We start from the raw sequence: 72,089 nt of genomic DNA, 5'->3' as shown, positions 1-72,089 counted from the left end.
CTACAGAGCGCCTTTAACTTCCAGGGCTGCCGCCTACCTGGGAACTGCTGTGGTTCTCCAGGAGCGAAGGCCATGGGTCTTTGTGGTCCTTGCAGCCAGTTCAGGTCTCAGTGTGAGGAGTTCTGCTTTGTCCTATGAAGACATGAAAGTTCGGTCATAGACTTTTCTGCACTCAAAAATATCAAGACAAGAGAAACTCTGAATTTGTCCTTTTGCTGGAACTTTGGGATCGCCTCACTTCCCAGCCTGGGAGAGTTCTTGCAGGCATCATAGAGATTATCAGTAGTAGTTACAACAGTATTTATGCATTGTATTTTAAAACATCTTGCTTGAAGCGTTCTGCAAAGAGCCGATATTACAATAATAAGCAACAATTTAGAAATGATCGTCAAAGTGGAAAACCAACATAGATAAAAACTAAAGAGCCAAAGGGCATCATTAGATGGAGGGTGAGGCTTCCCTTTGGAATGCAGCCATGATGCAGAAAATGCCTATTCATAGCTAACTCTAACCTGATCCCTCTTCCCCTCAAGGAAAATGTGCATCAGAATTTAACATTGCAATTTCTCTGTTAGAATTCAAAAAGCAAACACAGCCATGAGCTTCTGGTTGTTTTGAGATCTCATTTGCCCTAGTTCTTTCCTCTTAGATCTTATACATGTTTAACAGGTTGTAAAGAAAAACACAACTATCTTGACTGCACCAGGGGCCAAAAATGGTTTCTGCTCTCGCTTAAGTGAAAGATCAGGATTTTCATGCACTTGGGGTAATAGTTGGGTAATTATTACCAGCCACAGTTTTACTGGGTATGACCACATAGCCCAATAGCAGTGACACAAGGAGAGAAGCAGTATAGCTTTAAAGTATTATACACACAATTTACCATGCTTCTTATGTTACCGTGACTGTACAGATTCTTACAGCAATCAAGGTTTTTCATTAAAACCTACTTTTAAGAGAACATTCATTTTCACTGGAGAGAAAAATGTTAAAGACATATCTATGTTTTCCTTCAAAGTCTGGGCATGTTCCTAAAAAAATAATTGGAGTCCTAAAAAGAGAGTATTTTAATTTTCTGCTGGAAAATACTGGCCATTGACTGCCAAAATTTCAGCTTAATACAGAATAGGAAAAAGCAATTAAAATGTCTTTGCAAGAAAATCAGCATCTCGCTATTAAAAAATCTTTCTGACAAAAAAGACAAAAATTTTTTTTTTTCCTCTTTGGTGAAGTCTTTTCTGCTGGGTTATCTTTACCAGGTCACTGGTACAAGATATGTTGCTTTTCTCCTCTTCCTTGACTGCTCCAGAGCATCCCTTTCCTGTGCTGCTGTTTCCCTAGAAATGCTCACCCCTGCAAGTTTAACTCCCGCACACAGGAGCTGCAGCCCCTCGATGCAGCACAAGCCTGGCAAAGCCCCAGATGCTGCTGATCTGGAGCGGTGCTCTGTCATGCTGTCAGCTGAGCAATCCTCCCACCAGCGCTGAACTCTTTCTAAGGCAGCTTTTACATCAGTTTCTATGTGAAAGGTGTCCTACGCTATGCTATTCGTAGAGTTCAAGGACAAAAGATTAGATAGCCTCATCAAAATTCTCGTGTCAGATATCTCTAAACTTCATCCAGTTAGGCTGAACTGAGCATACAAACTGCTGTTCAGCTAATGCAAACCTTCCGATAGAGCATCCAGTCTTGTCTTAAAGGACATGGAAGATGGGACATCTGTGACACTAAATTTCTGCTGCTTAATTACTCTTCCTATTTAAGTGTTTGCATATTATGTTCAGATTGAATTTTTTTTGGCATTTTGACATTTGTTCTTTTTAGTGTTTTCTCCAGAACCACACACAAATCTAGTGGTCATCATTATTGTTAAACTTTCTTTTGGTCCTAATATATTTTAAAATTCCTGAGTTCTGCCGGCTGTGGATTTTTTTCCTGCTGTCTTTTCATTCTCACATCAATTCTCCACAATTCTTGATGTGATGGTTGTCCAGACCTCTTATTTTCCACGTGTAACACATTATGTGTATGTATAATACACATATATGTATTATATATGTTTAGTTTCTAGCTGCTGGTGCTGCAGCAGGATGCCATTTAAACCAAGATGTCCTTAGCCTCAGCAGTTGAGTGGTGGCTCTAGCCCCATCTATTTGAGACAGCAGGAGCTCCTCCATTTTAGGACCCTCTTTGCATCTACTGAATTGTATCTGGTACTTCTGGGGATTATGCAGGTTGTTTAGTAAATGTTGTAGAGAATTTCAAAGTCATTGGCAAAGCCTCTTCTGGAGGTAACCCGGACTGATCCTTTGTGAGCCAGCAAAGGCATTTCTGAGTGCAGCGAGGACTGTCTTTCCTCCCCTCATCCAAATGGCCGAGCGCATTTCTGCCTTTAACGGCTTGGTGTGGGAGACAGGCAGACTGGCAGGCAGAGCCGGACCTGCCACGCGGCACTGGAGAAGGCTGACCAACAAGCCACAGGTTCCCCAATGCCACATTGTCAAAAGCAATGTTCCCATTTAGTCACTCGCACTCAGCGTCTTTCAAGCCTCATTGAACTCCAACAGGGGTAAAAAAGTCTTTGCGATGAATGTTATCTTCATCTCCAGGACGTAGACGTTTAGAGGATGTCATTGCCATCACTCTGACTGGGGCTAAGGCTGAAATAACTGCTGTCAATCCCATGATGAAAAGAGAACGGAGGAATGCTGTTAACAACAGGCGGCCGTCAACACTTCCAAAACTCTCCTCTGAAATAAGGCCACTGGGTTGTCTCCAAATCTTGCGCTGGGTGTGCATCTCGCTGTGAGCTGCGGGTCCCTCGGTGTTAGGGGCTGTCCAGAGCTGCGAGCGGTACCGCAGCAGCCAGGACCCCAGCCGAGGGTGACAGCTGTAGAGGCATCATTACTTCTTACCTCCCACTGCTCCATGCAAGCTATTGCTCCTAGCTACAACCAGCTTTTTATTTTAGTTTATATGTGACATAATTTCCCCATAAAGGAGGGCTGATTGTAAATCCAGATGGAAATGGAACAGTTTGCATGAAATGCACTTTAATTAATTAGCTAAATGTTTGCAAAGTACTTTGAAGATGTAAAACGCCATACAAGTGTTAAACAGTAATAATAATAAAATAACAATAATTAATTTCCCCAGGAAGCGTGTGTATAGCACGTGCCCAGAATATTCCTATCTGAGAGCATTAAAAAAAAAATAAAATCCCACTTTACCTCTGACATTTTATTGAGGACTGAGTACTGCAATAAAATAAATTAATTCATTTATTCATCCATGGAGACTTGAGTTTGGATCTAGTTTAAAATGAAAATAATGGCCACAGTGCCCATTAGTCAGTGTGACAGAACAGAAATATAATTTAGAGCAGTTAAGCGAGACAGGGCTGTTTAATGATGAGGCATCTGATAAGGGGACCAAGTATCACTGCCTTTCAGTTTTCTTTTCCCAGAAAACCAGTATAGCCCAGCAATAGGGTGGCCTGCAGTCGCTCAAGTTCTGGGTGTTGTTCTGAGTATTAACTACGGAGGAGGCAGGTAAAAACCTGGACTGTTATGTATGCTTTTACATATTGCTCCCGGCTGGAGTCTGGGAAACGCTGCTCCCTTCCCTTGGAAGAAGTGGTGTTTGTTTTGGTGCTTGCATTCACTTAGATTTGCTTTCTGCAAACATTTAGACAGATTTCTGCGTGCAGGAAGTTGGTGAGAAGAGAAAGCAATTGCAAAAGCTAATGCAAATATGCAGTTGCCAGAGGATTTTCTCTGGAATTATTTCAAAGTTGCCCTGAAGGCTCTGTGGGTCTTCAGAGCAAATCTTCAGCTGAAGAGGTAACCTTCCTTGTGCAGTATCACCAGGATAGCATTTGGTAAAGGAAATTGGGCTAGATCGTCCTCACTTTGAAAGGAGGAGTTGACAGTACAGTGTTCTTACCTCAGCTTTGTGACAAACTTTCACTTAAAATCTCTCAGACTTGTTAACTTACCCATGACATCCCACAAAGTACTTCTGCTTGTGCAAGTCACTGCAGAGACTCAAGGGTAGAGTAGAGAAGCTCTGTAGATGGTCTGAGTTTGCCTTCCATTTTTCATGCTTTATACGAGTGCATAGATGGATGGTGAAAGTTTATGTCATTAATCAGTAGCTTATACCCAGAGCATTAGCAATTTTAAAGCTGAGGAGATAATGTGACAAATGAAAAAAAATTACGTGAATTAGTGGAAAACCGACTTTTCCCCTTGGTGTTAATTCACTCCTATGGCAAGGGTGCACTTTCAGAGTGCAATCAAATTCATTAAGAGGTTTTGATGGATATGGAGAGACAGGAAAGCACCATTTATGACTTGGGAAAGCTTCACAAGGCACAAGGAGGGCCCCTTTATGGTGGCATAACTGCAGGAGGTGTCATCTGCCACAGAGCCTGCGTGATGACTCTCCCTCCCCAAACTGGGGACATACAGATTGCAAGTGAGGCATTAAACTTCTCTCCAGAGCCTGGGTTCAGGAGTTTACTTTTAATCTATTTTACAAATACAGATTGGAGAAGGAAAGTAGGAGGGCTGGGCTGCTTTCTGCCTGAATGACTCTGCCACCCAATTCAACAATGAAGAGCATAGGTGAGATTCACCTGTCTCAGATTCACCTATCTCAGAGCAGAATTTTGTGATAAAAAACATCTGTTTTGTTCAAAGTACAGTTCTGTATAGTATAGTAGCATATAAGAAGAGGCACTAAAAGGAGACACTTTAACAAAGCCAAACCTGAACTTTATCTCCATGTTTATCAGCAAATGGAATCTCAGCAAATGGCTCTAGATGTATCTTTAACTTTGTCACCAAAGCAGAGGAGATATTCATTCTCCACCAGAAGTAACAAGAAGCCTTCTTGGAAGGATTCCTGAGGCTAGCCACTTTCCCTAAAGCAAATCCTAAGCTCTTTGCCAAAAACTGGAAGAATATCCAACAGTCATCAGTGTGCATTTTCTTGAAGAGGAAGCCTAGAGTAAGAAGAAAGAGCTGAAGGTTTTAAGCATGCAAAAATAAGATAACTTTACCTTGATTCTGAATTCATCCTGCTTTTGGAGAAAAGCAATGGGGAATTTGAAGTCTCCACACAACCCCAACAGCACTGACTGAATAAAAAGAACAGGATTGGCCTGCTAAATTTGGCCATTATTTTACTGAAAAATTCCTACCTAAGAACGAAAGGAACTGGCCCTTGGAAATCCAACTTGTATTTACGGAGCTGTTTTCTGACCTTTTCTGTAAGCCAATGTAGTCACGAGCAGTAAGATCAAGGGCCTGATGAATGTCTGATGTGAAGAGAAAAGAAAAGCCTTCAGGCTCTTTCCCTTAGAGACTGATGAACACTCATTTCCAGTTAATTTAATAGGGTATATGCTGAAAAAGGGACTCCTGTATACAGTACATTGAGCACAATCTCTTGTATTTTCTCTGCCTAAGTGGCCAGTCTGCTCTAGTGACTCTCTGTCTTAGCAGATACCAAATATTATGTTTGTCAGATGAACGTACCTCTTCAGGGGCTCAGTTTGCAGGGCACTGGATGCACTACACTTCAGACATCAGACATCCACAACATGCTGCCGATTCTGGATGGATATAGAAATCCAGAGACTTGCCTGGTTTGGGACAAACAGAAAAGATGACCCAAGCCTCTAGTGGGGTAAACCGGCAAAGTTTCATTGATTTCAGTGGAGCTGCAGTGCTTATGGTCCCTGATGGTCTGAGTGCTGTTTCAGATCCGTTGACTGTAGAACAATTTAAGCAATGGCACGAGGAAGGAGCATGTTTTAAGGCAGTAACACCAGCACCAGACTTAAAGCTGACTGGTGAAATTTAATGATGCATTTCCTGACATGTGAGCATTTTGCTTCCGAGCCATCGCTGAGGACTGGTTTTTGACAGAGGAATGGAGCCACACACCTCGAAGGAGCAGCAGCCAGCCCAGAGGGAAGCAGCCCCCCTGCCTGCAGCTCAGCTCCATGGGACCAGCTCCCCGCGTGTGCCTCTCAGCAATGACTCCTGCACATTTCATAGCAGAGAGGGACACACAGAACTGTTCCTGTGTGTGTGCTCACTGAGAGTTCCCAGCCCAAAGCCTTCTATACAAAAACAAAACTCAGTTAAATAAATTTGAAAGAGACAACATCTTCAAAAAGTTTTTTCTCTGGTTCCTACTTGCAATATAATAATCCATCCATATATGTGATGACTTTGGGAGGGACATAATGAAAGGAAAGCGGGAGGAGAAAGTGTATGTTATTCAACAAAATCCATTTAGAGAAGCTAAGCATGTCATCTGACACTTCATTTTGCATATGTCAAATAAGTATAAGAAAATTGTATTTGCAGCAGGCAACAGTCCATGCTTGATCCCAGGTAGCTACATTAATGTGACTGACTACTTTAGGATTTTCTCCACTGGGACATTATTATGATCTAACCCCTTCCGCTGTTAATTTGCTGTGCTTTGCAGGATAGTGAGGAAGGCATGATAGGAGGAGTTTTTTATAGAGGAATTGGGCACTTAACTGCATTTTACTGCAGTAAGTAATTACAAAGTTAAGTATTTAATATACTCTCTGCTTTTGGTGGTTACCATCAACATACATATACTTTATAACTGCTTCATTTCTTAGGCAGCAGGTAAAGAGTCAGAGAGCAATGGGAGTCTTAAGCTTTCAGGCATCTGTGTCCCTGCTGCTTTTCCCAAATACCTGTGTGGATCTCAAGTTTGGGTGGCCGTCTCCCCTAGATCCACTGAAGAGTATCAGGGCTGCAAAGGAGACTGCGTTCTGTTCATTTAGGAGCTATATGAAGGCCAGAAAAGTATTGCTAATCATTGTCAATGTAGCTGGGATGGCCAGGGTTATAAAACAGTTCAGTGCTTAATTGCACATTTAAAACTTTCTACAAGAGACAGAGTAATGCCAGAAAGCCTCTGTATTTACCTCTGTAGAGGATGTGAAAGGAGACGTGCTCCTAAAAGTGCAGTTTACCAGAGGAAACTACAGCAGTTATATCTGTGCTAGCAAAGAAATCTTTCCAATTCAGCCTCAGATTTGCGCTCTGTTTTCCCTGAGACCCAGACATTCTCATGCTGTATCAAATGCATGTGAGATGCTACCAGGCTGGTCTCTGAAGGCTGAAACAGCTCCAAGGAAACCATAGACTACATCTGTTGTAGCAGATCTTAATTGCACGAGGATGAACTAAAATTTTGCCATGATTACCCTCTGCAAATCAAGACCGCAGAGGCTATTCTGCAGTTGTCCCTGCCTGTCATGTTCACTGCTATCACTTCATTGTTTTCTCATCTGCCATTCTGTTTTCTCTTGATTTAGTCTTCCATCCTAAGCCCTTTCATGCCATCTTTATTCTGTCTTTGGACATTGGCAGAATGTGGGTCTTTACAGGCTGCTGTTTTTAAGTAGCCATTTACAGGCTATCTGCTGTGCCTTACAGATGCTGTCCACTTTAACTAACCAATACAAACTTTGGGCCTTCAACTGGAAAAATGGAGGTGTTGGCAAGAAAATGAACTAACTCAGGAGCTTCAGTCCTTCCTGCCATTAAATCCTGTTGCTAGTCTCAGTGGTAATAAATTACTGTTTAAAAGACTTCAGTTTTTCATTGTCCGTTAGACTAAACATCTGCTACTCATTTATTTTCCTTCTGCAGTATCAATGTCTTCACAAGTCTGAATGAATTGACTTCTTTGAATTGGGTTGGGTATCATGAGAGGGTTAAATATTCCCAACAGATGAGAGCATGAACTCAGAGGGGGGGGTGTGTGTGTGTGTGTGAAATAAATTCCCATCCAGAGAAGGGGGAAGTGACAGTTCAATGAAGAGCTACCATTACAGTCCTGGAGTAACAGGAAAACCACAAAATCGCACATATGTGCAACATGGGAATAGGCTGCTCAGAGAAGTTGTGGGTGCCCCATCATTGAAAGTGTTCAAAGCCAGGTTGGATGGAACTTTAAGCAACCTGATCTAGTGGAAAGTGTCCCTGCCCATACCAGAGGGGCTTGGACTAGATGATCTTTGAAGGGCCCTTCCAACCCAAACCATTCTATGATTCTATGGGGCCTCTTAGGTAGGTAGAGAAGTATCACTATTCCTATTTTATAGGTAAAATGGAAATCCAGGATGGAAGTGAAATTATTTGAGAGAGTTCAAACAACAGATGAACTACATAATCCTTAAGAAAACCCAGCAATTCTGGATGTCACTCTTGTGCTCTCCCTTCTCAACCATGTTATCATCTGAATGCGTAAGAAAACAAAATCTACAATAAAATAAGCTTCAATCACAAGTCAGTGAAGCTGAGGTGGCAGAAGGTCCCTCAGTTTTGCCTCTCCAATATGAATCATAGACCAAAAAAGACAAGGGAAGTTTAATTTCTTTCCAATAAAATGCCATTATTGTGTCTGACAATGACAGGTTTTGCATACGCAGACACATACGTGCGTGCACATGCATACAAAGTTGCTCTATAATAACAGGTTTTCAGGCTTGGTCTCAAAGCTGACATAAATCAGAAGACCAGGAGCTTCTCCTCTGCTGGTTTATGGACTATGAATAAGATTGCACTTATCCTGATGATCCTTCTACTAGGCCATCATTCATAACCATAAGATGGACTGCCCCTCACAAAGAAAGGACAGGTTCATACAAGGGGATTCGTCAGACAGAGTCAATGTGTCACTCTGAACATGCCCATGACCCAACCAACACCTATTTGTCTCCCTTCCTTCTTTAATTTAATCTAGTTTTTCTTTTTTCTGATTCCTTTCCCTTTTCACCTGCTCAATGAATGGAAATTGCACTGATAGGAAGGCAGAGATACCAGCTGCTCTGTAACTCTCTTCATTTATCTCTCTTAGGTCCTGAATCAGTCAGGTGCTTATGTGCATGCTTAACAATAAGCACCAGCTTGAATCCATCCTTATTCAGTGAAACATTTAAAACTCATCATAAGCCTCATGGATATCAAGCGGAGTTAAACACAGTTAATGTCACACTTAAAATTCAGCCCAGATGAGTAGTACTTTGTCAATTCTTTATATGGCACTGGATAGCAAAGCAGACCTAAATGACCTCCAAAAAGCTGCTTATTACAGTTGTTCATAGCAGTTAGGGGCAAATACCTTAAGATGCAGTTAAGGTAATATACCCGACTTCAGATCTTTGCCACTCACAAGCAGAAGTTCAAGGAAGCTGAGAGAAGAAGGTTCAATTGGCTCTCAAAAAGTCACAAAAACTAAGGAATAAATGCACAAAAATGCTGCTCTCAAAGTTTTCAGGATAGCAGCTGCTCACAGCTGACATAAAACCCAGACAACTTCCATATATTTCATTTTATCTGCCTAAAAGCTAAATTTACATGTCACAAATTTACATGTCACAGAAACTGAAGGTAACCTAGGGATGCTGTTTTGTAGCTGCTTGCCTACAATTTCCAGCACTTGAAAACCATCGCCTAATGAGACAATTTGAATGGAAACCATTCCGTATCTCAGTTACTCTCCTGACTCATCATGACCAACTGAGGTAACTCACCACTAACGCAAACAGTTCATTTGTCCATCAGCAATGGCAGAAATAACCTCCTGGAGGATGTATAGTGGGCTGGCTATGAAAGGCCCTATGCCAGAATAAAGGGAGTGAGGACTCCAAAACTGTACCTGCACTCTACGTATCCTCAAGAACATAAAATAACTAAAACTGCCTGTTTCTGCTCCAAAGAAAATTTGTCTGTGGTATTTGTAAGAGCCATCTGTTCTCCAAAAGTTCATTGACCATTGCACAAATGGAGTGGCAATGCCTAATAGGAGGTCTCTAATGGGCACATGAAGAGAGCAAGCTGAGCAGCTCAGTCTTTAACTATTAAAAACTGGCTTTGGTTGGGCTCCCTGGCTGAACTGCCAATGGCTTGGCCATTAGAGGGCTTGAGATGTTTATCTGCAGATAGGTTTAGGGCTCTTCATCAATTTTCAACACTCTGTGGCTCTTCCTAACCCGCTATAAACTCTGCCTGATCTCTGGATCTGCCTGGAGCCTTGTGCAAGATCAAGTTCATGCACCCGGAATGGAAGGTGTGTGAGAGCTGTAGAAAAACGATAGATTTGGTGATGGAAAACACTGAAGCCTATATTTTCATTTCTGTTAGATGCAGCCACTAGTACTCATATCACTGAAAACACCAGAAAGTCCTTTCAAAGGAGAAGGAGTCTCTCAGGTCAGGTATTATATGGAGGCAACAAGACCCCAGCACTCACCATGCCTTCTGCAGGCAGCATCCTTCAGTGCCCCTCTTCTTTCTGCTCTTCAGGAAGACTTATGCCTTGAAAGAGTTCCCATGGAGCACAATTCATCCGCCTAGCAATACACTCGCCATGGGCTTGTGAGAGACGACTCTACTTCGCACTGTTTCTCCTGTTCAAAATATCTGCCAAGATATTTATATTTGGCTCTTCCTACGTGTGAAATCTCTCCTCAGCCAGGGCCCTGTAAAACAGCTTTGCTATGAGGTACTGGTGAAGCTCCAAACTGGTAAAACAAGCGGTGAGGTAGGAGGCATAACCTCCACAGGAGGTAAATCGTGACAACACAGCTTGCAAAGAATAGCAGACGTCACCACGCTCACCCAAAGCTTGCCAAAGAGCTTGTTTGTTTGAGTTCCCTCCATCGCCTCTTTACACGTACACAATTGCTCACGCACACAAAGCTAATGAACAGCTACCTACAAATAAACACACACATGCTAAACCCCAATCAAACTATGCTCCTTCTGCCAGCTGGAAAAGGAGGGTTGGAGTGTTTCTTGTTATCCCTTTTTTTTACCCGCACAGGAAACACTGAGACACCAATTAAGAACCTGTATAGAAAAGGTAGAGCAGTATAATAGGGACATAAATACCTGAAACAAACTCAGCTGCCTAGCCTAGGAGGAGCTGCTATTTCACTTCAGTGCCTGCTGAAGTTGTGGATTCCTCCCTTGGTCTCAGCAGTGATTTTCTTTCCTTAATTAATCAATTACACATGTAACTGTGGTCCATTAGCAAGGCAGATGACTGTCTTCAGACTCTGATTACTGGTTTTGGAAGAGCCCAAAAATGTTTCAGTAGGATGAATAAATTTCCTCTATGAGGTTTTAATGAGGCCATTTAGCATTTAAAAAAAAAAAAACAACAACAAAAACTGAAATGGGCATAATAAGCCAACTCCACCTACATCATGCACTTGGGAAAAACAGCAGGCTTCAGTTTTAGACCCTGTCTACACTTAATTGTACTTGGAAGAGTACATAATGGAGGACTAATGATACCTATGTGTTTAGTCACTTAGCAGTGCAGAGAGGATGATTTCCTACACACAGTATAGCACTTTGGTTGGCTGTTTTATAAGATAATGATCAGGACATATACATTAGTAACAGACTGTCGGGGCTAGCATATCCTGGGTTATAAACCCCAGCTGGTCATGATCATAGTTATTAATAATAGCAGTAATCTGCATTTCTAAATCACATCTGACTGCAAGAGCTACCAGAGTCTGCTTGTATAATATACATATAGCAGTAAGTCTAATTTCATCTGTGTATAAATATAGGGGGGCACGTTTTCAAAGAAACAAAAGCTCAGTTCTTAGAGCAACTCAGTGTACAGTGCTGCACACAAAAATACAGCCAGGATTTCAGTACTTATTTTCTGACATCTTCCCATAATATACACAGTGTGTCTATTCATTTCATTAATCCGTTATTGACAAGAAGAGCTCAGGGCTTTGATTTTAAATCTCATCTGAGAGCTGAAAGCCTTTACTCTCCAGTAAGTGCTTGCCCCTGGGTCACTGCTACTATTATATGCTGATTTGCATTTACATATTTTGTTTGGAGGCTGCATTGTATTTGTTTTCTCCTATCTGGTTTTTTTTTTTCCTGACACTGAGGATGAAATCAGCAATCAATGCGGGACGTCAGCAAGAGCTCACAGCTGTCCCCATCCCCGTTACCTTCCTTCAGCCTTTCTTAACGTTTTACTGATTATTTTTCAAACTCAGAGGCTTAAAGCCAGGAAATTCCTGAAAAATTGATTCTGAACTCAAGTGCTAAAAATATACATTTCATATAATGCTGAAAAGAATCAAGGTGATCCCCACTCTACATTTGCCAAAGCGTCTCTGAAATCCAAATAAATTAAACTTCTTATTCAATCAGTGTTACCAAGTGGATGGGTACAAGCATCTTGTTCTCCTCCAGTAGTGAGCATTGGATGACAAGTATATTGGCCATATTCTGAGACTTATTCTGATAATTGTTTTACTGATAAGGGGCGCACCAGGGCCTTTGAACCCTTGCTGGAGCAGTGTCCTACATCCCTGCTGGAACATCTCCAGAGCTCCTGGTGCTGCCTCAAGCTATGGAGTCAACTAGGCTTTCACTCCTCTTTCCTCTAAGGATATTCAGATACCACTGAGATGTCAGGAATATATGGATAAAATGGCGAAAAGCTGGGATAAAGGCGGCTCAGTAAGAAGCAACTTGCATTGTAAAGAAGTCTTACAAGTATGCAGATTGTTAATAACTGCCTCCATTTGTGACAAATGTCATCAGGCTGATTTTAGCTGCTTTGGAGGCAGAATGGTTAGCAATTATCTATCACCCTGGAAGATGCTCTCAACAAATGATTCACGCTTGAAGGGGCATGGGGTGGTGTTCTCTTTTGTTTTGATTTCTTTTCCTGATGAGTAATTTCAGCACGGAAATCCTGGTTTTCAAAAGCTTCAGAGTTAGGGTCAACTCTGCAGGCCATTTGCATCTCCCCAACCCATCGGCCCTATTGCACTTTGTGTTGCACAAACTTGAAAGCAAAACTTGAAAAGGATCAGAAAGCAATGGAGAAGATTAAGTCTTTGGGCACTTACACAGCTTCAGAGCTATGATGGCCAAGAAAAAACTTGCTGCAGCACCTGGAAAGGCAAGCAGTCTATGGATAGGTACTGGCTTTTGGGTTGACATTACCTCTGGAGTGGGAGAATGGCCCATGTTACAGCTGACTCCTCAGAAAAGACCTGCTTAGGCATCCGTTCAACTCTCTCAGGCATGGGCATACATAGAACCAGGGTGGTAAAAGACGAATACCAGTATCAATATAGTCAACACAGATCTTGCAATGTGCTCCACTGAATCGACTCAAGTGTTCTGGAGTTGTGTCAATGTGGTGTCTTAAAGACCTGACCCCTGAAGGTTTCTGCTGCAAACTGAAGAAACACAGATGAGCTCAAGAATATTAGATTCAGTCCGTCATATCAAAATTTCAGGAATTTGAACTCTGTGGTGCCAGAATGTCACTTTTTTAATCCTGACACCTGTCATCTACATTTTACAGCCACTGTCTTGTCCTTTTGCCTCCAGCTCACTGCAGCCGGGTCTTCAATGAACCAAATACCTCTTGCGCATCTGTTGGGACCACTTCTAAACCCGTGTCTTTCCTCTCCTGCATTTCTGACAGCTTTCTGTGTTCCTCAGGATGCACAAACTCTAGACAGGAAATTCCTGGGGTCTGACTAGTCACAGAGTGCTGACTTTAGGACACATTTTTTCTCTTCCAATGGCACACATACCATTAATAGCCAATAAACTTTGGATCTTGAGGTAGGGCACTTGTAGTGATGAGCGAGGATTCAGGAACCATTTGAACGTGGTCATCTAGCTTATTTATATTTGTGCTTAGTTTTGGGAATAAGATGTGAGTGTAATTGAGCATCTTGAGTGCAGTGTGTAGCTTGTGTAATTTCAGATGTACTTTCGTGAAAATCTTCCAGAGCTGCCTCTGGGAGTCTTCTTCAGAGAAGTTTTGCAGTTACCTGACCCTCACTGTAGTCTGACACTTTTAAGCAATTTTCTGTAGAAGAAGTGCTCTTACTGAACCCAAGGCATTCGGTGGAGGAAACAAACTCCCACAGAGGCAGAAAAATCACTCTAATTCACCTGATGGATTCACTCTCAGCAAAAAGCCCATGAAACAGATCTCATTACCCTGTCCTTGAGTTGAGGACAAGGGGAACAGAATCAGTCACTTCCCAAGATATAACTGTAGATGGAAGCTGTCAGTCCTCGAGACACCATGAATCATGGAAGATAGACAACAAAATCAACTGCAAACATTTCAGCTTCCTCCATCTGTCCCTGCAGATAGATCTTAAACTGGGATCTTTGCAAGGAGAGCCCAATTTCATGTCACCTGCCAGTGGCTGAATCTCCAAATCCCCAGTCATATTCTGCAGCAAGCTGATATCTTGCTGAAGTCAATGGACTCGGCTCTTTGCAGGACTGGGCTCTCTGCTAGCACAAGTGGTCACACGAGATGTTGTGACAAACCCATATCAGATCACATACCTATCCCAATCCAAGCAGGCACTGGCTACAGGCTTAGGCCATGTGAATAGTTTTATATCCTATTATAAAGGTACCAGTTCCTCACTGTCATCCAGTCCTCACCATCTCTCAGGCAGTTTAAGAGACAGTAATGGCACAGTTATCAACACCTTCACATTTTCTGTTTTGTTACCTCCAGTACAAATATCAATTACACAGTCTGACAAGGAGAAAATGAAATTGCAGAGTGTTAGGCTGCAGGTATTTAGTTCAATGATTGGGGCTGTCTTTAAAACACTATAATGACACCATCCCAGCCAGATAACAGAGAGATGGGGGTATTATGTGCATTCCTACACTCTGAATTTAAATTAAAATTTGCTGTGATTTAAGATGTTATCTCCTTTGAAGGTCTATACTTTTCTTGGAGAAAATAATTATTCTCAGCTAATAATGTGAGTCGCTAGGCTAGTGATTAGTACATTTGCAACAGGGTAAATTTGCTTCCTATTGTCAAAGACTCAGGTGCATTATTTACTGCATAGTAATCTCAATCTGGAATGAATCTTTGACTTGAAAGGACACCTATTCTTTAAAGCTCATCATCACCTTGCCCTGCTTTTGCTTATGCCTCAATTTGGAAGGTACACTTTTCTTTGTGATTTGCAGAAGTCATTACCAAACGCTTGAAAGTCCATCAGCCAGGTTACCTTGACATTTTCTTTTATGAATAGTAATAACAACAATGACAATAAAGAAAGCTAAATTAAAAGCAGTTATACAAGAATGCTGGGTGTGCCCTTTGAAAAGTAGGGCCATTGCAGTGGAAATCTCTGTTGTACAAACATTTCAACTTGTGCTGATTCCTTGTCATGCATGAGGAAATCATGGCTGAGATATGCTTGGTGATTACCTCAGCCCTTATTCCTTCCCTGCCACTATCTCACACAATGGAGGAATTCATTCTCAATGATTATGTTGCTGATAAGGGAATTCCCAAGACTACAGTGACTGAACATATTGGATTTACATAATCCTGCTTAAAAATCAGCATTGCATTTGCATCATATCACCAGATTCCAAATGCATCAAACAAGGGTGGATACGTGGGGAAGTCATACCTGAAGATGAAGAGAGAAAACAGAGAGAAAGAAAAGGAGACAGAAAGCGATTTTCCTAGATTTTACTGTGCCATGAATCACCTCAGAGATCTAGTTCAGAAAGTCTTTCTTCTGAAGTGAGAAAGAACTGTCAGCTTTTCAGCAAGCCACACCACCACTCTAATTTTCATTCAGAGAACCTGCCACCCACACCTCTGCTAGTTTGGGAATTGCAAGCACAACAGAGATTTGGGCTGAAGCCTTTGCCTTTGCTTTGCACCTTCACCAGCGCTGTACTGGGAAAAGCCAGAAGCCATTGGAAAGGCCCATTGCAATGCCTCACACAGAATGGATACCAGCAGTCAGAAGAGGATTATTGTCTTCTGATTAGCTTGGTAACTGCTCATATTTTAGTGCATCCTTCAGCATAAGACCATTGGGGCAAAGACTTTTCAAGAATAGCTACCCTGTTTAAGATCACGTGCTCATTTCATTGGAAGTAGCTACTTCATGCTACAAGCTTTTTCTCTATGTTGCTTGTGGTTCTTGGAAATGATCTGAGATTGTTCTGTTTCTTTGCAAGGGCTCAGCATTCTACGTTGGCAAATGCTACCAGAAAGACAACCCTGGAGAATAAAATGTTCTATTCGTCTGATAAAGCCCAGACACTATCACATCAAAATTCCTGTGTAAGCCTGCCTCCAAGTGTTAAGCCAGCCCTAAGAAAGGGAAGGTAGTAGACTGAAGGTTGTTGACACATCCCAAGTAGCTCACTCTCTGAGTTTCCCCTCAGCTTGGGCTTGAGTGGAGCCAATCTCAAAGCTACTCCTCTTGTCAATGAATTTCTTCAAAACACCATCCTCACGTGAACAAGGTTTCCAGCAAAGGGCCACGAATTCTCCCCTACAAGCACAGGATGTGAGCTGGGAAAGTCTTTCAACTTGTCTGTGATACCATTTACTCCTGCAACAGTGGATATAACCTTTGGTCTCTTGTCTCTCTTGGAGGGTACAAGAGGTTTATATTGTCACTACTGTTGAATGAGCAGTCTGAGACAAGTATCACTAGGCTATTTACGCTATCTGTGCATTGCCAAGGAGCAGACTGGGATGTCAAAATTTCCAGACAAGATTTTCTCACAGAGCTAGAAGTGGGGTGACCATGAAAAGCTGCAATTGCTAAAACTCCGTTTTTAAGACCAGACAATGGTCAAAAAACGGTTTGGGTTTGAATTTGGGGGTTTTGTTTTCTAACATTTCCCTGCATCATTTTCCCATTTGGATTTCCTCTTCTTTGTGAAATCCTATCTGTAAAGCCTATCTAAGGCAGTATTTCATCCCCAGTGGACATCAGAAGGTTGCAATAACCATGGTCATGATTTAGGGATACACTTAACTTCAGCCTCGAACTCCTCTGTGGTGGGTGTGGCATTCACCCAGAGTTACTTCTTTTTTTCTCCTTAACCAGCATTTCTCCCATGCAAGTTTTATACTGAACCTTGACCGAAGGAGGTATAGAAACTGGTTACTTGGAATTAAATTTGCACCACTTAAAAGAAAAAGCTGTTTTAACTGACCTGAAAGAGGGACATGCTGCAATACCGGAGACAAATGCCAGCAAAGTAACAGAGCTTCAGGACATTGAATAGTAACTGGCAGCCCAAAACCAAAACCTCTGAAAATCTGCCAAAGAAGGTCTCTTGGGCCCCTAATGCAGGGGTGACCACACACAGAGCAAAAGGTGTGCCCCAGAGACCAACACAAAGGTGACACTATTCCTGTCCTCTTCCAGGTGAGATGTGAAAGAGGACAGAGTGACTTAGCAGGGTCCTACAGCTGGGCTAAGCCAGGGCTGTGAACTCTTTTTGGTCTCTTTGGATAGGGTCAAATGAGGGCTGTAAAAAAGTTGTTCTGAAATATTTATAGGCCTAAGGGCTCAATACATGGCTGGTTTCTGTGCAGCAGTTTGTTGTTCAGGGGTCTAAGGGAAGGAACAGGTCTGCGGGGAAGTTTTCAAAGCTCTTGTCCTTATCCTGAATAAGAAAGGATAAAAGCACTGAATTTATCATTCAAAGATGTGTTTTGAGAGGCTAAGTACAATATTCTCTTCCCAGTCTGAAGCAGAAGATTTCAAGGCTAAGAAAGGGTTCCTCTGGAGAAATATTACCAACTTCTTCTGAAACCCCACAGCCAACTCAGAGCCTGCTCCAGCTGCTCTCCTGCCCATGGGACTCCACCATAGAGACAGGCTGCAACCCTGGGAAGGTAAGTCATCCCTGGAGTAAGTCTCTTTACTTTGCCAGCGTTACAAAAGAGAGGAATGAAGCCACTTGAGATCTGGCTTCAGTCTCCTTGCAGTTAGGTGTGGTTTTATTTACTGGATAGCTCTTTGGTTTATTTTCTATGGTGAAGCAAAAGCTTTCCAGAGAAAACTAAACTCTTGGTTTTCAGAGAGAAACCGTCAATGTAAAATCCATGGTAGACAGCAGCTGCATCCAGCTGTGGTGGGAGCAAGCTCATAAGGCTGGGGTAAAGCCCCACTTAACTAGATCACAGATCTCAGGTTGAGCTCCATGGTTTCTACAAGCTGTAAGAAGGACAACTGCAGTGTTTGCTGGTGTTATTTGGTTAATTTTTGGCAGGCTCAGTCCTCTGATCTGAATCACCTATCACCCACGCAGGGAAGGCATTGAGGATTTGTGGCTGCAGGTTGTTTTGAGGTGATAAGCAAAGCACTTAGAAATAAATGTGTTGTCCCTTGTCTTACATTCATGATAAAGGGATGTGGGATGGTTCACAAAACCACTCTGGGGAGACACTTCTCGTTTTAAGACCTCAGATTTTAACTGTAGGAGGTTCTGCCCGTGCTTGAGGCCGGAGAAAGAGGAACCGGTGAGGCAATGCTGGTGACATCTTGCCATGACTAGCTGGGCTGGAGACCTTGTCTACAAAACCCACTCACTGCAGCATCTCAGCAGGCTGCCCCAGGAGTCACTGCTTGCGCTGACCTGTTCCCAGGTCTGTGGGTAATGCACTGGCCAGCCCAGAGCTTTTCTCCTCTAACTGGAATCTCACCACAGTTATACAAGGAATTTACATCTCCCCTGGAAAACACTCAGGAGCTGCAAGCTAAGAAAGCTTGAAAACCATTGCGTTAGTCTACTGAAGCAGAAACTCTTGTATTTTCTCCCCCATAATTACATTTGCTTTGCTTCAGGTTTGCACAACTCCCATTTCAAAAGCTTTGGCACTACACGGGGCTCGCTCTTCTCTAAACTTTCTAATCACTGCTCTTTCACCCCCTTTTCCCTGACTTTCCTGGGGGTCAGACCCCTGTGACCTATACCTGATGGCACTGCTGCAGCACCCTGTCTGTGCATGGCGTGGGTCCTGCCCAGGACTCCTGGTGCTGGGTGCAGCCTCCTGCAGCAAGAGCTGCAGTTGCTGGTGAGCAGGGACCAGCAGTCTATGGTGTGTGCAGCTGCTGCCATCTTCTGGTCTTACTGAGACTAATTTCGGGCCCGAAAAAGCTGAGGCAGAATGAGTAAGGCCAGGTGTAATAATTTAGTTTTACATATAAATGCATATGCATGCATGTTTATATCTGTAGGTATAGATACACAAATATTTTTATAGGTGAAACAAGTGCTGAACATTTATATCTCACTTATAATTTTTTCAACTAGTACTTTATGGGCTAGTGCAGTAACAACTGTATACACTTAAAATGTTAAAAATTATATATAAGCCCTAACTGTTTACATTATCATGGACCAAGACGGCTGCAAGTTCTTCAGTTAATTCTCCTTGCCCACCGGGAACAGTAAAAAAAAAAATCTGAGGGAACTTCTTTGGCTAGTTCTTTCTGTTTTCTACATATCTGTTTACAAGAAACTGGTCTGAGAACAACAGACTCACTTACTATCAGCCACAAAGTCATATCAGTGTTTGTGCATTGGCAGGGTGCTCAGTCTCCAGCAATTTCTGCCACAAGCTGGAAAAACAGGGCTCCATTTCCCAGTACCAAGTGCCTGGCCAAGTTGTTGTTCTTCCCTTGATTTTGCGATGAATATGAACTCAAATTGCCACATTTGATCTCTACTTTAAGAGTCCCCAAACCAGGGTCTGAGATATAGGAGCACTGATAAAATAATGGGCCAGATTCCCATAATCTAACTCAAATCATATTCCCAATATCAAGTCACTTCACAATTCACAAGCATCACTCAGACCTATTGCTGGATTTAGTGGCTGCTGGGAATGCCATCATTCCAGCCTTCTTTATCCACCAGGTAACCCTCTGTGACAGCTTGGGTGAATCTGCACATCCAGGGAATCTGGGTCATTTATTGGTAGCTACGAGAATCTGTGCCAGAAACTCCACACAGTGAGAAACATGAGATGGTCGAGGTAGAATCATCAATATGGAAAAATAGGAACACAGATTTGCAAAGCTTTTCTTATCATCCAGACCATCCTATGCTATCTCAGGCAGCCGTGTCACATAATCCTGCTCTTACATTCCCTGTACGCTGCTTTAAAATTCGTCAGAGTTTTTTTATGCAGTTTTTATCAGCATCCTTGTCTGAACATTCAAATATGGGATTTTCCTGCTTACTGAGATTTCAGCCTTACACAGAATGTCAACTAGCCTGGAGTAAGGACCACTTGAAAGAACCTCCAAGGCTTTCAGTGCAAATCTCTGACCTTTATTTAAAAGCCCGCTTCTGAGAAAATGCTTTTTGACTGTGTTTGCTAATACATGGTTTCCTACATAAAGGCGGAACACACAGAAGGGGCTTACAGACTGTTGACTACCATAGCTCTGTACTCCACAGTCCGACATGAGCATTGCAAAATCCACAGCTGGCAGCTCCCACTTGAGACCAGTCCCTACCAGTGCCCCCAGACTGCTGCTGGCTTTGGGCGACCAAGTGGGACCCCAGCTCAGATGGGTCTATGGGACCCAGCTGAACCTGAGCTGAGGAATAATGCCTGATTTAGTCTCCTGATGACAGAGCTATCTTCATGGTTCCTTTATTACATTTCCAGTATCTTCTAGCTCTTTATCTCTCACTTGAATATTAGCTTTAGCATGTTGCATATGCAGTGTATGTGAAGAGAGGACTAAACACTGATTGACCTGACAACCTTTCAGCACCTGAATGTCTTATCAGCAAGCCAGAGTTGACTCAGAATCAAAACCCTGCTGCCCTTCAGTGGGTCTGGGGGAAGAGACATCACTGCATTTTATGGAATACATAAAGTTGAAATTCATGCATAAACCCCATAAGCCTCCACTGCTTACACCATGAGCTCTTTTCCCATGCAGTTGATATTGTGCAGGTCTCTGTCATCCTGCTCTGAAAGCATGGGGTGGATAGTTAGATTTATACAAAGAGCTGCAAATAAAAAAAAAAGAGCACACATCCTTAGAAATACATCCATAAGAGTGTATGCTATGGTCAAATGGTGTGCCAAGCTACAAGAAGCAGTGCTTTTTTGTTTTGGACATATTCTTGTTACAAAGCAGAGTTTAGCTTTCTGGTTTTGCATGGCACTTAAAAATATTTCACCCTTCCTCCACCAGAAAACTTTTCAGGATAAAGATTTTCTCATGTAGTGTGTTAGGAAGTACACAGTGTGAAAAAACTGGCGATAGAAGGGAGACTTAATTGAGGTTGGCTTGTTTGAGAGAGCAAGGACGTACAAGTAGCAAACATCAGAGGAAGTCCCCACACTGTCAGGGTACAAAGCCACCCACAGCAGCCCTTATAAAAGGACTCAAAGTACACATTAAACACAAACACTACCAGAGTCATTCTTTTTCTTCCAGCTTTTTAATGTGACGGAGAGAACAAAAACAAAGTCCATTGGAATAGCTGCAATTTCCAGTGACAACCAGACACAGATGAAATAAAAAAAAAATAAAAGAAGAAAGGTTTCAAAGGAAGAAGAGGAACCAAGGGTCTGGAATTGGCTATTTCACACACTGAGTCGACAGAACATCTAAACGAAATGTTTCATTAAATGCACAACACTGGGTGTTATTTACAGTGGAACTTGCAGTGTGTGTCCATTTATACAGCACTAGCATCACATACAGCAAAGAAATTTCTTTCATTTTGTTTCCTTTGCAGTTCCCAGGCTTGATTCTTCCTAAAAGCAGCATTTGCTAATACAAGGGTAAGAAACTGAGGGAGAAACCTGATGAAAATATAATGTATGGGGCTCAAATCTACTTAAACCTAAAAATATACTCTCCAGTTTTGTGTGTCATTTGGGAAGTCAAAGGACGTAAGCAGGGAACATAAATGGACCTAGGGCCTCCTTAACAGTATCAGAGCATACTCGTTGTTGGAGGTCTCAAAGCAGGACCTGGAAGAGATCTGCACGTCTGCAGAAAGCTCAGCTCCATGCAGCTGTCCTCTCCCCAGTGTGCAGAACATCTGGCTCTGGATATGGGTTTTCCAAGAGTGACCCTTTTCTTAGTCCAAAAGATCCATGCACCGCTGTTTGTAAGTCACATAGCATTTCAAGGGGATGAGGACTGTATGAGCGAGGAAGGGATCACTCCATCCAGCCCCAAGCTGCAGCCACCACCAGTAGGATGTAGCAGAGCCAAAGGCAGTGGCAGGAGCTGTCCTGCACAACTGAAGTACAGGAATAGTCATACGACAACTAGTTAAATCAACAGGGAATACAAGGAGGCAGAACTCTTACCATAATACCACTGGTCTTTTGTAATAGTATCAACAGTGCTCTAAATGCCTGTTTCTGCATGCTCAGAAGCTCAGTGGTGAACTCCTCCTGTGACCCACGTTACACTGCTGGACAGATAAAGACACTAAGTCACAGCAGGCCAGTTCAAGTTCCCTAGAACCACTTTTCCCATGCCACAAAGTCCCTGGCTAAGTGGCTGGATTGGTGTGCCACGCATGCATGAAGAGGTCCAGCTGTCCTCTAGAAGAGGTCTTTGGGATTTAAGGCAAGTCCCCTGTCTTGGTTGTCTGTGCTCCTGTTGCTGTAAAGTTCATGAATCCAAGGAAATAGTGCTCTGCAGAGATCGTCAGTGGACCTGTGGTCAGGAGTTTTTTCCTCTTCTCTGTGGATGGTCCAGTGTATCAAAGACAAGAAGACTGTTCACTGTGGCAAACGTAGGCAGGGGGAACCATTGGAGGAGGCATGCTGGCCCTTGCACTGCAAGTATAACGCTGATTTTACAGTAGAAATAGAGCTGAGCCATCAGAGGAGGTGCCTGATGAGAAATCTCCCCCTGCTCGGTGCTCCAGGGTCTGTAGCTTGGGCTGAAACTAGCAGGTAGCCCACGGCTTGAAACTGAGACCCAAATCAAAACACAGCCAGTGCTGAGGGGACTGCACCCATCAACCGTTTTGCTCTGGAGAGCAGTATGTGAGGCCCACACTGATTTACACCATGACAAGGACTATAAACAAACACATCAGGAGTATTGATGAAGCCTTGTTCACACTGAAGCTGGATGGGAGACATCAGCCGAGGTGTCACAAAGGCAGATGCTTGAGCTGGAGCCATTGCCCTGGGTTTCTCCGTTACGGAAGGAGAGGAGCAGGGCTATCCAGGGCAAGCCGTCTTCTTCTCGGCACGGTGCCTGAACGTGGTCACATATATTGCCTATGCCTTTCAACCGAGAATAATGGGAACCCAGGGCGATGAGTTCAGATCCAGACATCTAACTCATAGGTGTCTAAGGCTAGGCGACATGACTTCCCCTTAGCTTTTCCTTTCTTCCTTCTCTGTTCGTTGTTGTCCTTTCCCGGGCCCTTGTGTACCAGCTGCAGTGCGTGTTTGCCCTTTCCTATTAGGTCATGACCTTCCTGGTCAAGTCAGGGACAGGAGCCTTGTCATGACACACATGCATCATCCCCTAGCCCTCAGGTGACTGACCCATGCATTTTAGGGGTGCAAAGAGTTTCTACAGTCATGTGGGTAGCCCGGGTAACATTGAGAAGAAGACCCTATTGCTCTTTACCTTGTCCCAGCTAATCTCTCAAAGGTGAGGTTTAGCAGCCTGTGGAAGAGCCATTCTGTAAAGTAGAAAGGTTTCTAAGATTGAATAATATTTCCTAATATTACCTTGCCATTTCTATCTCCTCAAGACCTCAATTTCTTCCTTCTCTGAAAGTTAACAGAAAAGTTTTGCAAAATAAATGATGTCATTAGTGTCAGTGTGCAATGTCAATGGAGAACACAAATAGTCAGGTTTGCTGTCAGAGCATTGGATGATATGTAAATAAGAGTGCCTCATAAAATAAATAGAGGTAAGTTCTGGCTCCACAAAGCAGCACAACAGAATAGCCCAGAAAATGAAACAATTTTTTTCCCTCCCAATTGCAATGTGGTAATTGGCACGCACGGCTCAACAAAATGGATGAAACATAAAGACCATGGCGATCTTTTGTGTTGAAATACATATTTAGCTGCTTCTCACCATGCAAAAGGACCAGACATTCTTAGAGAAAAAAAACCCCCACATTCTGGGCTGTGATTCTCAACAGAAGCTGTGAACCGCTGCCAAAGGACATAATTACATTCACTCCTACCTTAGAGAAGGAACCTTGCTGTTTTGAAGACAAATCAAAAAAAGGCCCTAAGCTACCCATAAAATGAAGAAATGAGGCATAATAAGCTCAGTTATTACAGCAGCTTGTGATTTTATCAATTTCATAAACCTCAGAATAAATCTCAAAAATCCCAAAGAGCCCATTGCAGCCTAGCTGCTCCGTAAGTGTTTATCCCTGATTGACACAATGATAAAGATGATGCTTATTAAAGGGTTTTGCCTCATTGGCAAGGATTTGTTTCTTGTCATCTAACCATGCTCTGTGTCCTTCATCTGTCCTCTGCAGCAACACTGACTCCCACAGTTGCATGGGGCTGGCCCTGGTGTCAGCTCTTAGTGTATTTGACTGTCTCTGTGCAGCTGAAGTCCTGCTGGATTTCAGCCTAGCCCTGTGTGTTTTTCTTAGGGGAAAAAAAAAAAAAAAAGGAAGGAAAGGAAAGGAAAGGAAAGGAAAGGAAAGGAAAGGAAAGGAAAGAAAAGAAAAGAAAAGAAAAGAAAAGAAAAGAAAAGAAAAGAAAGAAGGAAACGAGGGATCCAAAGAAAGGTAAATCAGAAGATCATTAGCACAAGTACAAAAGAATTTTTTATGTCACAAAATATCCTGGTGAGACAAATTTTCTGCATTATGTGACAGTTTCTGATCAATTCTGGTCTGTTGCTGAGCTTGTTGAAAGGGTCTAATTAGTGCTATCTAGTCAATTGTGAGCATTGGTGGTGTTATTTAATAGTATGCAATTCATTCTTGTTTCCCAAGAAAATATATCCCAAAATACACAACTCACTTTGCTTCTAGGTGCAACAGGACCTAAGTCATATGATAAAGAGGGCATAGGAATTTCAAAAATGGTCTTTACAGGATATCAAACTTAACTGTGCCACTTAATGGAGAATTTAATGTTCTGTACAGAAAAAGCTTTCTGCGTGCATTCCCTGTGTAACAAGTTAAATGGCTTTAAGTAACTGTGCTTACAGTGTTTCAATGAGACCCAAGTATATAAGAAAATCAAGCATCATATTCTTTAAATAATATGGCTAAAATGCTGGTAAATTCACAGTTACCATACTCTAGGTATTACACAAAAAGTCCCCTATTTACACTGGATAATATGTACACATTTGGTTTGTGGAATGCTCCAACATCATATCAATTTCTCCTCTGTGAACATTGTAGGAAAAAAATTCTTAATCATCATAGAAATATATATTCCCAGCCATCAAAACATTTAAATATTCCGTGTCTGGATGTAAAGAATGAAGTGTCACTAGGTTGATCATGACTCCAGATAATCTTGAATTAGTGGGATTAGTTTTTAGTGTCTCTCTTAAGATCTTCTTAAGGGTGCAGAAATTAAAAATTATAACTTTCAATAGCTGATCACTTCAATGTGTGTGTGTATGTTTGCAAGTATGTGTAAATACATATATATATGTATATAAAATTATGTATATATTTCTCTCCCAGACCAAGAAGGTGCCTAGTGATTCTCTATGCCCAAGTGAAGACAGTACAGGGCTTTGAGACCCTGATTCTTCTGAGACAGCCAAGCGCCCACCCCATATCCTCCAGAAATCAGGACTGACTCACTCTTTCAGGTGGTAACCCCAAAATCAAGACCGATAGGGTCACTAGTCACATTTGTAGCTCTTGTCCCTATTGCTGGAGCTCACCTACAGCAGGTTTGTTACCTGCCACCCCTTCGGATGCCTCTTTTGTCTGAGCACAGCTAATATGAATTGCCAAGGAGTGCTGGGCAAGGCAGGCAGGATCTCACAGCTCGGCAAAGGCATAAGGGGGTCAGGATCTGTTCTCCCGTTGGACACGCTCACACCCACGCAGGCGCACACATGCACGAAGCCGCTGTTGGCATCCTGTGTCATTACACTGGGATGGAGAGGGAAAGGGTAGACTCCCAGTGTAGGCAAGGTTAAACCCAAGCTCTGCAAGGGGTGTGTAGTAGCTGCATGCACTGGTCGTGGCTGTAAAAGGGTCAGAAACTAGGGGTTTCATTTTTATCCCTTTGGGCTTTTCTTTCCCTCTGCCCTCTCTCTTTGAGGTATCGACAGAACAGTATAGAAATGGACATATTGTTTTTTCCAAACACGGCTCTCTCTTGTTCTTCTTCTACGTCTGCCCCCCCGACCCCCCTGGCCTCAGTTGCTCACATCAGGACCTGTTCTCGAGTCTCTGGCAGGCGCAAAGCGAGCAGGCCACCTCCAACCAGAGCAGAGGAAGCCAGAAGGATGGGAACCACCTTGGTTATCCCTACGAAGGAGGCAAAGATTGAGTTCCCCAGGATGGCACCAAACTTGCAAAGCCCATTGAGGATGCCAAAGGCCGTTGCCCTGCGGGGAAGAAAAGCAGAAAGCAACAGTTAGGAGGGAGGTTCTTGGCACAACTACAGAAGGTCTGGATGGGTAATTTTGTGAATGCTTTTATGTTGCCCAGGCTACGCTTCTAGCAAGTAAAGTCAGGCAGAAAAAATAAATAGATAAATAGATGTCGGTGTTTTGCATGTCTGTGTGAATGAGGAGAATGTCTGTGTGTATTCATTTCTCCTTTTCATCTCAGCTTCTCCCTAGCCCTAGAGTGGCCCACTATGACAGCCTTTTCCCTCCCCAAAGACAGCAGGATACAACCTGCTCTAGAACTTGTCAAAGCCCTTCCAAGCGCTGGCTGGAGTGAGCTGTCACCAGACAAACAACCTGGGCTCTCCTCCAAATTCTGCTTCACCCAGCATCTAAAAGCATGCTGCCTTCAAAGCACAGTCCTTCTCCCTCCCTTCTGTCTTCCCCCAACAGCCTGAAAAAGGAAAAAAAGGCTTATAATGATGTTGCAAGGAAAGATTTCATCTGCAGCACATCCTCCCAAAGTTTCCTGTACTTCCTCATCTTCCAAACCATTCTCTGCACATGGTTGTCTCCAGGTTGTGAAGGGGAAGGCTGTCACGGTGATGAGCTATGACAAGAGGCTGGGGGATACAGTCTGAAAGGCCAGACCTCCATGCACTTCCATGGAAATGACAGACTCCATATTTTATCTGCCTGTAATTTCCATACTCCCATGCAACTTCCTGTGTACAAGCCACCGTGAATGCAGAATTATGCTTGCAAATGTCTGTGCTGATCCAAAATAGCTGCAGAACTACTGAACCCTTAAGGACTGGTGAAAATAAAAAAAAAAATACACCTCCTCCACCTACATGTATGTAGCGTGAGCATTGACTTCTTCCCTCAGGAACTGAGAGGCCAAAGTCAGAGGGTGGAGACTAAAAGGAGAAATTCTCTGTGCACCTTTTGTCAGTGGGGTAGAGCTCCACAGTGATCACGTCCAGGGCGTTCCAGGCAGCAATGCTGGCCCCGCAGAAGAGGCACTGCCAGCCGATCATTGCTGACTCGCTGTTGCCGAAAAAGAGAAAGAAGCAGCAGACTGCCGAGATCAACATTGAGCCGCCTACAGGGGGAAACCAAGAGAAAAATGTTGGCACCAGTTTCCCCTGTCCACAGTTGAGCAAACACATTTGTTGGTAAAGATGGCTTTCAAGTGACGGAATTTCACCCCAGAACACATTAAATCTGCAAGAACCCAAAAATACCTTGATGCTATGCTGCCTATCCGTCATTCTCTGATGCTGGAAACCAGCCTGAAAATGTTCTCAATGACCATCTGATCTTGCTGATAGTCCTGCTCTACAGAGACTCTGAAGACAGGCTTTTCCAGGCAGGTTTCCAGCATCTCAGACTTCCAGATGGACCCAGGAAGAGCAGAGGCAAGTAAACATGAAAGTCAATGAGGAGGAAGAATCACTATGAAGGTTTTCCAGCTTGAGTTTTGAGTGAAGAGCTGGTGCGTTTCACATCATATTGAAAACACTTGATGCATTTACAATCTCAATTAGGATAATTTACAGTCAATTGTATGAAGCACTTGAGGTCTCTTTTAATTATAAGAACATCATTAGATTTCATGGCACATTTGCATAGGAGCCATAATTTTATGAACACCACCGAGGGAGAAAGTGAGAGCATTCATGCTCAGTTAGGCACAGTTCAGATTCAGAAATATTAATGGCTACCTCACTGCCTTCTACCCCATTGGGAATTTTCACCTGAAAGACGCAATTTTTGCAAAATCAAAGTATCTTTCACTGGAAACTTCTGTTGTTGCTGAAATATGTCCATTTACTGCCAGGAAACCAAACAATTTTTTTTATTTATTTGGGTTTTTTTGAATCAACTTGACACCATCTGAAATAATTTGGATGCTGAACTGGAACTAAAATGCTTCATTTTGGACATTATGTTGCATTTTGCCATTGCAGTGCCCTGCCTATGAAAAGCTGCTGTGCAGGACTCCATATCCACTTCTATTTCATGGTACCTGGCCAAACTACATCCTGGTGTGGATATTCCCTCTGCTGAAGAGGTACAGTGCAGCATTAGGGTCACCATGCGCACACCAAGAGATCTGACATTGGCACAGGAGAGGGTTTAGCAGAAAATGACAAAACTGAACTGAAGTCCCAGTGAGGCACATAACACAAAAGCGAAATTCAGTTTTCATGTTAAGCTGACCAGAAATAATATGTTCAACAGAGTGATTCGGGTGGGATGCCAGAAGGCTGTTTCAATTGAAAATTCCATAGTGAAACGTTTCAGTGTGTCGTTACTAATTTTTGTCCTGTACTTTTCATTCTGCAGAAGAAATAAGCATTTAGGATTCCAGCTGTCATCTCAATTCCAGATGAAAATGCTGAAATGCTGACATGTTTGCAGGGTGGACAATCTGATTCTCATTCAGCTTTAACTTGTTTCCCGCAGACCCTCCGGTTTGTTTGAGTCTTTTCCAAATTCAGTACATGAATGCTTATTTTCCCCCCCAGCATACATTCCTGACACACCGGTGGGTTCATCTTGCTTATCTTAACCTGTCTGACGGTAAGGTTAGCTAACTAAACTTCCTTCTGTTCTCAGAAGAGAGAGATAGGTGAGCTCAAGAGGGCGAGTCATCCGTTACCCCTGAGCCACATCCCTGATTTTACTAAACTCACTTGGCTGTACCTCCAGGCGTGATTCCCACAGTACCTGGAAAGCAAGGTCTGAACCCTGGAGGGAACAACAGCAGAAATTCCCAAAGTAATCATAAAGCTGATAAGGTGGTAACTTATTCCCATAACACTAAAGGGTGGCATCTTGCTTGGCTGTGACATGGTCAGTTATTCTACCATATGCTCTCTGAAGCTGTCTGTAAAATCATTTAAAAATCAGAAAACCAGAAGAGAGAACTCCTGGGCTGTCAAGCAGCTGCATCAAATAATCTTTGTGAACATTCATTGCTACAAGCTAAGTGTTTATTTATTTATACTGACAGCTATGGACATCAGCACCAATTCAACAGCACCAAGAGGTCCTGCTTCAGCTCTGACCCTGTTGTGCTAAGCACTGAATAAACATACAGGCTGTCCTGGTTTCGGCTGGGATAGAGTTAATTTTCTTTCTAGTAGCTGGTATAGTGTCATGTTTTGGATTTAGGATGAGAAGAATGTTGATAACACAGTGACGTTTTCAGTTGTTGCTAAGTAGTGTTTGTATTAAGTCAGGCATTTTTTCAGCTTCTCATGCCCAGCCAGCAAGAAGGCTGGAGGGGCACAAGACGTCAGGAGGGGACACAGCCAGGGCAGATGACCCAAACTGGCCAAAGGGATATTCCATACCATGGGACGTCATGCTCAGTATATAAACTGTGGGGAGTTGGCCCAGGGCAGGGGCGGATCACTCCTTGGGAACTAACTGGGCATCAGTCAGCGAGTGGTGAGCAATTACAGTGTACATCACTTGTTTTGTATATTCAAATTCTTTTTTTATTATTATTGTTATTTTATTATTGTTATTATTATTATTAATCATAATCATTATTTTTATTTTCTTCCTTTCTGTTCTATTAAACTGCCTTTATCTCAATCCACAAGTTTTACTTGTTTTCGATTCTTCTCCCCAACCCACCGAGCGGGGGGGGGAGGGGTAAGCAAGCGGCCGCATGGTGCTTAGATGCCACCTGGGCTTAAACCACAACATAGGCTTTGACATAAAAGTCAAAACAAAAAAGGAGGATGTCACAGATACACAGAAAAGCAGAGTGGGGAGGCGGGGAGCAGGTAACTTGCCCACTGGATTGGAGCAGATCCCTTGCCTCACCCTCAAGTTTTTTTACCCTTCTGCTCCATTTGATATGGGAATGGCTCATCCCCACCTGAGCCAGCTTGCCTTGTGTTGGTGTGCGTGGATGCAGTGAGACCTTCACGCTGACCTTGGCTCTTTGCAGAGTTGTGCTCCCACCCACAACCTGTGCCAGGCACCCATCATCCCCACTCACCGATCATCTTAATCCTCCCTATTTTGTCCATGAGTAACGCAGAGATGATGTTGCCCGGCAGCACAGACAAGCTGCCCAGGAAGCTGACCAGGTAGATCAGGAAATCATTGTCCTCCTCGAAGTCCAGCTGGCAGCCTTCCTTCTGGTTCATAAACGTGTTGTTTATGAGCCTACAGTTGATGAATTTGTGTTCATAGAGATCTGCAAGGGAAAAAGGCAAAGTCTTGATCCTGTTTGGCTGATCTCCCTTGATACAGCAGCAATGGGATCAAAACCAAATCAAAGATCTGAGAGGAGCTCCTCATCAAATGGGAATGGCCAGGGAGTTTTTATTTTAGTGGCAAACTCTAGCTTCTTGCTTGGCAGCTGGTGGGTGTAAGCTCATACACTCCTTTTATTTGTGGAGTCACCTGGACCAGTATCCCCATGCTGCAAGGACAGGGTAATGCAGGCTCTTGCTTTCGTGGCATTACGGTTTGTTCTCTATTAGAGTAGAAATGAAAAGCTTTTTCAGGATAAATTAATGAATATTTTACTGCTTACAGTCATCAACCACAGGCTGGTTAAAATCATAGTTTAAGCTGGATTCATTGAATTGAGCTGTTAAAGTGCTGAACATTTTGCCATTACTTTAACCTGCCAAGGTCCGAGCGCAGACTTTTGCATCTCCCACGCAGCAGCCAATGACACCAGAAGCCGTGTAGTTAAAAACACTGATGGAGCAACCTGAAAACTCCTTCCAAATGCATCACCCTCTTTTTTCCATCATCACTTTCATTGCCCAGCACACACACAAACACACAGAACCCTATCATCCTTTCTCCCAGAATTTGACAAAATAGTTCCTAACTACAGAGATGAGACCATAGCAGGAATTCCATTACCAGTATTATGAAAGACAGTAGAGATGATGGTGCAGTTTTCAAAGAAGGTCTCACTTGATGTCACATCTTCAAAGTAGCATTCCTCAAATAATGAATCCTCAAATCTCACTTCCTTGAATTTCATGCCAATAAATCTGTGGGGCAGGAAACAGAAATTCACTCTTTGCTATAAGGTATTTTCTACACTATATAGCATGTAATGGCGGTTACAGGAGACAGAGCACTAAGGGCAATTTCTAGGGTCATTTACGGAAAAGGTATTGCTTGAATTCATAACTGTCCTTCCAACTCCATTCTTACATATTTTGTATTTTAGTAGGAAAGAAGAGTTTGAAGAGGGTTTCTTTTAATGAGAGATGGACCTTTTAGGATTTCCGGCAGTTTTTCTGTTCCTCAAAATAGTCATATCTAAGAAAATGTGCTTCTAAGGCTGAGTGGACACAAATCCTCTCATGTTCAGTACTAACCGTCAGAAGAGGACATAATTTCACTCAGTGCATGGCATTTCCTTTGTGAGCTGACCTTGCTGCCTTCCTTATTCTGCCCCTTCCTTCAGCATAAATAAAAAAAAGACATTATCAGGAGCCCATTGAGCTATTTGGTGAAAGGCTTCTGACAAGTGTTTAAACTCAAAGTGATTTTTTTTAAGCAAAAATGCAGTAGAGTTTATAGAGAGAGTGGGGAGATTATCTGAGTTCTGCTTGTAACCATCTCTGTTCGAGGACTATTGCTTATCATGTAATGAAAACAGATTACACTAAAAATAATCAACTGTGTCAGGTGATTGATTTCTCCTCTGATGGGAAGCATGACATGTCTGACCTGCCTGCCTGAAGGATGACACAATGTCGATTTACCTGTGAAATTTTGCAGGGACACAGAGAAGATGTATTAGTTAATGCACAGGCATGTTTGGAAGATGTAAGGAGCTATTAAGAGCAAACATTATTGTTCTAGTTAAGAAGGCCATGACTGTCACCAAATAAAAAGCCTTCTAACATACACCCAGAAACTTAATTGACCTGAGCACTTACAACACAGTGTAGCATGATGGCTGTTTACACCATTAAATGAGAACTGCGGGGCTTCTTAACTGAAGCTACTAACAGATATTAATGTGCAAAATACCACAAGAAGACTATTCAAGTCTTTTGCTTCATGTAAAAGGTCTCATAGGTTACAGCAAAACGTAAGCTGTTCTGCATTTGCTCAGTAATAGTCTGTGATGTATCTACTCCCAAAGGCTGTTAGAAGCCCTTTTCCTGCAGTTTGCTTTCTTAACATCCATCTTTAAAAGAGTCATATAGCAATGGCCTGGTGTTCAATTGAGTTTTAAGTCACAGCCAAGGGCTGGAGGGAAAACACAGCTGTAAATCATATTGAGATATGCTCTGGGCATTATTGAAATGTAGCTTGATCAGGTTTTGAGGTTTTGAATTGGAGAGGACCAAGGCAGGAGAAAAGTGATGTACATCACCGGTTTATGTCTTCATCCTGCAGGGTGCTGAGCATCCTCAGTTCTCAATGAAGTTAGTGAAAACTGAGCATCTCCTCTGGGCATAAGATAAGGGTCCCCAATTCCTAAATTTGACCACCATCTACTTCTCGCCAGACTTTTTTTGGCTGCTCAGTAGGCAGGGGAATAGGAATTACGAGGCTAGGTTTGCACCATCAAGCATAGCTCCTTGCTGCAGGGAAGGTCTCCTGAAGGACCTGCGGACACATGCTGGGGTCCCCCACCAACGTCAATCAGATATATGCCAAGGAAATGGATACAAATAGTTTCTGAGGGGAGAGGAACAACCTGGTCGGGTAATGAGGTATGGTTTCACCTGTGAAGATTAAAACAATGAGTGTTCTGTGTAACATTGAACATCCAGTGGGACCTCCCCACATCGTGCAGCTGGAGCAACACTCTGCCTAGTCTATCCGGGGCAATGGGATCTCCGCAGAATTTACATAGGGGTATTTTCCCACCCATTTATGGGGATTTAGAAAAGTAATAATGGCCTGCTACAAATCACTAGGATTTATATTGCTGTGGAACACAGAGTGATTGGGGTCCAGGCTGGATGCAGAAAAAAAAACCCCACCAGGCCCAGCCCAAATAGGAGAAGAAAGGGAGGAAAGCAGTGATGTTCTGCTAGAGTAACTTCACTGATCAAAGCACTAAAAGAGAAGGTGACACACTCATTCTGTGCAGAGGCGCTGGCCGGTGTGAGAGAAGCACACGAGTACAACTGGCCATCGCACAGATCACACTAGTGGGCTGCAGGATGGAGCCCGGGCTAAGTCATATCGAGGACTTCAAGGCAAAATAGCTTTTCATTCTGGAAATGCAGCAGCAGCAGTGCTGGTCTCTGCTGCCCAAGACCAGTAGATGTCAGTGTGTGTTAAGGAAAGAGAAGTCACCTCTGCATCCAGAGCTGCCCAGCACAGCCAGGTGGGCTCCCACTGCCCTGCTCCCAGCAAGGGGCTGCTGGAAGCAGGACTCCTCACTGGCATCCCCTTGGGTCTGGAGATGTGAGTGGCTGAAGCAGAGTGTGTGAAAAACAGGATAAAAAGGATATTTGGTCTGTGGAAAACTGCCTTTGGGATTTGAGAGGTGTAGACTGTGTGTCCAAAAGAACAACAGAGATTTTCAAGTTGGAGGAAAATGAAAAAAAAAAAAGAAAAACAAAAAGAGCTTTGTAGAAATGTATTTCAGTTTGCATGCATCGAACCAAGTTCTGTTCACTTACTTATCATTTCTGTATTCCCCATTTCTATGGATCTGGTTTTCCAGCGTGAAATTAAAGGTGAAGTGTAACACTTCTTCCTCATCAAAGATCTTCACTCGGGATTCATATGCCTCTTCTTGGAGATACCGGATCATATCAGGGAACCAGACAATAAGGCCATAGTAACTATAGCAGGATGGGAGACATACATTAGGGATAGAAGACACTGGCACTGCAAATACTGCAGCGTTTGCCAATGATCTACTTCATAACTTGTACACTTGTTAAATTCCCCATGCATATGCATTTCAGATACAAACTCTTGCTCACCTCTGACACAGGACCAAGAAAAGTGTCTCTCCCTACTCTAAACATTTAGCTGATCTCAGAAGCATGTTGATCCATTTTTGTTCACTTAAAGCAGGACAATTCATTTAAGTTTGATTCCTTGGCTGGGAAATACAGCAATGTGCTATCCTTGCTGCCCAAGAGACTAGCAGAGCAATAAGAAATTTGGAAACTCCCCCAGAAGGCAGATTTCTGCAAGTGTGAGTTAAACAAAATTTACCTGTAGTTAGATTTAGACTCACCTGAATAGTTTTGATCTAGATGTAGGAACAGCTGAGAATCAGGTACAGTTGTGCCTTTTTTTGTGTGGACAAGATCAAATGGAAGATCTAGAGGTGAAAGTCAATATACTACTGCCCTACTAACCACTGCTCAAGTCCTGATTTGGTCAAAGAACCTTGTACTCTCGTATAAGCAGTCAGACTGATGAATAGTTTGTAGGAGAGCAAGGCTGAGTACACAAAGACTCTTTAAAATAAGACCAGGATTGATTTGGTAATAGTTTATTTAAATGTGTAAATAATTATTCAAACTCTGAGGCCCCTCTCATTTCCTGAAAATGTTAAAGAAGTACCTTACCTTAAGGCCATTGTAAACCAAACCACAGCCAGCATCAGTGTGTTCATCCTGTACTGGGCTGTTAAACAATATAGCACATTGTCCCAGACCTACAAATCCACAAGAAGGAATTAGCTGCAAGGACACACTAGCAGACACTTGACAGATTAATTTTTGAGTGCATCATAAATCTAATGTCAGTAAAAAGGGCTCATGGGGGGAAGGTCAGGTGTGTGGCTTACATTCAGTGTTTGTTCAAAATTATATTTATCAAGGTAAATGGCTTACAATAAGATCAATTATTCAGCTATGTGCCAGGGCACTTGATGTGAACCTTCTGTAATGAGCTGGAGTGCATGAATATGGCTGGGCTGGGATGATGCAGTGTCTCTCTCAGGTTATATCAGTAAATGTGGATGCAAGCCTGTTCTCAGGCCTTCTGACAATTTTGTCTTTTCAAATATATGTATGGTCTCAGGGGTGCTTTCAAACCGAGCTCCAAAGTTCACTGAAGAGCAAAAACCCAAACACAGCTGGCACTTTAGGAGGCATAAGATGATCTCAGGTAGAGATGAAGCCAAGCAGAGCAGGAGGCAGACCAAGATCTCCTCTTCTTGACTTGTTGCAGAAAATACTGCCAGGAACATGAGGGCATGTAACTCCTCATGGTCTTAACTTGCCACATAAATATAGTAATAGTATAGCACTCGCATTGCTATTAATTAAGAAAGACTGTCCTTTACTTTAAGCTCATCCTCCTAGACTAGAAGATCTAGCAAGGTTTTCCACAAAGTTCTGCATGGGTGAAAGGTTAAATTAGCTGAAGAGACAATATAACATTGTTAGAAACTCAGTCTCTGCAGGAACAAGGAGCAAACACCCTTCTGAATCCACTGCGGGTGGTAAATTCACTTAGGCTTGTGGCAGAGGGAATCAATATTTATCTGCTCAGAAGGAGAGTGCTTGGGGCTGGAAATCAAGCGCTCCTGGAAGCTCTGCACAGCTGGACTACTGTGATGCTCACAGGGGCATTTTGGGGCCTGGCTGGCAGTGTGGCAGTTTGCAGATTCACACATCTGCCTAGAAAGTGTAATCAGATTACAGCCCTTTGCAAATACCAACAGATTTTTTTTGAGTGAGAGTCCAGGTTTCAAGACACAATGACCTGAAGTAATGAGGCACTGAAGCCTGAAGCTCAAAAGGCCCTGTAGGATGTTTTTTCTTCTCTTTACCTGTTTGAAAGTAGTCGTGATTCTGACCAGCCACCGCTGGTACCAGGTCCCTGTTGAGCTCTGGATTTCAATAAATTCATCTACTTGCTTTGGAGTTTTGATATAGGAAACCTGGGAAATAAAATAAAAAAGAGGAAAAAAAAAATTGGACTGAAGTTTCTGGAACTGATCTTGGGTGGATTTTAAATTCCATTGTCTTCTGGACAATGTTTCCACCTGATATCTCTTACTATCTTTTCCTTGAATGTTATCACTAACAATTGAGCTAACTGTAATTGATTGATGAGCTTGCTGTAATTGATTTAATTACAGCTAGAGATTTTATTATAGAAAGAATCCTGCCCTCTTTCCTTCCTTTCACCTATCCCTCCATCCTTTTTCTCTCTCTCTCCTTCCATGAAATATTTTAAGTGCATCACATCCATTTCAATCTTTCATTTATTGGCTAATGTGCCTGTGTACTACCTTATATCTCTATCCCTTAGATTCCCACTAGAAATTAGGACTTAGGCAATTATAGCAAAAATTATCTCCAAGATCAGCCACTTGTATCTGCATCAAACTGTGCCCTCAGGATCTCTTTCTTCAAAGACAACTGGCAGGAGTATTTCTCATTCAGCACCTTTTAAGTACCACTGGCAGAACTTCTATGACAAATGAATGTGTAGATGGGAATCTTTGCATCAGAAAACGCATCCTGTCATCAAGTGAGCTCAAACCACGCAATCAGTTTGCTTCACCAAAAAAATCTGAATTTTCAACACTGAACACCTGAACTGGGCTGCTCAAGAAACCTTAAAAAGGGGTCCCAGAAAGTATTTGCTCAGTAACTTTAAATAAAGGACATATGCAAGGAAGCCAGATATGTTTGTAAACACGAGAAGGAGGTGAAAATTTGCTGAATAAATTTCCAAGTATGAATGAGTGCCTTGGCTCAGCTGTGGAGTCTCTGTGTTCCTCTTGCTGGCACCGTTTAAATGTCAGATCTGGGAACTGTCCTGGTACCAGCTGACTCACCGCAAACTGGCAACTTCTGGCCTATCAGAAAAACACAAAATCTGACAGTTTGTGCTACACCAGCCACACTGATCATCCGCCCGTGCCAACGGATGTCAGTACATCTTGATTCAGCTGGCGTGCCATACCTGGAGGTGCAATACTGAGATCAGCCTATGCCGTAGCAGTCAAGACACTGTTGGATGGAGTAACGAGCACTAATGGGTGTTGTACAGCTGCTCCTTCATTCTCCTACTCAGCTCAGACTCTCATAGTGCCTTCCTTTGATATTCCTCTCTCTCTCTCTACCTATTTGAGTTTCAGTCCTCTTTTCCTCCCAGCACACGGCAGGACTGGCCGGCCCAGCTCAGCGTTACAGTAAAGCCAGGTAGGGATTTAAAGAGATGATCTCTCTCGCCCTGTCTATCAAGGTTCACATTAGTCAAAAGGTTAGTAGCTTAAAAATAACACATCCTCATTAAGTTCCTACCTGAACCTGCACAGAGTTGTCATGCACAGATATTAAACTTCAATTTTCTTGAAGGATCATTCCTGAGGGGACCTGCTTCATGACAACTCTGCTCAACGCAGAGACTTGCTCTCTTTCTTGTTCAAAAAGGTGTTTTACACAAAACTGTATCTCCTTTTCTCCATCCTTTAAAAGCACATGCCTTCTTATCTTTAAAAGCATAAAACAAGAGCTATTCCCTGGCTGGGTCACTGGGAGTTTACAACTGAATTATCGTAATTTGCAACTAACCACAGCATACACCTTTTACCTGATTTTACTATTAATGCAGTCCACTGCTGTGACCTTTTTCACAACAAGCAGCAGACTAATGAGTAATAGCCTCTCATCCCACGTTCCCTTGGAGAGATTAAAGATTGGGTATGAGGCAGGTGGAGTTTGGGAAGCTCATTAGAAGGTACGCGAAGTTTAATCAGAGTTTGATTAGAAGCCAGAATGGAGAAAGGAGTGACTCAGATCTCCCACATGACTAATATCTCTCTTATTTGGTTTTAGTCTCTTAGAGCATACCAATTAAGCATTTGTATAACTGGAAAATCACTCATCTATATGCTGTAGAGTAACACCAGTAATGAAGAGTACTCACTGCAATTCACAGGATCAACTAATTCTTGAAAAAACAGACTGGCATCTAACTTTAAATGCACAAAATGTATCTCAGAGTCCTTTTCCTGATTGCTGGGGGAGATTACATTGAAAGAGTCCCAAGGAGGAATAAACTGGTGCTGTGACACACCAAGGAAGGTATGTCCAGCTTTTCGTTTTACATGTTGATGGCTTTGTTAAACTCACCGTAAAAACCCTCTCTGGCTCACCCTTGGCCCGCATGTTGGTGTCATGAACTTGCTTGAGGATCATCCAGGCTTCATCATGTTTACCTATCTGAAAACACCAAAGAAAAGAAAAACAAATGTTGGAGTTCCCAGCTCTGTAATTTAACAAAGCATAGAAAGAAACCAATTCTAGAGGTCCAATACAGTGGAGAAGCACACATACAGCACTGGCTGCGTTAAATATAAACAGCTGAAAGCATGGGTTTTATTCACAGAGTGCAGCATCTCTGTGCTGAAGAAAGGAGTTACCCTAAAACTGTCTGAGGCAGGAGAGAAGTCAGGAACAGAGCTTTAAAACCAGATGAAAGAAGAGGAGATGGATGAGGAGACCTGGGCTCTGATCCCACCTCTGCTAAAGACTTGCAGGGTTAACCTGAGCTAGGTATTACCTCATTTCACATCTGTGAAATGGGAATAAAGAATACTTGCTTAAGATTTCTGAGGTTTATGTATTTTACTCAGTAAAATGTACTCTGTCTTGCTCTTCCACCAGGATTCAGTAGTTACGTGCCCAAACTCTGTGAGATGTTTTCAGAATGCCTTTGTTGGACTTTTACAAAATTCCCAGCCCTCACCACCTTCTTTCTGTACCACATTTGGCAGTGAAATGCTAACCATCGTTGATTGACCCCATAGTCTGTAGTCTTTGGGGTTTAAGCAATCTGTGGAGCTAGTGAAGACATGTAGGAGTAGTTTTGTCTCTGAGCTTGTGCTATGCGTGTTTGATGGCACAAAGACAGACTGATGGTGACACATTAGGGACCAGCTATCCTCTGTTAATATCAGACTGCAACGTTCAGATGAATCATCTTACCTCCAGCAAAAAACGCGGGCTTTCAGGCATGAATTTCAGAGCCGCCAGGGAGGCGATACAGGGCAGAGAGCAGACAAGTACAAAGACTCTCCAGCTGTGGAAGTGGTACTTGGTTCCCATACTGAACCCCCAGCCTGGAAAGAGCAAGAGCCAAAAAGTAAAAATTCTGACCAGGCATTCTGAGTTTTTCTCTCCTAAAGCAGCTCTGAACTTTACAGCTCTCTCTGACACAGGGACAGGTTGAAAGTTTGCTATTCTTAGTACTGACAGCTCTTACAGGCTTAATAGCATGCTCAGTAGATAACAGCAAGTGAGTTCATGTTCATTACAGAAAATGGAACATACTTGCTCAGGCTCTGCCTTTTAAAAACCTTCTTTTATCTTTGAGTTTAGAAAGCATCTAGTGATAAGAATAGCTCCATGCAGCTGTAGGCAAGTAAGGCCGGGAAAGGGTAGAGGAATCAAGGCCATAATTTATTGCTGTTCTGAGATGTTACAAAAAGTTTACAAAGGTTATATCTTCTCTGATCTGAGAGGCACGTTAGAGACAGCTCCTTTCAATCTTGTACGTCACACATGTATTTCACATTTTATGGAAGTGAGCTAGGAAACAAGTTTATTTTTTTCCAGACCTACAAAACCTGAGCTGGGATTCAAACTTAGAATTCAAGATTTAATCCTGCATTTGAGATTCCCCCTCTCCTGCTTTTTTCCTGATGTCTGACCAGGTCAGGTATTCCCCTGCTAAGGACTAGGAAGTACAGCATTGTTCTTACATGGCTCCATTTACTTTCCCTAGGCTCAAATCTCAGAAGGCATGCTGAATTCAATTTTTTTTCCTATAAACATTTTTATTCACATAATAAGGAAATAATCAAGCAATGGTTTTTGCAGAGGTCTCATCTGAGACAGTCATGGTGTTCTACTCATTTCACGAAGTTCCAAAATAGTAGGTGGAACATGAGAAATCAAAAGGAGAAGCAATGAAAGCACAACATCAAAAAGTCATCTGAAAAATAAATGTAATGCAAATACATAAGGACTTTTTAAAGCAAATGTAATTGCAGATAATAGACTTATTTCAACCTGACACCACTATGCAGTAAGTTTGCCTATTTGTTCCAACAGTCTCTGTCACATCAATCAAAAGCACGAACATTTCTTTATACTGAATGTACTTTAAACATGGTAAAAATGGATTGATAGATATGTACATGTTAGTGTTTCTCTTCATGGTCTTTGTGGCCTGTCCTACTTTCCTCAAACAGGATTTTGCAAACAGCTGGTGTCACTGAATACCGAGAGAATTAATCTTTTCTAGTAGATATTTGCTTCTGATGTTTTCCTAGGATATACATGAGTTGTAAGGAATACCATGTGACATGCAGATTTTTGCTCCTCAGAGCAGTAATATGTTTCCAAGTACACCCATCTTGTACACCCATTCCACTCCTGAACCCATTTAGGTGAAGTCAGATGTGACTCCAGGCCATCACATACTGGGGAGGTGTGTCACCATATACACAGCCCTGAGAGTGTTGACACTTGGCTAAGAAAAAGAACACGTGCTGTCCTCACTGCTGTCATTCATAGCACCCAGTAATTCCCTGATTAAAGTTAGTTATTTTTGATAACTGGATCAATTTTTGCAATATAATCTTAGTCCAGTTTTGCCGGAATGAGATGGCATTTAGATTAAGAGCTCAGGCTCTCTGGCAGTATAATTCAAAGTATTTGAAGCTTTTGATGGAAAGCAGCCCTTATCAGTCTTATTTACAGCCTTAGTATCAGTCAATCAATCATGCAGTCAATTTATCAGACCTTTTGTGTGCACTTCAGGTATCTATTATTTTCAGTGTTCTTTATGCTGGGGTGTGTAAGGACTGACTAACGCTACTTGTGCAGGGTTTTGGGGTAGCGTAGTGATGCAGGAATGTGGTGTTGTTGAAAGTCAAAAGCATAAACCAATTACCGTAATGTGGGATGATGCTCCAAGCCATTGCTGAAGCAAAAATGCCACCAATCATCCAGAACATGCAAAGCCAGCTCAGGTGTTCCCCTCTCTTCTCACGAGATAGGAATTCAGAGAAATAGGCAAACACAATGGGGAGGGATCCCCCAATACTGAGGAGAAAAAACAGCACATGGGAAGAATAAGAGTGTTCTTCAATGTCTTTGTAGTTAGGATTGCACATATAAAGAGGGGAGGTCACACTCACAGACACACTGCACAAACGTGAGACTTGTAGGAAAAATGCAAATCTCTCTTTGGCTGGACTGGTCTTAGACGTCAAGGATAAACAAGATCTTTCTCATGCTCTGAAAGCTGAATTTCCTGTACAGTTTATATAAAGCCAGTGTAATGCCTGCTTTTCACCTAGACATCTTCTCTGTTGTTATTTTGTGGTCACTTATTTCAGGGAGGCAAAATACAGGCAGGTGATGGGAACTGCTGAAGGTCTCATTGGAGGCCCTGGCAGTCAGGACTGTAAACCGAGGTGACATTTATCAGTCTCACTTGCCTTTCTGCACAATTTGAGCAGTACCAGAAGAATGTCCATGACCAAACTTTGCTACCACTAATGCTTTAAGGGTCAAGAGTGAGGTAATGTAACCACAGGTGCTAAACAGCAGTGCCATCCCGGCTCGGTACCAGAGATGCATCCCCCGAGCAGCGTTCCTTCTCCCACCCCACACACCCAAACTGCTGAGCCATGATGGGACTCCTCCAGGACATGGGACACATTCACCAGTTACCCACCCGAGGCCCGAAATAAGGCGGCAGAAGAGGAAGAATCCATATCCCTGGACGAAGGAGGAGAGGAATGCAAAGGCAGCATTGATTGCAAGTGATATGATGAGGCATTTCTTTCTTCCCAGTTTATCAGCGAGGCCGCCCAGCATGACAGCTCCCACCATCATTCCTAAGTAGACTATCAAGCCTAGAAGTGAGAGAGAGAGAGACAGTGAGTTTTGTAACCAGGTGGAAATTGTATGTGATGTAGAAGCAGATTTTAAAGCAGCCGTACGGCAGCTGATGTCAACCTGGCCTACTATGCCATAAAGTAGAGATACCCCCATTCCTCCCAAATTAGCTGTCTCAGGTGCCAGACACTCTGTCCATTGGTGGAACCTAATTTTCCCACCTTGTGCCCCTGAGCTTGCATCACTCCCTACTGCACTGCATCATGCAATATAGACATACCCTCATTTGACCAGACCCACATCTTTCTTTCCCAACCTCGCTGCTCACATATCCCCCGCACGTAAGCAATGGCCAGGCATAAGCAGCTTAGGATGCACGTGTCCCAGCTATGTGCCACCAACGATACAACAGAAGTCTGATGTCTTAACTCCGCTAACCCCCCTGAGCACAATGGGACTGAGGATGTGTAGGGAGGAGGCTCTCTCTGGCTGCTGTTTATGCTCAGAAAGCTGTGAGAGCAGCAGACAGACTGCTAAACCATGGCTAAATCTCTTTGCAGGTTACCTATCCACCCATGCTTGCTTTGCAGTATATCATATCCTTCACTCTCTGCTTTTCCTAGCTTTATCTGAAAGGATCGGTCTGTTACCGAGACTTACTTTGTGTAGCACAGCTACTTCCTTCATTACTGAGCCAAGACCTGGCATCTAACTAAAGGACAACTTACAGAAAAGAGCACAGTCTTGATCTGGAAATTTCAGAAGGGAGAACCTACTGCTTGTCTTGCCAGTTTGCTCTATAGAGTTATTGCTGACATTGTTAAGAAAAATGGATTCTTCTTTTTAACTTAGATCTTCTACTATAGGGTCCTCAAAAGACAGTTTCAGTGACTACATTCAGTGCCAGGCTGAATAGGAGAGAATGGTTTTCTTCTCCAAATAGGTTCCCTATACCCAGCTCACCATGTGCTTGCAACTCTGGCCTAGAAAACACAGCAGTTGTCCTTGGCTCTTCTACTGACCCTGCCACCAGAAGGGCCACCTATTATATTGCCTTTTCCTTTATATGGGTACTAGTGTAAATAGCACTAATTAATAATGCTTAAAGGTCCAGGAATATTTTATCTACTTTCCAGATGTAGAGAGTTCAGTGAGCAATAGTCCTAGGAAGAATCACAAGCGATGGTCCTTTTGCTGGCAAAATTCCTGTTGAAGCCTGCAGGAGTTATGATGTGAAAGGACAATAGGATCAGATATTAAGCATTTAAAATCTAATAGCAATCAGTACTGGAGGGTTGGAAACATCGATCAGCTAGAGTGAAGTGATTTGCACTGCTGTTAAGGAGTAACGTCTGGGAATTCATCAGTCCAGCAGCAGTACATGGACCAGGTCTTTGAAGGCTGTATTGGCCTCTGGGCTTTAGATTTTTGTTTTAGGCTTGTCTGTGAACAACTCTCTGTTCATTCCTCTGAGCCAGGAAAGATGTAGGGATGGAAGGGATCAGAGAGAAGCATATGTCTCCAAGGCTTCTCTGAAAATGCCCAGATGAGGCAAGACCACAAGGCGATGGACTGTCAGCAGGTGGATCAATGCTACTGAAGTTATTCTGAGTTTCACAGTGCAAAAGATAAAGCCCTTCATGCTTTGTCTGCTTGCTGTGTGTGGATGAGGCTGCCTCTGCCTTAGCATGGCAGGACCAAAACACTTGGTGACCAGGTGACTACTGCATGCTCTGATGGCTCTGCCAGCTGCTGACATGGAAGTGTTTGGGGCAGCACATCCAAGCACACTCTTACTGCATTGGCAGCTCCTTGGCTACTAAGCTGCATGTCTCAGATCTGTCTACTGCAAGCTAGTGGTCCACAGACTAGGAGCAGTGTCACCATCACCACATTTCAGAAGAAAGTGGTGGCAACCACTGTATTTCCTGGGGAGCACAGAGGTGCAAGAGGCTGTTCCCAGAACACCTCCTGTATCATCTCAGACACCACAGGCAGGATTATAGTCTATGCCTATAGGTTGCACAGTCCTGCTGTGGAGATCCTGCTGGGGCCTGATCATGGCTGGATATGATCCAGAGGAGCTGAACTACGTCAGGATGGAGGAATATCTGCTTGCTGGAAAGCAGAACTTGCAGTGCAGGGAGTTCTTGAAGGAAAAAATGATGCTTGGAGATGTTGGGAGTCTGGGGGCATGTCAGGTTCAAGACCCAGCTGAGCTGGGGTTGAAGGAAACACCATAACTCAAGAAAAGCATCAGTGTTCCCTGCATCCCTGACCCCTAGTGAAGGCAATGGAAGCTGAGCAAGTAAATACACTGCCTTAATAGGAAACATTCCTCTTTGCTGACCGAAGAAATGCAGCTAAAAGAAACATTTTTCAGGCATGGTTGGGGAACATCCCTTTGGAGGGTGATTCCTCACCTTGAACCAAGTGTTGACTTCTCTTGAGAGCCAACGTCTTCCCCAGGACCTGTTCTGTTAAACACATCACTTGGGAAGCAAGGTGATGCTGAAATTTTTTTTGCAATTAATGTTTAAACAAGACGATCAGTCTGATGGCTGAATGCTCTTCTGTGCTATCCAGCAAAGCTAGCGAGGGACTAATGCAGAGGGTTATTTGGCAGCTGATTCTGTCTGTCTTTTGACTGCAAATGCCTGCACTTGATTTGAAATGCATTACTAAATTAAAAGCTATGCAGTAGAGACCCACTGCAGCATTTGAAGGATACTTTTCTCACAATAATTAGAAGCGGAAAAGTTCGGACTTTGAAATCCCCCCTGTTCTATAGCAGAGTGGTGGAGTCACCTCTCTGGGAATGGTTTTGCTTTCTTTTCTATCTGTATGATGTCTAAAGTGCAATCAGGATTTTGTGCGTCAAAGGCAAAAAATCTGTTCTTGCCTGTTAACAGCCTTTGTACCAGAACCATAGCACAGGATTTTGCCAGCACAATTGTATCTCCACCGTAAGCATGTGGCTCTGTGCAGTCAATACCCACACTCCCTGCCCTACCCTCCTGACCCGAGCTGTCCTGGTGAGGTGACCTGAAGGTGTGTAAAGGATTCAGATACTGATCTGCAGCAGAGAAGATACGTACACATCTCAGAATCTGAAATCTCTTTCTCTATTAACTTTGGCCTCCAGCTTGTTCGCTGAAGTGCAAATTACAAGGGAGAGCTGAAAAAAAAACCTGCTTCAGTCCAAAATCTTTCTGAAAGAAGAATCTTAATGCAGTGCTGTAAGGCTTAATGCATTTACCCTGGCTCCTGAGCTACATTTAATGGAGCAGCTCTGATCACAACCAGCAGACAGAAATGATGATGAACCCTGTATCTACTCACTGGTGCATCACAGCCACCCATCTGACAGTGAGCCCTGCCAGCACCATGTGAGCGGCTCGCAGCACAGCTCAGCCCACACCACTGGACCCCGATGAGGAAGAAAAAATTATCTGCTAGAGTTAATTTTTTTTTTCCCCTGAAGAAAATCTCTGGATGGCAGATGTTCATCCAAATCCCCTTAAGAACAGAAAATGTCCCAGGCCAGGAGGAGGTGGAGGAGGTTGTTACTGTCTTCTAGCTCGTGATTTATTGCAGCTGAGTACCCTGACTGGCAGCAGGGCAGCCACCTCTCTGGCCAGGGGAAGAGTGGGCTTAGCTTGGGATGGGGCAGAGTTTGAAACCAGGCATCAAGTGGAGTGGAGCTGCTTTTGTGGGCAAGCCCCTGCAGATTCTGACTGAGGAGCTCAAACTTGTGATGGAAGGGAAGATTATATCTCTGCAACACAGCATCCATCAAACAGTAAGCAACACAAAATGCAGCAGAGCTGTTAATGTCACAAACTCACTTAGAGGATGTGGCTTTCATTGGTTATCTTCTGTGATAAACCAATGGATGCATTGTTTCCTAGAAATTTAAAACAATGAAAATCTGTAGTAAAGGAAACCTCAGGGATGACCAAAGACTGTCCGCTTGGCCAGTTTCTGAGGGGATAGATCCTGGTTATAGAAATGTGTACTTCAGGGTTGAATCAGCAGGACACTTTATTATGATGGACATGTCTCTTCTGGGAAGACTGCAAGTTCTGGCCAATATCATTAAAACTTTTGGGGCAGCTGCTATAAAACGCTCTGTCAGCTGATGGATCTTGGGACCCAAGGTGCAGAACAACGTCAGGCTTTGCAGATTGCTGTGTCCTGGATTAACAATAAGGTGGTCCAGGGAGGAATGCAATAGTTACTCATACAGTCTCCATGCAGGAGAGACAGTCTTCTGGAGAACACAGTGATGTTTATTTCCTCTGAAGGAGATCCAGCTCATATCAAGGAAATGCAAATTTTAAGGAGAATGAGACCAAGAAAAGTGATCACTGAATGGTATTTCTTTTGCTGTGTTACCTCTGTCCACCAGATATTCTATGGAACAACATTACAATGGTCTGTACCAGAAACTTGACTTCAAACCTCAGCTTCAAACCACGCAGACCTAGGCTGTGCTAGGAGGGCTCAGCTTCCAAATTAACGCATGCAGTGGTTGGGTGAAACGTTAAGGGCAACTCTGAATAACCCATTATTTGCAGACTATTCCACGAGTAATGGAGTATAATGAATGCCTGTGGGAAAGTCTGCAATAGCCGCCCATAAAATCGGTGGAAAACCAAAGAGCAGAAATTCTAAGAATAAATTTCAGGTTATGACTCATCCAATGCTGAAGTTATAAGGAAAATATGTGACCACTGACTGGGCTTATTCCCACTAGAAAAGAGGTAACATATACAGCATTTTCACATTGAGAAATCTATTAGCCTTCATTGAAGTTGTATGCTCCATGTTAGACAGGAATTATGGACCTAAAAGCTGAAGTTCTAGGAATAAGGAAAGGCAGATGCAATATATGGCTATGTGTATGCTAAACTGTATTTTTACTATTTCAATATAATTAAAAGTAGACTCAAGGGTTTCAGAAAGAAAAGAAAAATTCAAGGTTTACTTAAATCTCCATCACGAGCATGAATTTCTTTCTTTGACAGTTAATGTGATTAAGGTTCTTAAAAATAAGGCATATCAAAATAATCCCTTTCAAGTCAGGACAAGGACTCGTGTAATCAATGGAAAATTTGAGTAGAAAAAACCCAGCTTAACGGGAAGAGTTAGTCCCAGAGTCCTTGGGGGTGTCAGGAAGGTGAGGAGACCACCTGGGTCCAGGTGCAGGGTTGTCTCAACTCTGCTAATAGGTCTGCATGGAGCCAGTAACCACAGGATCGTGGAAGATCCTACCTGCCTTCAAAGCCCAGGCCACTACCAGTACAGCCCTACGGTAGAAAAAGAAGGCTTTGGAAGAGGGAAACCATTTGGAAAACAGAAAAGGATTAGGAACTTACATATCTTGCAATTCAAACTGTAATAAAAATGAAATCCAAACGCTCTTAACGATGTAGCATCTGTTATACGCGGATGCACTTTATGGACACAAACAAAATTTTGTGAGTCTGGACAGTTTGTGAGATGGATGAGGCAAGGCACAGGATCCAATTGTGCATAAGTAATTTAAAGAGAGGAATAAACCAGTGGTAGTCCTGACTGTCTTGTGCTCTAGCGATGGCCGGCATGTCCCAGAACAGGGGACGGTCTCAGCAGACGATGAGCTAGGGGGCCTTTTTTCCCCTTCTTCCTGGAATTCCTAATCTGCTTTTCCTTGTAGGCTTATTAGTGCTTTCCCCATGAATCTCCTTGACCTTGTAAATGGAAATCAAATGTAAGGGTAGTCTCGTTGCGCTTGCCTTATTGATTAAGTACAAGCAGAGAGACTTCATCTACAGCTAATGGCTCTGCCACTGAGAAACGGATTGCCTGTGTGAAAGGCGGCTTTCCGTTTTCAGAGATCTGGGGGCGGATATCGGGCGAATCTGGCTGCTGAGACTGAGGGGATTCTGCACATTAAAGCCAAAGGTGGGTGCGTGAATCGACGAGCGCTTTGACGCAGCGCTGGCAAGGCGACGCGCACCGAACCCTCCAGCCAGCGCTGCCAGCACCCGGGGCGTGGGTGGCTGTTTGCACTCAGCCGGCTTCGCAGCCCCCCACAGGACTTGTCCATCACTACAATATTCATAGGACCATCTGGTTCCCCCACCCAACTCCTCTGCTAAAGCAAAGTTTTCAACAGAGGAAGCCAAACAAATCCTTTGCTGTTAAACGAAAACCTGTTCGTGCTGGCTCTCGTCAGATGAAATTCCCACAGTGTTTATAAATGGGGACGCAGCCGTCCCCAGACTGGAACTGTACAGGATGCGGGGTGTTCCCAGAAAACACCTTTTTCCCCCTAACATGTCTGTAGCACTCAGGGTGATGATGGTCCTTGGGCTGCGGGAGCGTTTCTGCCCGAGAGCAAATTTGCAGCTAGGAATTTGTGCCCAAAGCTCAGGACGTGGATGCGGGCAGGTCTTGTCAGGGTTTAGCTGGCTGCTCTGTTGGGGGTCCATGGCCGTGGAGGTGCAAAACAGGCAGCCACAAGCCACAGCAGAGCAAGGGAGCCACGGCTGCGCTCATCTGCGCTTATCCATCAAAAAAAAAAAAAAACCCCAAAGAAGGGGAGAAAAGCCACTGAGCTCTGCAGAGGGGATTAGGATTTACTGTCATATCAGGTGAATTCAGGTCAATGAGAAGCTGAGGCCAGATTTTATCTCAGCTGATAATAAAACATCCTCTTCACACAACTAAAAGCAAGGATATTGTTACACATCCTATTTAACCTGACTCACACAGCCAAGCTTGAATTGCTACATAACTGCATAATTACTAATAGGATCTTTTTTCTATTTTTTTTTTTATCTAACATTGCGAGGTTAAGAGTCTGTAAGATGATATTCTCCTTAAAATATTATTATTAAATCATAAAAAGGAAAAGGGAGCTGTGTGCCTGAAAAACCAATTTTATTCTCAGCATTGGTGTGGCTGTTTTGCAGTTATGGGCAAAGCCCTTAAAAATTTTCTTGTCTCAGTTTACTGAACTGTGAAATGATGATAACACAACTGCAGCTCTGGGGATCTGGGAAGTCTGATGCTTTAACTGTGCCTTGAGTTTTTTATATGCAGGATGTGAAAAAGTTTAAAACATTACTGTGGCACCATCTTTTATACTTGCTGTGTACTTACTGCTCTACACTTGCAAATATGATATTTAGTCCTCTGATAGGTGATTAAAAGCACCTGAAGATATACATTTATACGATTTTTCTCCAAATAATGATACTGTGTGCCTTTCAGCAGATAAGTAAATACAAATTTTATGACTCTTCATATGATTATCCTTAGGAAATTATCCTTAGTAAAACTGAAAAGGAATATTCTCTTTCAGTAAATTTAAGAAAATAATTATTATTATGACTACTGCTGGTGAAAGCTCACCAAAGCAGATTTATCAAACGAATATGTAAAAATAATGTTACAAGTTACCAAACTTATTCTTAACAACTACTGTTAAAAATTGATGAACTCAAACTGCCAAAATATAGAGAGTTGTTGTTTCTTTTTTTTTTTTTATGTACCCCTGCAATCATCTTCGAAATAGCATTTCACATAACAGAAAACTCCAAATATGTGTTTTGTCCCACTAGGGATATTTAGGGCTAAAATAGCTGTTAATTTGCATCTGATGGCGAGATGTTTATTTTCAGAACGAAATGTAAACGTTTTCTAAGATGTGTCATATTCACTTCACACATTTCGTGAAACACTGTGGGCATCTGTTTATTTGTAGTTTTTGCATAATTTGGCTATAATTTCCTTGATATTTTTCCATGCTTGCTTTCTGAGGGAGGAAAAATATGCAATATACAGAGTATTTAACGGAAAATATCCTTTTAGCAGAAGCTGAACTTCACTAAATTAGTCTTTAGGGGGCAACTACTTTAGCTCTTTTATTTATACCTTCCTATTTCTGCAAGAGTTTGATTACTTACCTGACTTATTTCCAATTTTTTCCCTCCCAGCTTCTCTTGTCATGGCTGAGACCTTCTCGTGTGTTTAAATGTTAGCAGCCACCTGGAAGCAACCTTAGCTCCACCTGATATGTTTCCTTAGCAAAAATGTGTTGAGATGAACGGTTGCTTGGGAATAAGCACAAGCTTATCTGCAGACATTTATTGGTACATGGGGATAAGATAAGGGACAGTAACTCATGTGTGGACAATAACCCTGCTTCCCTAAAACCTCGTGATAATCTGAGGGAAAGCTGTGCCTTCTCTAATCAACCCTCCATTCATTCTGTACAGGCCCACTCTTGCAAGATTGTCACTGCACGTTAGGCAGAAATTGAGATGACGAGCTCTTTGATTGCCACCAAGTCAACCTGTAAGTATCATTGAACTCTGAGTATTAGCAAGATCAATTTGCAATAGCACAACCCACAGACCATCAAGGGAATGGAAACACTGAGGGAAACGAGCATGTGCTGGAAGCTCTGAGCTTTGTTAGGAGGTATCTTTTTTCTAGTTGCAGGTGGATGGGTGCTGAAGCTAATCCAAGCAAAGTTTTGGGGGAGGTTATGTTCTTGTCTCCATCAATAGCACTTGCCAAGCCTTTCCCTTCAGGAGCTGATATCTGTCTGTCCTTATCATACCGGTACCCACCACCGCTCAAAAAAAGGTATGAAAACCTCTTGCAGGAGCAGTATTTGGGACACCAGGCTGTGCTGGAGGCAGGTCCACACCCAAACCTCATGTCCCTGCACTGCTGCCTGCCAAACCACCAACACTCCCTGCTCCCTGCTGCTCCCCTTAGTTTGGCAGAAAGCTCTCCTCCTCCTCTCCAGACCCAGAGATCTGCACTCTTCTCTTCTTACACCCTCCAGCAGCCCCGTACTCACTCCAGCCTCCTCACACCCTCACTTCTTCATGTCCTTGGGTATTCATTACTCAGTGCAGTGCTCTGCAATCTAAGGCTTCTTAAGCCACGCTTAATTCATTTTCACAAAGGATCATCTCACAAACCTCAGATCCAAGAGGAAACCTGCAGCGGAGAAATATCCAGCAGACGAGAAAGTATGTTTAACAAATAAGACGGACTGAATCAGAGACCTGCCTCATGTACAACACCAAGCAGTAACAACGGAGTGCTACCATAAATATCCACTTTATTCTCTGCCTCAAACTATGATGAATCAACTTTTATTGGTTTTAGGAAAATTCTTTTTTTTCCTCATATTTAAGCCACAAAATAGTGTGAATAAAAGCTTTGACAGCAGATCCCCCAAACAAACAAGCTAAGGACAGAAGAAATTGTTCTGCAAAACCAGGTTCTCAAAAGTTGTCTCTAAAAGTGGGCAGGAAAGGCAGCAAAAAGAGTGCTCTTCCCCTAATTAGCAGTTCCAGATTAGCTTGGTTAATGCGCGGGAGGCTGGAGCTGGGATTGGATACAGACCCAAATGTCTCCTTGCTTATTCAGGGCTTATCAGAACACCCTGAACTTTCAGCCTTGCAAATACTGAGCTGGAAAAAGCAAAACGAGCTCTCAGGAGATTTCTTGTTCATTTTTACCTGTGGTTGGGCCAGAAATACTTCAAAGATAGATTTTCTTGTGACATTTGAAGTTTTCTGATTCAGGTGTCTGCCAGAGTTTGAGCTCTATGGAGACAGACATTTATGGGGTCAGAGTTTCAGAAGATCTCAGCTTTCATATAGTCACCAAAATAAATGACCTGCTTTTCAAAAAAGGGCTCATCACTGAAAAGGCACCCAGCCTGGTGTCCCATAGGGAGCTGGTGAATTCAGAAGTCCCTTTGAAATCAGGATCCAATTGTGAGCAATTTGCTTATAGATATCCGACCTGAGACATTTCTAGCTAGAATTTTTAACTGGTTTGTGAAGCAAAGAAGTTAGTGAACTCTTTAAGGCACAAAACTAAGTACAAACCTAGCTAACTATAGAAATAAACATCCTGATCCTCAAGTACAAAGAAAAAAGAAGAAACAGAAGAGAAAAGTGTCTAGGACCTCAGTACACCAAGATGAGAGGTCTATATAAGGATAATTATCTATCGCTTTTGTCACATGAAAGTAATGCAAATAGAATGGACTCAAGGGCTGGGGTCTAATTCAAAATCTGCATTTACCTTGCATCAGGCAGGGCTTCTGGGCCAGAATGTATGAAGTACAGGCCCCGATGGTTCCCCTACAACCCCAGTACATGTCCATCAAGACACAGTCTCCCCCTCCTAAAGCAGTTCTTCCAAGAGCTACTTTATTTTCCTTCCAGATGCGCTGTACTATTGCACAGTTGGCTCTCACTACAGGCCATGTTGGATACTTTCCTGATTCTTGGAGATCTGGGAGGCTTTGCTGTCTTTGGCTTATAATGTGCAAGGAAAGAAATTGTTCATCCAAACCTTTCCACCCAGACTCACTCCCAATAACTAAGCCTTTGTATTTTGACCACAGGGAGATGTCAATGGTGATGCAAAAGGGATGTTGCCAGTAGCCTCAACCTTTAATCCCCATGCAGCACATTAATTGCATTCCACAGACCTAAGAAGAAACCTCCATTGGCTACTTCTGATCCAATACATATTAGCAAACTGCTCTGACTGAGAAGTTACCATGCAGAAGGAACGGACTGCACAGCTGATAGGCCTGTTGGGACTTGGGGCTGAAGAAAAGGGGAACCTGGGCAAAGTGGAAAACCTTGGAGAGCAGGACAGCATCAGGAGCCACAATGTAACAACCAAGTGATCCAGAGCAAACAGACCCCTGTCTTTTATAACTGTCATACTTGGATGGTACTGCTTTGTGGACTTCTCATTACCATGCAGTTTCTAAAAGCACTGAAATCTGAGTCACTAGATTCTCAAGTAAGAAAAGCCACCTTTAACCTTCCACTTGTTTGTCCTTGAACACCCTTATGAGTTGTGCCCTGCGAACCTGCTGACTGTGAGCTGCCTTTTTCAGATCCAGCCTGCAGTGACCAGTACTGGGACCACAGCACATTCATAAGGTGGGCTTAGAAGTGGTGCAGTTCTGCTGCTTTTGAGTAGCTGCGTTTTCAGCAGCAAACCCCTCTTGAGTCAGATCCACCCAGCCATGACTGTGCATGACATCCAACACAAGAGGAGAGTCATCAGAAGATACTGAAATCAGCTGGTCACTAGAAAAAGATGTTCTAGCTACTGTCTACTGCATTAGAAGAGCTGTTTGCAAGTGGCACTTACCTAGCATCCCTTTGTTTGAACTGGATAAGCACATATCCTTCTCAGCACTGGGAAGAACAAATCCAACCACAAACACCTCCACCCCATCTGCCATCAGTGCCAACCCTAAAACAAAGAAGAGGGTCCACTGGAAGCGTCCGTGGCCACACTCCTCAATGATGTTCTCGTACTGGTGGGCAAGTTGCTCCTCATCCTCCATTCTCTCTGCCATAAGGTCAGCACGGTCTCTGTACTCATCAGCCACAGCAGGAGCTCGCTTCTTCTGCTTTTCTTTAATGTCATCTGGGTGCGGGATCCCTTGGTACTCCCCCTCATAGACCTCATCATCTTCATCATGGCCTTCCGTAACATCACTCTGGGCATCTTCTTCATGAGCGGGCTCATCCCCACCACGATAGTAGCCGTCATTGGGTGCGTATCCTTCATAGTTACCATCCTGGTACCTGTAGTCATCTGAGACTTGGTTTGCCTCCCTGCCCCCCTGATAGAGGTTTGTGTTTCTATATCCACCATCCATTCTGAATGGAGATTTCTAAATGCTGTAGATCACTGTGTGTAGATACTCCAATATATGTATTGATTTGTGCAATTTCGAGTATTGGTTACTTGAACATATCTTCTCTCTGTTCTTTGGAACTGATGGGATACACAGCTTCCCAGGCTCAGAAGGAGAATTACTATATAAAGTTTCTCTTTGACAGAGTCTCACACAGCTTTTGATAAAGCTTCACTTTTTAGCTGTCATTTGTGACTTGCTGGCTTCTTCTGTGCTTTGGGTGGGAAGAACTGCTGTCTGGTGAACAGCAAGGGAAAATCAAATTGCACAGCTGGGGAGCTAGGAGGATTTGATAGGTTTTTCCTGATTCATTGTGGTGGTGAAGGTCATGTCCTGAGAAAGAGGAGACAACAGCGATGAGACAGCAGTAAGCTTGCAAGCACATATGCATTGAGTTTAATGCCCAACATTTTGAATACATGATTTTCCAATGCAAAAAACTGGCAACAGAGTGTTTGAGGAATGTTTTTGCATCATCAAAACCCAAAGCTTCAGAACAAAAAAGAGGATTAAAAATTACCAAGTGAAGTGGGAACCTAAAGCAGAATGTAAAGCAATGTGTGGTCCCAATTTCTGTCACTCCCAGAAGTCCTGCCTCCTACATATGGTCCTGGTTTCTACAGAGAGCAGAACAGTACTGGGCTGGATTGCTCGAACAGAGCTCCCAGGTTGCTGAATATGTTTCTATCCGCCTACCCAGAGCACACTCATTCCTGGTACCTACAACTGGCTAACATCATAATGACACAAAATATGAGCTTGGTTTTCTTTTTCATCCAGATCCCAAACTTAATTTTATTTAACAGCTTCTTTTTTTCCCTAGTGTCTCTCTGCCTGTATGACAGATGTACAACTAGCATGCAGTGTCTGCCAAGATAAAGTCACCAAAAGTCACACCAAGGTCTGTTCTTCCCATATCTAACCATCAACAGGGGATGATTTTCACAGAGAGCAAAAAACAAAGCTAATGTAGAATCACTGCTCTCTGCAGGGAAAACCAAGGGAAGCCAAGTCACTTCTAAACACATTTGCATTTTGGACACCTGATTTCCATTATTTTTCAAGCGGTTTTCAGCCAGCTGGCTCTCCAGTGTTCTCCCGCATTTGTTGCCGCACACAGCTGTAGACAAGGAGTTTGAAAGGAGACTCACGTGGGAAACTGAGTAGAGTCACGCTAGAGGAGCCAGCACAGCGTAGGCATGCACTAAATGTGGATTTCACTTTAAGCTTTGAGCTACTTGCCTAAATAAAGTGTAAATGAGCTATGAAATTACATGGGCAGGCACTTGTCTGTATATATGTGGGCGTTGTTACCTACACAGTCAGCTGACCTACAGAAGTGTACACAAATGCACACACTGTAAATAACAGTGCTACCTCTGCACTTCGAGATCTTATTTGGCAGACTGTATGGGTTTAAACAGCATGCAGCTAAAATGACTTAAGAGGAGAAATTCAGTAGAAGCACTCTCACAAAATGCTCAGAAGGGCACACTCCTTCTGCAAATGCTGTGGGGTTTTTGGCAGCCCAAATGTTCAGGATAAGGAAAGAGCAGAGGCTTAACTTCTCTGCATGGAGTCATGGCCATGCCTTGCCTATGTTGTTCATGGGAGCTGCTCCCAGAAACTGCGTAAAAGCTTCCCCTGCATTTCTGTTTAGCTACATATATATTTATGGCACATAATTACACCATGGCCTCTGCAGGCCCTGCCAGAGCATCTTCCTTTTCTCTGACCCCTCTACCATTTGCCACTGCATTCAAGGTATTTCCTCTTCCCTTTCTTTGTGCTGAATCACACAATACATTTTGCATGAAGTTAAAAAGGCAGCAGGGCATTCTTCCAGGGCTGAAAAAGACAATCAATAAAGTAAAACAAACAAACAAACAAACAAAAAACCAAAGGCATTCTGATCAGGTTAGAAAGATATCAGGAGACTACAGTGCAGGCAGCAGTAAAGAGAAATACTTGCATTTGCAATGGAGGTGTTATTCTACAGGGGAGTTAATATATCTGACGGCTAACAGACTCACTTAAGTGGGTTCTACAGCTCTTGTTTCAATGCTGGAGTGTCACCACTAATGGTTAAAAAATCCAAGACCACTTTTGAGTCTTGGAACCTCCCAGTCTTGAAGTAAATTTCTTGATTACACAAAGATTTGTGTCATAACTGAACATCATGTTCTCCAAGGCAGTAAAAATGTAGTTCCAGAGAGACATATTTTCTTTTGAAAAGTAGGGGAAAGAGCTTTTTTATTTTTTTTTTTTTTTAAGAGAAAAGAACAATATGAGCTAAGGAACTTCAGACCTTGCTTTGTAAGTCTTTAAATATCATGTGTTGGCAGGTTATATTTCAAAGCGACCTCAAACGTCGGTGCAGGAAGCACAGTGACCTCACCTTATTTGTCCCTTTCTGGTTGCTACAGAAGTGGATTGAAAACTTGTGTTAGGAAATGGAGTAATAATAACACTAATGAACAATAACAGAATTGATCAGATTCCAGGTCTCCACAGACCCTACCCCTAGCACTACACTTGCTTTTTCAAAAGGTAAAAGTATGTTCTTGAAGACCAAGTGCTGGAAATCTTTTTGTTCTCTATTAAAAATCTGCCAAGGCTGGAAGCTGGGCTCTTTGCTTCCCAAAATACCAGGACCAAAGAAGATCACAAACTTAGAAAAGACCTATTGAAATATCCGTGCTCTTTCACTGATACACAAAGATTGTTATTTATCGTATGGGATCACTTACATCTTGGGCACGATAGGAAATAATGGCATGAGCTGATGAGTCTCATAAACCAGTGACAGCCACCTGTGTTGGGAAGAATGCGTAATTCAGAAAAAAGGTCATGGCAAATAACAGTCACCAAGTTCCCATTCAGTTTGTAGGATGGATATTTTCTGGGATCACCCTAGGAGAAGGGGCAGTGCCCTGAGGCAGGCTGTAAGTTGGGACTCCTAAATGCTTTATTTTGATACTTCACACTACTTGTTTCCTTCATTGCCACATAGGCATAGGCTGATTCACTCTAGACCTGATTCTTTAACACCCTTTCACTCAAGCTGAGCTGCACTTACTCATATTAGCAGCCCCATTTAGTATTTAGATGTGAAATCATGACTTCTCATGAAGATTGCAGGCTTGGTTTGCTATAATTACCCTTCACAGTGATGCATGAGAGCTTGAGACAGATACACACATCACATCGAGCCTATTACAACCTTGGGCCCTTTTAAATTGACAGCTACCTTTCTGAGACATGCAAGCGAGATTTAAACACATGACAAATGTAAGGCTCCATAAGGCAGAGTCGGGGGGGGGAGGGGCAGAGGCAGGAAAGCCTCATTCTGGGTGTCCCCAAAGAAATCCATTAAACTGAGGTTTGGACACCAAAACCTGAAGTACCTGGGAATACAATTCCTTTCCTTGCTTGTAATTCTCCATAGCACAATACTTATTCCTCAATTCATTACCTTGCTTTTTCTTTCCCGATGAGTAATTTTTGCACTATAGCTTTTCCTCTATATTCTGCTTCATATTTACCTTAAACTTATTTCCTCACCAGTCTATCACATCAGTTACCCTGATGCTAGCAAGCATCCTTCACTTAGTCCTGTACCTTGCACACTCTAATTTACTTAACAGCAACTCTTTAATACACGCCATTCACCTTGCAGTTTTCTTGCACTCCTTAGCTCTTTAGTCAGCTCAGGTGTTGCACACTTAGCCAGGAATTCAGTCATTTGAGCTCTGCAACTTAAAATAGAAACCTAAAGTCTTGCATATACTCACAATAGAAATGGTACCTACTCTAGGAAAAGGGGCCTTTAAGAACAGCCTAACACCTGCGTTTGCCCCTGTGAAAGAGCATATAAGGGAGCTGCCTGGCATGCTCACCTGATAAACTGTGGGCTGAAGGGCAGCAGAGTTTGGAGGGGATGCGGAGAAGGGTGAGTTTCTTGTACTTGGTGCTAAATGAAGAGAGTCCAGGGCTTGTTAGAGAGCTGAGCCCTAGCAGAGTACAGAGCTTATAGCAAATTAGTGAGCAGGGCAGTTATGAGGAGGTGATTTCTTATGAATTTTATGGAACCTTGGGGCATGATGGAGTTTCTGTAAAAGAAAAGAGAGTAAGGTTGTTGCTTTGTGGGAGCTGGAGCTGAAGGGAGCTGTGGGTGCATGTATATATGCAGTGGGGAGAGAGCCAAGGCTAGGAGCTGACATCCAGATCCTTCTCTTTGCCTTTGCGTGCTCAGAAAGGGAAAACTCTGGAAGTCAACAGCTGAAGGGAGTGGTTATATGAATGCTAAGGATAAGGAGCAGTACAGGGACACTATAAAAATGCTTTCAAGGGATCTTTAGCATTCCCCAGAATAAGTCCTGTAAAACTGATGGCAGAGCAGTTTAATATTCTGCCTGAAGGGCAGCTCCTCTAGCAAAACATCCTCACCCCCAGAGCTGCTTTCTTCTGGCAGCAATGGGAAGATGCCCAGATCCTACAGTGACCATAAGGACACTCTGCAGTCACAAAGCTGACTGTAAAAACAATCCTGAGAGGAAATTTTCCTCTCTGAAAGGAGAAAGGAAATGGTGCGGATACATTTTTGTGAAGTTCCAATCTCTGACTTTTAATGAGGATGCAATTAACGGATCCATTTGTACACATGAAGCACCAGATTTTTGAGATGCTTAACAACTCACAGCTCCCAGGGGAGCAGCATCTTGGATTTCAGGCAGTCGGCAATTACACAAATATTGTTAGACAGGCTGAGTACTGTAGCAAGGTCTGATCTCCATGTTGCTCGATGGAGGTGAAGTGTTGCAGTGCCTGGGGGACTGCTCTGTGCTGCAGGCTGAGCATCCTTGGGTTTGTCCCTTGGCTTCTTGGCATTTTTGTGTCCCTGCAGACTGCACATCGGAACAGCACAACCTTCCTCTTGTGTGAATTGCAGATCGGTTGCTCAAACCCTTTGCAGCTGTGGTTATATGAATAGATGGCAACTCGTACCTCTAAAAGCCTAAATAAACCAGAAATCGGAGAAAAGAGGTCCCGGTGCTCCCTGCTTCAGAGCTGAGACCCAGAAAAAGTAAGTGCGTGCTTTGCCCAGAGTCCTTGTCAGGTTTTCACTGAACTCTTGCAGTCTAGCCTTTTCTTTTTATTTTTTTTAACTGAGAAAACCGCTATTTTCCCTCAAGAGAATTTTGAAACTTTCTCTCTTTCCAACCAGTATAAATAATAAAATAAAAAATAATTCTAAAAGATTAGTCTGTAACCCCATAATTCACAAAAAGAATACTTTCAGATCAGGTCCATTAAAAATGCTTCTTCTTATACTGTAAAAGGTTGCCCTTTTCATTGGCACAAAAAAAACCAGGTTCAGGGAGAGTTGTTTTAAACTGAAAAACAAACATTTAATTTAAGAAATGCCAGTGTGTCAGCTATTTGATCCATTTTTTATTAAAAACATTTGTTGAAACTGATTTTTTTTCCCCCTAAATATTTCAGGTTTTGAAAAACTGGCATTTTCTTATCAACAAAAATTGCATCAGAAACTCTCCAATTTTACTCTCATGGATATAATATTATCTCAGGTGCATCTTTAAGAAGGCAATATAGAGAAATATAATATAGGAAAAGTAATCCTGCTAGTTATGTGCATATGAATAAAAGTATCTGACCTCTGTGCTGTGAGACAGAAAAAGGCTTTTCTTCCACAGGGCTCTGATTATTCTTTTTTTGCTAACATTAACATTACTGCTGCAGCCACACAATTCAACATCCAGAAGAAAGCTGAGCAGTATCATCATTTTCCTGGACAGATGGCAAGGCTGGGTTCTTGGCAAGAATCCTGCAGAGGGAAAAGCGGTAAGGTCTGGAGAGAATATATACGTGAGTGAAGTTAGAAAAAAGGAAATGAGGGGGCTTCTAATGCAGAGAGGTAGAAACCAAGTGAAATCAGAAGTCAAGGAGTAAGAACAGGGATTAATGGCCCAAACTGTGCTCAGAATAAAGGGGGAAATGGCCAGGGAAGGATGGAAGCCCTGACATATTATTGATCCACAAACTGTGGAAAAGAAATGACACCTACTGCTTAGTAATAACAGCAGCTCTCTCCTTCACATCTAAGGATTATAAACCCATCTCAGGCCATCTCTCTTAGAGCTCAGCCCTAATCCTTACTAATTCTTGCTTGACTTTTTGCAACTCTATTTCACTGCCAAAATAATAAACAGACAGGGAGAAAAGTCTGAGAGCATAGGACACCAAAACACTTTTGGAAGAAGTTCGCTGTGGGGAGCATCACTCAGTCAAAAAAAAAAAAAAAATTATTGACTGCTATTTAAGGGGTTAATTGTATCGGGTCACGTCTCTTGCAGGTCTTCAGCAGACGCTTCCCTTACTTTGCCTTTCCATCAAATAACCTAATCACATGGTGGTGATGAGAAATGAGTCCCTGGGTAATTTCCAGTAGGATGTTCTCAGATCTGAACACTGGCAGGTGAATCAGTTTGATTTAATCAGGTGAAGACCTGGTCTCTTCTTTGGAAATACAGGTCAGCTCTTGGGATGCAAGTCTATATATGAATGTAGACAGGTAAGGGAGCGCTGTATATACTACTATGAAAAAAATTCTTTCTGATTCCTCCCATTCCCTCTCCAGTCTCACAAGATTGAAAGTAAAATTTGTCCTTCCAATTAATGTCCAAAAGAAACCGTAGTCGTTCTTGAGGGAGGACTGTATCACAGTCCCAGGCTGGAAACCCCTTGCATCTGGAGCAATGTCAGCTCCAGATGTAATTTCTTAGGTGTCTTTTCTGCTCTTGTTCAGAAAAATCAAGGTGGGCATGTGAGTTTTCTAGTTTTCTTAATCAGTGACATGGTAACTGGAAGCAAAAAGGAGCTACTTTGCTACCAAAGACACCATGATTATATGTGTCGGCAGGTCAATATTCGGTTTTCAGACGTAAAGTTATGTGTTAACGGCTACAACAATCAACTGCGGCTGCACATACTTACAGGAGGCTAACTGGGTCTGGACAACAAGAGATTTAAAAATCAAAGTCTGCAGCAGGGCCTACCTTAAAAAGAGTTTGCTTTGAACTCTGGATGAAGAGGTGTCTTTTGTTGTCACTTCAGAGGAGAGCGCTGCATTAAGTGAAAACTAAGGATAAAAACAAGTTTCTCCTGAGGCTTTTTTTATTAAGACATTATTTGATAGATATGTAAGACAGGTTCAAAAACTCTCCATGGAGCTTATTAAGCAAGCTATCTTTGCCACAGATTCTGTATTAGTAGCTGTGAATGAAAAGAAGAGAAAGATATTTGAAAGTCATTGACTTGAAATCATCTGGTTCAAAGAACTGGCTTTCAGCAGTACAGATGGCACCTAATGATTGCTCCCCTGCAGCATGGGTAGGACATGTGGAGCGAAAGTCCTCTGTTTGGTGTAAAAATCATTGATTCGCTCTAAGAGGCGGCTGGAGTCTCTGGGGCAGGACTCATTTATTCACTTTTCCCACACTGTAGATTGGAAGAAGATTGGTGCTGATGCAGCCCTGGTATATTGAGAAATGCAGCGAAAACAGAGCTGAAGCAATTTAGTGTGTTACCAGCAGATCAAATTAATTATTTAACAGAGAAAGCATTTTCGTTCAAAATTCTCTGCTACAGAGTCTGTTGAACTTAAGTCAGCTTACAGTGTCTGGATAATCTCTATTGATCTGTGGTGGTTTTTATGCATTTCTGTGTAGGTACATACTGTGTATGTTTTGTTCCACCATGACAAAATACCTATTGTGTAATCTGATCCTAGAGTCCTGCATTACTTTGCTACAGCAACACATTTTTCTGTGAAGAGAAGCCATAATATTTGAAGATGAAGCATTTACAATAGCTCATGAATTTGGGGGCAGAGCTGGACGTGGTATGACCACAAATCGCTCAGTTGCGTTTGATCGAACTATCCTGATTTATGTTAAGTAAGAATCTGGCTGTACTGCTCTAATGCCATTACACTTCTTCATACTAACCCGTCCTGAGCTCACTGGGGGAGATTTCTAGTTTCTAGCACATCAGGCACTAAAATGTCATTGCCTTATGTGGTGGTGACTGTCACAGCAAAGTGGCTATGGGCTGAATTTAACTTGTAATCCACTATGTTATGTTATGAACTAAGGGACAGAAAGTCCCCTGAATTGATAAAGGGAGATTATATCTTAAAACCTGATATTCTGTTGGTACAGATGCTTTAAAGGTCATATTGAAGACAGTATGTGCTGCAGCAAGCTGGCACAGTGAATGCGTAGCAGATGAAATAAGGAACAAGCATCAGTCAAGCAGAATAAACAGCTTTACTGAAGTTAAGGACACAGACTAGAAAGTTGGGTGTTCGTGAGATATAGAGGAATGTTTAACAGTAGGAGTTGGAAAGCAATGGCTTAGCAGCACAAAGCTATATAAGGAGGGACAGACTACACATTAGGATTCCAGAGAAAGGCCATAAAAGGTCAATTTGACAAGCTGAATATGGATAATGAGTTGAGACAGATGGTATAAGAGTATGGTAGCTAATAAATAATGAACAGACTTGCTTCAAGGAGCAAAAGCAGGGAGAAATCACAGCCGGGAGCTTAGTCAGAAGGGAGGTGGTGAAGGGGAAAAGAACAAAACCATGGAGGATGGGGGTGAATTACAGCAGGAGGACTAGTGGGAGAGGAGTGTCTGGTTTTAAGTGCCAAAGTTTTGTGGAGATGATAATTTACCCAAAGAAAACTTATAAATGCATATGCCTGAACTGGAATTTGGCCATCTTATTGAGACTAACAATCATTTAGCTGAGAAAACACTCACGGTCTCTAAACTTTTCCTAGATACCTATTCCCTCTTTTTCCTCCTTTCCCATTATCATAGTACCTAAGCAGCCTACAGTGCTCACAGCTCCCATGAAAGGCTGGGAAAAGTTCTTAGGTTTGTTTTGCATATCATGACCTGAGGTAGAGAGACTAAAACTTCATCTGAGCATTGAAATGGAAATGCTGTGTGCTGTGTCCCATGCTCCCAGGGCACCTGTAGGCCAGCAGGCTAAGGCCTCCTTCCAACCTTCACACCCAGCTATCTTTGACGTGATGATTAAGGTAAGGGTGAGCACTGCTGCCCCACAAATCTTTTCCTAATGTGGAGCTGAGGCACAAACCCTGACCTGGATACCGAGGAATACTCAAAGGTGTCCCAATGTAGATATAAATCAAGAAGCTTTTCCCAAGATCACCTGGGGAAGTTATATCAGTGCCAAACATCCAGCGCATGTTTCTGTTATGTCTTTGTCTTTTTAAATATCATAGGGAGCTAGAGTCTTTGAGGCCTTACTGCTTATTAATAAACCAACCTCTTTATCAGCATTGCACCTGGCAGTATAAACCAATTGGTAATTTAGTGTTGATTCGGAAACAATGGTGCCCTGGTGCCCTCTAATGAGTTTGAGCATTTCTATGTGTGTTTGCCTTCAGACAGCTTATTAGGTCTAACCTTACTGGGCTTGGAGGCCCTGACAAGCTCCCAGAGATGAGTGTAAGCAATAACCTTGAAGATAAACTGCCTGTAATCCAGCAAATTCTGCCTGTGTCAGACAGCAAGCATGCCTGATTAACTATGAACTGCTTAGCTTATTGGCAAAGATGTGCCTCTAGCTGCAAAGGGGTCTTTTATTTCATCACACTTGCAACCTGTGTTATTAAATAATGAGCCACTTAATTAACTAATTCATTAATACATGGCTATGATGAATAGATTTGCTGCAGTGGCAGAGTCATTAAACCAGACACAACCCTGAGTGATTTCTAAACACTGCTTCCTTTCAGAAGGGATTTTATTTGAGCAAGTATCTTTATTAAATACCTCATTCTTTCTCCTGCCTCTAGCTAATAGAGCAGTGTCAAGGTCTGTTCCCCCCCCCCCCAGCACTCCCTGCTCTTGTTCTTCCCACCTTTCTGCCTTGCTGAAGCCTGAAACTCCCCCTCTCCTTTGGCTCCATGGAGTCAAAGGGTCTTCAGTGTGTTGTGCCACAAAATCATTCTTTGCCCAGTTACCACACTGCTGTGGCCAGGATGCAGTGTCTCCTCATCTCCTATCTCACCTCAAACGGGAAATGACTGCAGTGTTTCAGTTACTGCAGAGCATCGTCAGTTATTGTCCATGATCACCTTCCTATTGCTGGGGGACCAATGAACCTCCCCACAAACTGGAGACAGAAGGACAAATCATTTAATGTACCTCACAGCAGCCCTTGCAGTGTGGTTGTCTCCTGTTTTCCACCATGATATTGGAGCGTGCTAAGAAAGGCCTCTACCAGACACATTTCCACAGGCTGAGAGATCTCCGTCAGGAGATCTCTCCCAGGGAACTGTTCCTGCTGTCGGGAACAGCTCTTTCCCAGCCTGGGATGCTCAGGCATCAGTCTCTAGAGAGAGTGGCTTGCCAGCTCCAGTGAAGTGTACCAAGCACTGGCCATGCCAGAATTCAGGCTCATTCCAAGAAATCCCCCTTGCCGCAGCCTGTCGCAGTTGCAGCGAACCTTATGCTTCCATCATACTTTGCAATAGGTTTGATACTTATGTTTTTGGGGCTGCTCAACAATCAGGTCTGAGGAGCACAGTTATTACGATGCTAAGACTGAGATCAAATAAGAGGGGTGGTTCTCAAACTAAATTCAGCCTCTTTCTTCTTTGTGTAATTTTGTGTAAGCCCTCCAACACAATTGTTTTCTGGCCACAAGAGCTTTCAAAATTGCAAATGCACCATTCATTATGCACCTTGCCTGTGGAGAAACAGAAGTGCAAGCAGCAGCAGATTTAAAGAGATGTTCACTCTGAGACTCCTTTCAAGTTTGTGTAGCAGGGAAAATACGGGAGCAATTGCTTTTGCTCCATCCATTTTCATAGCATTTTGATTAGTTTTACCATTTTTTGGATGTGAAACACTACTGAGGAGACCTGAACTTTGTAGCATCCATGGTCATTCAACAGATTCCGTTAGCTGGTTATCAAATTCACTATGCGCATCACATATATCACTGCAGCACAAACAAAACATACCCGCAAAGTGATGTTTCCATCTGTAAGAAGGCAATTTGCAAAGCCTGTCTTAGCTGGGAGACTGCACCTTGGATATCTCAGATTCCCAGATCTTTGAAAAACCTGCTTTTGAAACAAGCATGTTTCAGAGAATCACAAAAATAGATTTTTTTTCATTGACTAGATGCACAAGCTAAAATTGCCATAGGGCCTGGAATATGCTGGCACTAACTTAACAGTAACATAAGACCTCACTTATAGCAACGCTACATTTATACTCATGTTTTATACCCATATGGAGACTTTCAACTCAAAAGAGCCCCTGGCAGGTTTTTTGCACAACACTGCAGAAGAGGAGTATGGCTAATTTGAGCACATGTAGTGGGTCCCCTAATGTTATGGAAAGGTGGGTTGCTTGGCAGTGTTTTTTCCCAAGCACCCCATATTCCTTTCTTGTTCCTGCAGGGGTCTTTAGGGTAGCTCTTTGCAAAAGCAGCTCTTTTACACGGAGCCTTAACCTTGGGTGGTATCTTGACCACTCAAAGTCATGTGGTTCTCAGCTATGCCATGGGTGATCTACTGTCTCACAGTATTCTGAAATGACGCTTGTGCCTCAGCTGAATAGGAAAGGAAGAGGAGGAAAGGAGGAAACCACTGAAACAAGGAGCAGATAGTGCAGGAGCCAAAGAATGAGAGAAAGCAACAGCAGAGCATGAGATATACCAAAGGAGGTCGGACAAGCAAGGGGTAGGAGGGTGAAGGTCAGAAAGGAAGAGAGAGGAGAAGGCATAACAGCAGCTGGAATACCCAGTCTTGGAAACTAAAGTTGTCTTGAACCAGTAAAAGGGAGAAAAAAAACCCCAAACCATTAGGCTTAACACTTCATCGCAGTGAGAAGTGTATGCATTTGCCTCCCAAACAGCCTAATAAATTCCTGCGTTCAGGCTGGACATTAATGATGAAAAAGCTTCATCTCCCAAAATTAATAGCTATAATACATCATCAGGCTGTAGCACCATAACTCATGGGTATGCAGAGAGAAAATCCTCAAAATCACCTGTCGAGGCAGAAGAAGGATTTAGCTATTATTTATTGCTTAGTGTGACTCATGCTTGTGGGTAGGGGCACGACAGTACAGATGGGAGTTAAAGTCAAATTGCCGTCAGTGTAATTTATGCCAGGAGAGTTGAATTCAGGCTACTTCTACTTATGTTTTACCTGTAATCCTTCTGTAAAATATGAAAAGAGTAAGAAAACAGTTTGAGAAATGCATGCCTATGCAATCATTTGTCAGGACTCAGACAGGTTTTGTTAGAGGAAAGATGGCTTAACGTTTTGGGCAGCATCATGAACTCCATACAGTTTCCTGTAATGCCACAAATGGCTCAATTAACCTTAGAGAAGACATTTAGTTACTCCTGGGCTTAGTTCCTTGTCTGCAAAATAGCTGTAGTAACTTACTTTCTCTAGGGAAAATACATGCATAACTGAAAAGTTCAACTTTCTGGACTTCAGATTCTCCTTGCCAAAACCACTGTGATCTTGAAATTGTCCCCGCAAGGATGGAGTCTCCTGTGAATGACCTCCAATGTGCTGTTTCTAATCAGAATCAATAATACTTCCAGCCTGTTTCATAGCTGTCCTTCCGTTCCTCTTATTTCAGCTCTACCCAAAGGAGACGTGCTGAAGACACTAATAGTCATCAGACTCCCTAAAAATGGAAAGGCAATGGAAAGAGACCCTGAAACTCTGGTGTCCCCATGCAAAGGAGCTGCTCTGACAGCTGGGGAGAGCAGGGGTCTTGTGACCTGGGGACTGGTCCTCATTGTCCCTGGTCTAAGTGTGATCCTTCCAGCAGATACTGAAATGAGGGGAATCCCTCTACTCCCTCCCAAAGCCCAGTGTCTTTGACCCAGCTCAAGCCTGCCAAGGGACTGTACAGCAGAAATTCCAGCTGCAATCTCCCTGGAAGTGAGTATAATGGAGGAACATGGCTTTTAGCAACATTTAAGCACTGAGGAACTCAACATCTTTCTCCCTTTTGGGAGTCAGGGACATGGTGCATCCCACTGCTGCTGCCACCATGTGCCTTGGTGCATGTCACCAACAGACAGGACTCACGTCTGTGCTTCTTCAGCGGCTGTCTGCTCCCACACAGTTGGCTATCCTCCACTTCTCCTTAGCCTGCTTGCAAAAACGTTATTTGGCACCGGCACACCCTCTCCCCTTCATGCCTCTCTAAACCTCAGCTGGAGCACGGCTCTTCTTGTCAGCAAGCGTCTTGTGGGATTGTGGTGGGCAGCTGCACTTGGCCCCTTCTGAGGATTTCATCTGTCAGCATGTTATTACCCAGCTTCCAGTCCACGCCTGACACACTGAGATCAAACCTCGCCAGGCTCCTCAGGGCCATTTTGACTGTCGTTTTGATAGTCTTGTGATTTAGGAGACCTGGCCATGCTCTGTATGCTGCAGGGCCAGGCACAATGGGCCTTAAAGAGCATGGAAAGCTACTCTTGAAAAGCATGGTAGGGACTGCCTGCCAGGATTTGGGCTTTGAGTTCACCTATTGCCAACTGTCCCCACAGCAGCGTCCCTCTGCCTGGCTTCTGATAAGCAGATGAGTGGGATCAGAGAGCACGGGCTTTCCTCTGGCTCCTGCTTTCCCCAGTACTCACAGGGGAACTCCTGAATTTGGCAGAGTCTGCAGCCCAGTGCAGTCTGAAATGTGTTGATCACACTTACTCCTACTGTTGATGCTATTCAACCCCACCTAGCTTTAGAGATCATGTCCTGCACCACCGCGCAGAGCTCTGTTTTCATTCCTCCCTTCAACCCAAAGTCAGTTGGCAACGCTTCTGCAAGACACCTTCTTGGGACTGGGTGAAGTCACCCCCTGGCAGATGGCACTGGTGGCCAAGCAGCTGCCAGATCAGCACTCACCCGAGCCCCGTGTTGGGTGGAAGGGAAGGCATGACAAGGCAGCAGGCTTGCTAAGCGGTCTCCATGCAGTATCTGCCTTCCTTACCCCTTGTGCGGGCTCTGTTTCCAGGCATGGTCTGGGACATGAGAATTATTTCTTGCAATAGGGAAGAAAAGGAAAAAAAAAGAGTCTCTTTGTCCTAAAAATGTAAATGAGGTGGACTTGTCTCATAATAGGAGACAAAGGGACATTCAGGCAATTTGAAAAGCAAGAGATTGAAATCCTGCACAAGGAAATCCCTACCTACACACTAACCTGCAGGGCTCCTGGGAATAAAAGGCAAGGCCTTGGCAACATTGAAGGAGGGGACTGGATGTATTTAAGAGAAAGGGGAACATAAGTTTCATTTGAGTTTCTACAACCTTTTTTTTCTACTGGGAGAAATAAGTTGTTCATCTTCAAGACGTCAGGTGAACACCAAGGGCACTTCACTCTGGTGTAGGCTATTCTGTAACTGTCCACTGAAGAGTTTCTTGGATGTATTTTCTGGTGTCCACTGTCAGAGAGGGGATCTCAGGCTAGAGGGTTCCCTGGGTAGTGGATCCTGGGTGGCAGTAACAGGAAGGTTGTGAAATGGTTTTCCTTGACCAGCTACATTGGGACTATTCACACAAAAATGACACCAGAAGATAACATTATCACAGCAAATGGCTCCTGCTCCCGAGGGGGAAAAGAGAAGTACAGTCTATCATACCCTGAGTAAACCTAAGAAAAAATAAATTCAAGACTTTTGCTAGAAGCGGGAATCCTGGGTGACATACAGGAGAAGGCAGGAAAGAAATGGAGTGTGAGAGCAGGTGTCCTCCAGATGATGAGCCTGGGGGGATTAGCTGGCAAATTTCAAGGGGATAACGAATACTTCAAGGCAGATCATGCTAGTGCCTCTTCAGGGGAAAGAGGATAGAATATCCCAGGTGGAGAAAGTGGCAAGAAGGAGATGATGATCAAAAGTTATTTATCAAAGTGTAACATCAGACTTACTTGACGGGGAGCCAGGGAATGGCCCGCAGATGGTGGGTGGATATCAAGCCTTTCATCTAACCCAGACTGGCTAGGGAAAAAGACAGCTTTCTGATGACGCTTTAGTGACAAATGCAAAATCTGCTGGTGGTTGCAAAATCTTTCTGGTTACCCAGGAATAAGCAGCCAGGACACTGAAGCCTACAGTGTCAAGCCTGCAGTAACAGATCCTGTCACTGCAAACTAAGCAGAAGGGGCAAGAGCTGACCACTTCCCCTCTTGCTTGCATGAGGTCCCTGGAGGGAAGTGATGGTAGGAAGAGGAATATGGACCCATGATTAACATGTCAATTTTTGACATTTTATATAGAAAGTTCTTTCTCTGCAACAGAATTTTTGCAAGGCTCTGTGTGACTGCTGTCTCTGCCTCTATTTCCCATTTGGGGAACAGGATAGAGTGCTTTCTACCTCCCAAATATGCTGTGAGGTGCTTGAGAACAGAGGCAGACAATGTTGTATCTAAGCTGGACAAGGGCAGCCAAAAGGCTGTTGCTTCGGAAAACTGGTATGCTTGTGCTGTAGAGGAGGTTGGTTTTCAGGGCTGTAAAGTTGGTGCTTTGCCTGAACACTAAATTCACTCGTTAGCTTTCTCCTGTGAGGTGCAGATGCAAGGAATCCAGGTAATGAATATGGAACAAGGACAGCTCTGAGTCTCTGCAGTTCCTGTGCGCATGAGAACTACAAATGGATCTAGAGATTGGCACAGAGCTGTGAGCAAAAGGCATTGACTTGCATGTTGTGTTTTAAGCTCAGTGCTGGAAGAGGGCCAAGCGCTGCCTGCCTCTATTCAACAGTAAATGGGTTTGCTGCTGTGACTGGGATGAGATGGGTTTTAAAACTGGTCTGTGGAAGGATCTTTTATTTCCAAATAAAACACATTTCTCGCTTCCCTGTAGAGAAGCGGAGGGTCAGACACGCCCTGGATAGTGGAGACTTCCATAGTTACTAATAAACCATGACTGCGGCTGGGCCCTGCCCAGACCTCCATGCTTTGCAGTGCTGGTGCCCAGACTTTCCTCCAGGACTGGCCCATGGCCCTTAGTGGAGGCACTCATGGGCCACATGCCACAGCTGCCCCAATAAGACACATGGTTATTCACAGCTCACTGCTTTCCATTGTCATGCACCGCTGTGCAAGTCTGTTCACCACCACAGAGGGTCCAGATATAATATTTTTTCTGCAGGGCTAGAGACCAAAAAACAGGCCAACCCACACTACACCTCCAAACTAACCCGAGCCAGACACAACATCCTCCAGTTAAGGCATTTGGCCCATCACGGTTTTTTTGTTTTTTTGTAAGGTCATATCTCTAGTAAAAGTTGGTGTCTAAAAGCAGTGTCCATCCGCTACAGAGTGCAGGTAACAGCTTTACCTGCTTCCTAAGCATTCACCTGCCCAACTGCCCTCATCAAGACTCTCCTTCCAAGTCTGGTGGAGATCCAGGCTCTGCAGGAGGGGTCTGTTCAGCACCAGCTGCACAGTGCCTGAATTTGCGGTACCAGAGTTTGATGCAGAGTTGAGAACATTGCGGACAGTTCCTGTTTGCAAACAGTGTACCTTGAAATTTTACTGTGAGATGAGCAGGATTTTCTCTGAGAAATAACTTCACCTGATCTCTTAGAAATTAGTCTCCTCACTTGATGGAAACTGAGAAAAGGTTTCTCTCTGAGGGTCCCCAATCTGCTGCTATGTGTCTGACTGTTACAAAGTCTGAGGGAACTTCTCTGTGGCCAGATATGGGTGGCCAGCACGAGTGTGCTGTTCAGTACAGAGGACTGCAAAACATAGTGGGGCTTTGTGAACCCAATTTAATCCCTGATATTTGCCCACTATAATCCCAAGGGTGCCGCAGTGCTGTTCCTACAGATCGACAGCCACTTCTGTCCAGCTCATTCAGGATACCTTCCTCTCCCTGAGAGCCAGTCCAAGGTCACACAGCTCCCAGTACAGGCAGGGAATTTTTGCCTGACTTTTCTCTTTGCTTCTCCCATCTCGTGTGCTTTGCAGGAGGGAAGCGCTGCCCATGGTCTCTGCAGCAAGGGCTTCCCCTGCAGCATGACATCATGCAGAGAGCTCCCTTGGCTCATGGACAGCGCTGATTTCTTCTGGTAGAGTAACCCTGGCTGCCAAGTGAAGGCAAAACTGCTGATCCTTCTGTACAGCACCCTCAGCACCTGCCCCCAGCCACAGATTAGATCCTTCTCAGAGTCATTTTAACACTAACTTGACAAATTGCCTGCTGAGCTGCTACAGATGGTTGAGGAACTGCTGACTTTCTCTGCTGGAAGGTGGCGAAGCTTTCCTGCCCTTCCTGGCTCCTTTCTAGCTCAGTCATTGTGTGTGATTTATTTTTTTAACACATTCAGTATACTTTGTAGGAACTTACTAGCCACATCGGCTCATGCTGCTGGTCTATTCATCCCTGAGCTCTGGGATGCTGATGAACAGTATCTAATACTTCAAAGGCTGCTAAAAATCACCCATGCTTTACTTGCTATATGAGACTGTGTAAAGAGAGAGATGGAGAATCCAAGTCAGCCCCCTGAGCTGATCGACTCTGAGAAAGGTAAGATCAGAGGATACTTAATTAGGTTCCTAATTACAGCGGTTATTAGCTGTCATAAAATCACCTGCGTTTGCATCCCAGAGCAATGTGAACTGCAGATTTCAGAGATATGCGTTGCATAGATAAACATGATTATTCCTTTGGCTTGATCCCAATTGGAAGAATAGTAAGCTGCACTATCAACAACTGAAGATTTAACTCTGATGTGTCATTTGTTCTTTCCGCAATAAAAGCAATATAAAGAAATCACATAGGCACAATTGGGTTCAAATACCAGTCAAGACTCACAGTATTTCAATCCTAAAGCAAATTCAAAACAAGAAAAAAAGGGGAGAACCATGGGGAAGCCCACATATTACTTGAAGAAATACA

At 43.2% G+C, this 72,089-nt stretch overlaps 1 protein-coding gene across 1 annotated transcript; it reads right to left on the bottom strand.

The window, feature by feature from the left end:
- Positions 1-26,277: 26,277 nt before the first annotated feature.
- On the bottom strand, positions 26,278-54,043 carry SV2B (synaptic vesicle glycoprotein 2B). The gene is made up of 12 exons (XM_010571992.1): positions 53,527-54,043; positions 42,164-42,344; positions 41,375-41,526; positions 39,403-39,536; positions 38,548-38,637; positions 36,231-36,341; positions 35,020-35,108; positions 34,114-34,278; positions 31,373-31,506; positions 30,489-30,689; positions 27,410-27,569; positions 26,278-26,461 (listed from the first exon to the last, which is right to left on the bottom strand). Exons 1-12 carry the CDS (start codon positions 54,041-54,043, stop codon positions 26,278-26,280), a joined length of 2,118 nt encoding a protein of 705 aa, XP_010570294.1.
- Positions 54,044-72,089: the final 18,046 nt, after the last annotated feature.

This window comes from Haliaeetus leucocephalus, unplaced genomic scaffold (genome assembly GCF_000737465.1).
Source record: "Haliaeetus leucocephalus isolate CR32 unplaced genomic scaffold, Haliaeetus_leucocephalus-4.0 Scaffold339, whole genome shotgun sequence".
Lineage (NCBI taxonomy): Eukaryota > Metazoa > Chordata > Aves > Accipitriformes > Accipitridae > Haliaeetus > Haliaeetus leucocephalus.
This window is presented reverse-complemented; position numbering and strand designations above follow the sequence as displayed.

Bases quoted from the DNA above. Each gene is read 5' to 3' on its own strand.
- SV2B (XM_010571992.1), bottom strand. From the start codon at position 54,043: ATGGATGGTGGATATAGAAACACAAACCTCTATCAGGGGGGCAGGGAG. The intron at 38,638-39,402 runs GTAAGATGATTC...TGGTGTTTTCAG, and splicing joins GCCCGCGTTTTTTGCTGGAG to ATAGGTAAACATGATGAAGC. The intron at 36,342-38,547 runs GTGAGTTTAACA...TTTATTTCCCAG, and splicing joins AGCCAGAGAGGGTTTTTACG to GTTTCCTATATCAAAACTCC.